Below are 70,685 nucleotides of genomic sequence, written 5' to 3'. Positions count from 1 at the left end.
GGCTCTCTGGTGAGAACCATCAGCCTCCCGCCCCTCAGTGGCTGCCTCCTGGGGCCACTAGATGGAGATGCTGTTCTAGCCCCAGGATTTGGAGCCTGGCTCTGGGCAATGTGCTAATGCCTCACATCCTGTTGGTTTTAGGTCTTCGGAAAGTTCTTCTCGGAAGGGCAGAGAAGACTCTTCCTCCGGACGGCAGTGCTGGCCATCCATAACTCCCTGCTGCATGTCAGCCAGGCAGGGCTGATCCTGGCCTACTCCCTCCTGGGGGAAGCCCAAGAGCTGATGGGGGACAAGGTAAGCAGCTGCATTAGACTCAGGAGATTGGGGCAGGGCCCAGGCCTCATTCCCATCCTATCGCCATTCGCTGGCCTGGCAGCAAGGAGCCTGGTGGGGAATGAGAGCGAGAGCAGGTGCTACTGGGAAGGGAGATGAATTCACCTCCATCAGCAGGAGGGAACCAGCTTGTCCCCGGAGCAGCTCCAACACAGCTCTTTAGCAAGGCTAATTAATGACAAGCATTAACTCATCATGGACTTATGTTCTGAGGGCATGGTGCTTTTGCTCCTGGGAAGAGCAGAGGAGTCCCCTAAGTGCCCTCTGCGAGCCTCTCCTGTCCCAGAGGGCCTCACCCAGTTGCCAGTGGCCTAGTGTCCGTGTCACCCGAGCCACCACCTAGAGAGAACGGGAGGATTCAGTCAGCAGGGGCTGCTGATCTGCCCCATTCACCAGGGCGGCCATCCTGTGGCTTCAGCATTAGTGTCTGTGATGACTTGGGGAAGATCTCGACTTCCCCGCAACCCACTTCACTGCTACCAGAATCCCTCCTGCCCGCCCCTGCTAGAGGCCCCTCCCTGCCCAACCTGGGTGGGGGTGGAGAAGAGGGTTCTGAGAACTTGAGCTGTGGTTTGGAGGTGGATCAGCTGTCAGGGGCACTGAGGAGGAGGTGGCAGGAGCTCACCCTTCAAGGATGGGGTTTGGCACTGGAGGTTACTAGAAAGGACAAGAAGACTCCATTCTGGGGGTCAGGAGGTGAATCCATCCCTCAGTGGAGGGCAGGTGCTGTGTGGAAATGCTGCTGGTTCCAGGTGCTCTTAATTCCCCCTGATTCCTCGGGGCGTTTGAGTCTCTGACAGATTCTCGTTCCTTTGCAGCAGGAGGACGTCACGGCCAAAGCCCAAGATTTGGTGGTGATGGGGGACTTGGGCATCCAAAGCCCAAGATTTGGTGGTGATGGGGGACTTCAACTATCCGGATATATGTTGGGAAAATAACACAGCGGGGCACAGACTATCCAACAGGTAAGTGGGGAACATGGAGACCGGGGAGATGGGTCGGAAATGAGAGGGAGTGTGGGCTATATTGTCAGAGAGAAAGGAGGGTCAGGACAAAACTGGGAGGAAAGATCAAACCAGTATCTTAGATGCCTATATACAAATGCGAGAAGTATGGGCAATAAGCAGGAAGAACTGGAAGTGCTAATAAATAAATACAACTATGACATTGTTGGCATCACTGAAACTTGGTGGGATAATACACATGATTGGAATGTTGGTGTGGATGGGTACAGCTTGCTCAGGAAGGATAGACAGGGGAAAAAGGGAGGAGGTGTTGCCTTGTATATTAAAAATGTACACACTTGGACTGAGGTAGAGATGGACATAGGAGACGGAAGTGTTGAGAGTCTCTGGGTTAGGCTAAAAGGGGTAAAAAACAAGGGAGATGTCATGCTAGGAGTCTACTACAGGCCACCTAACCAGGTGGAAGAGGTGGATGAGGCTTTTTTCAAGCAACTAACAAAATCATCCAAAGCCCAAGATTTGGTGGTGATGAGGGACTTCAACTATCCGGATATATGTTGGGAAAATAACACAGCGGGGCACAGACTATCCAACAAATTCCTGGACTGCATTGGAGACAACTTTTTATTTCAGAAGGTTGAAAAAGCTACTAGGGGGGAAGCTGTTCTAGACTTGATTTTAACAAATAGGGAGGAACTCGTTGAGAATTTGAAAGTAGAAGGCAGCCTGGGTGAAAGTGATCATGAAATCATAGAGTTTGCAATTCTAAGGAAGGGTAGAAGGGAGAACAGCAAAATAGAGACAATGGATTTCAGGAAGGCAGATTTTGGTAAGCTCAGAGAGCTGATAGGTAAGGTCCCATGGGAATCAAGACTGAGGGGAAAAACAACTGAGGAGAGTTGGCAGTTTTTCAAAGGGACACTATTAAGAGCCCAAAAGCAAGTTATTCCGCTGGTTAGGAAAGATAGAAAATGTGGCAAAAGACCACCTTGGCTTAACCATGAGATCTTGCATGATCTAAAAAATAAAAAGGAGTCATATAAAAAATGGAAACTGGGACAGATTACAAAGGATGAATATAGGCAAACAACACAGGAATGCAGGGGCAAGATTAGAAAGGCAAAGGCACAAAATGAGCTCAAACTAGCTACGGGAATAAAGGGAAACAAGAAGACTTTTTATCAATACATTAGAAGCAAGAGGAAGACCAAAGACAGGGTAGGCCCACTGCTTAGTGAAGAGGGAGAAACAGTAACAGGAAACTTGGAAATGGCGGAGATGCTTAATGACTTCTTTGTTTCGGTCTTCACCGAGAAGTCTGAAGGAATGCCTAACATAGTGAATGCTAATGGGGAAGGGGGTAGGTTTAGCAGATAAAATAAAAAAAGAACAAGTTAAAAATCACTTAGAAAAGTTAGATGCCTGCAAGTCACCCGGGCCTGATGAAATGCATCCTAGAATACTCAAGGAGCTAATAGAGGAGGTATCTGAGCCTCTAGCTATTATCTTTGGAAAGTCATGGGAGACGGGAGAGATTCCAGAAGACTGGAAAAGGGCAAATATAGTGCCCATCTATAAAAAGGGAAATAAAAACAACCCAGGTAACTACAGACCAGTTAGTTTAACTTCTGAGCCAGGGAAGATAATGGAGCAAGTAATTAAGGAAATCATCTGCAAACACTTGGAAGGTGGTAAGGTGATAGGGAACAGCCAGCATGGATTTGTGAAGAACAAATCATGTCAAACCAATCTGATAGCTTTCTTTGATAGGATAACGAGCCTTGTGGATAAGGGTGAAGCGGTGGATGTGGTATACCTAGACTTTAGTAAGGCATTTGATACGGTCTCGCATGATATTCTATCGATAAACTAGGCAAATACAATTTAGATGGGGCTACTATAAGGTGGGTGCATAACTGGCTGAATAACCGTACTCAGAGAGTTGTTATTAATGGTTCCCAATCCTGCTGGAAAGGCATAACAAGTGGGGTACCGCAGGGGTCTGTTTTGGGACCGGCGCTGTTCAATATCTTCATCAACGACTTAGATATTGGCATAGAAAGTACGCTTATTAAGTTTGCGGATGATACCAAACTGGGAGGGATTGCAACTGCTTTGGAGGACAGGGTCATAATTCAAAATGATCTGGACAAATTGGGGAAATGGTCTGAGGTAAACAGGATGAAGTTTAACAAAGACAAATGCAAAGTGCTCCACTTAGGAAGGAAAAATCAGTTTCACACATACAGAATGGGAAGAGATTGTCTAGGAAGGAGTACGGCAGAAAGGGATCTAGGGGTTATAGTGGACCACAAGCTAAATATGAGTCAACAGTGTGATGCTGTTGCAAAAAAAGCAAACATGATTCTGGGATGTATTAACAAGTGTGTTGTGAGCAAGACACGAGAAGTCATTCTTCCGCTCTACTCTGCTCTGGTTAGGCCTCAGCTGGAGTATTGTGTCCAGTTCTGGGCACCGCATTTTAAAAAAGATGTGGAGAAATTGGAAAGGGTCCAGAGAAGAGCAACAAGAATGATTAAAGGTCTTGAGAACATGACCTATGAAGGAAGGCTGAAAGAATTGGGTTTGTTTAGTTTGGAAAAGAGAAGACTGAGAGGGGACATGATAGCAGTTTTCAGGTATTTAAAAGGGTGTCATAAGGAGGAGGGAGAAAACTTGTTCACCTTAGCCTCTAAGGATAGAACCAGAAGCAATGGGTTTAAACTGCAGCAAGGGAGGTCTAGGTTGGACATTAGGAAAAAGTTCCTAACTGTCAGGGTGCTTAAACACTGGAATAAATTGCCTAGGGAAGTTGTGGAATCTCCATCTCTGGAGATATTTAAGAGTAGGTTAGATAAATGTCTATCAGGGATGGTCTAGACGGTATTTGGTCCTGCCATGCGGGCAGGGGACTGGACTCGATGACCTCTCGAGGTCCCTTCCAGTCCTAGAATCTATGAATCTATGAATCCCTGGAAAAATCATGGAACAGGTCCTCAAGAAATCCATTTTGAAGCACTTGGAGGAGAGGAAGGTGATCAGGAACAGTCAACATGGATTCACCAAGGGTAAGTCATGCCTGACCAACCTGATTGCCTTCTATGATGAGATAACTGGCTCTGTGGATATGGGGAAAGTGGTGAACGTGATATATCTTGACTTTAGCAAAGCTTTTGATACGATTTCCCACAGTATTCTTGCCACCAAATTAAAAAAATGTGGATTGGATGAATGGACTATAAGGTGGAAAGAAAGCTGGCTAGATTGTTGGGCTCAACGGGTAGTGATCAACGGCTCGATGTCTAGTTGGCAGCTGGTATCAAGCAGAGTGCCACAGGGGTCGGTCCTGGGGCTGGTCTTGTTCAACATCTTCATTAATGATCTGGATGATCGGATTGATTGCACCCTCAGCAAGTTCGCAGATGACACTAAGCAGGGAGGGAGAGGTGGATATGCCGGAGTGACCTAGACAAATTGGAGGATTGGGCCAAAAGAAATCTGATGAGGTTCAACAAGGACAAGTGCAGAGTCCTGCACTTAGGACGGAAGAATCCCATGCACTGCTACAGGCTGGGGACCAACTGGCTAAGCAGCAGTTCTGCAGAAAAGGACCTGGGGATTACAATGGACGAGAAGCTGGATATGAGTCAGCAGTGTGCCCTTGTTGCCAAGAAGGTTGGATATTAGGAAACACTCTTTCACTAAGAGGGTGGTGAAGCACTGGAAAGGGCTACCTAGGGAGGTGGTGGAATCTCCATCCTTAGAGGTTTTTAAGGCCCGGCTTGACAAAGCCCTGGCTGGGATGATTTAGTTGGGGTTGGTCCTGCTTTGAGCAGGGGGTTGGACTAGATGACCTCCTGAGGTCTCTTCCAATCCTAATCTTCTATGATTCTATAACTATTGCTTTCCCCAGACTTGTGGCCACTTAGCATAGGATTTTGGTGTGCCACAGAAGAAGCATTCAGAGGTGGAGTAAAAGCTCCTGGCAAAGTCATGTTGCACGAGTTGTACTCTGGTATGAAGGCCATTTAACTAGACCTGCCTGTTGAGGTCTTACTAGACAATGTCAACATTCAACGCCAACAAGAAGCTAGTCCTTACTTTTGCAAAAGAATCTTTCGTCTGTTATACAGTTTGTCCTTCCATTCTCCCTCTCCAATTCAAACCATGCCCTGCTAGTTAAAACCCCAGAAAACAGTGTCTTGCATATTTCTGTGTAGGAAGTCTTCATTTCAGGCCCACTGAGAGAATATTGTGGCCTCTCATGATGCTACTAAAGTATGAGAGGACTCCTCTTTGAAAGGAGTCATGCCAGTCTTCTGGGAGAGCATGAGTAGTGATAACATCTTGGTGCAACTGCTCTGTAGGAGATGCAAACAAACAAACAAAAAAGTATCAAAACAAAAACAAACAAAACTCTGACCTTTCTCATAAAAATAGGGGGTTTCCCGAGTGCCCCAGCTAAAATGTCCCCACCTTTCACTTTTAGGTGAATGAGTGTGTTGGCTGTTGTCTTCCACCCCAGAAGTGGCTGCATTTCAGAGGTACTTTCCTCTTCTTCTAGAAAGGATGGTGTTATACTTTGAATATTGTATGGTAAAGAGCACTTGGATGGGTGTGGCACTCTGTACCTCAAAGCAACACCCTGGAACCCCCATATTCACCAATGTCAGGTAATTATGATAGGTTTCATACAAAGCATGCCATATAAGGTATCATATAAAAAGTCATGATCTGCTGATACCCATTGTTCTGTCCAAATCTGTATATCATTAGTGTGTATAAGTTATAAGATGATAAGATTTTTCTGTATGGTTGTTACCAAAATATGTTACAAGCTGAAGAGTCTCTGCGGCCAGGTGGGTGTTGACCGCCCATTAATCAACTGTGTGATTCAACTACACAACGGAAACTGCTCGATCACTGTGATTTGGGGACTGCTTGATCACTGGGACTCAGCAAAGCCCATCAGGACACGCCTGGGCTAGTGTCTGTGAGGCCCGTGGGCCAAGGGTATAAAACAAGGGCAATAGCATCATGTCTTGGGCTTTCTCCCTCTTCCACTTACGCTGGAAGCAATGAAAATGCTGGAACGGCAGAAGACTTTAACTGAAGGAGATTGATCCCCAGTGAAGCTTGTGTATTAAGAACTGTAACATCCAGTTGGGTGAGAAAACTACTTGATCTAAATATTGCCTAGTGTTATAAGGTTTAAGATTTAGATTGTGCACTTACTTTTTATTTTCTTTGGTAACCATCTCTAACTTTTTATGCCTACTACTTATAATTACTTAAAATCTATCTTTCTGTAGTTCTGTTTTCTATTTTACCTAAAACAGTGTATTTTGCTTGAAATGCTTAGGAGTTCTCAGCTGAGTTACACAGGCATATGTGTGTCCTCTCCACATTGAGGAAGGAGCGGACTGGGTAGTAAACCTACATTGGTCAGGCTTCTGACCAGGTCTAGACGGTACAGCTCTGGAGTGCAAGGCTGGGGAGAGGGGGGAGCTGGCTGGTGCCTTTCTGTGATTCATGTGTCTCTCTGAGGATTCATGCAATCTAACTGGGTGTGGAACTCCATATACTGGTGGCTGAGTGGGGCAAGGAGGGGTTTGCTGCTTGTCACTAGCAAAGCGTTGTGAGAGACAGATCAGGCTGCAGAGTATCCCAGCTCCAGGCTGTACCCTGGGGATCATGTCACTGTGGGATCCTTTATCAGTGATATTTGGAAGAGAGGCAACAGACAACAACAGTCATTCTGCTGATGCTGCAGTGATTTGGGGGTAATGGGATAGTTTGTCAGCCATGCACCTATTCCTCTGGCTGTCAGGCCAGTAGGCCAGCCATAAAATGCACAGGGTAGGGAGGAAATGATCAGGGGGTAGCCGTGTTAGTCTGTATCCACAAAAACAAGGAGTCTGGTGGAACCTTAAAGACTAACAGATTTATTTGGGCATAAGCTTTCGTGGGTAAAAAACCCACTTCTTCAGATGCATGGAGTGAAAATTACAGGGTAGGGAGGAATCTCTTTATCTCTTGATTTATAACATGGGCTTCCCAAGCAGCTTTTTGGAGCTGGGCAATGTCTGCTTGTATGTCTGGGAAGCATCTAGCACATTGTGGCCTCTAAATAAATGATACTCTGGGTGTATGTGTGAAGATTAAAACATACGCTGCTCACTGTCTGCTGCTTTCTGCAAAATGCTGCCAATTGCTGCCTTCCTCTCGCTCATTGACTAGATGAGCCTTATGCACTTCCTGAAGGTCAGCGGAACAATTCTCCCTAATCTAAGGCACCCTAGCTCTGTGCGCATTTGTAACCAAAGTCCACTTCTGAGGCAAAACGTTCATTGACTCTGCGGGCTCAGTTTAGAACCGATTCCTAATGACTTAGACGGAAGACGTCCTGTGGTAGCTGGTAATGAGACTTAAAACTGCTTCTCTGTTTCTGCAGATCTCTGTACTTCAGCTCCCTGATGTTTTTATGCAGGGAAAGATCTTCCTGCAACCAGACTCCTTGTGTGCTGATGCCGTCGAGGTGGGCTCCCCATCCCAGATCCGACACATTGGAGACCAAGGTCACTGAGGGACACAGGCCTGAGAATGGGATTCCCTCCAACACCGATCGGGGTTCCGTCTTCCACATCAAGGATGCCAGGATGTGTGATGGCTCTGTGACCACCTAGTCCAAGTCGTGCCTGCCTGGCACATAGACCGAAGCCAGCCATACCTGCAGCGGTCCGAGACGCAGACGCGCATGCTGGACACGTAATACATGAACCCCAGACCGTTCACACAGGCCAGCAGGTGGCTGAGTGGGGCCGGCGGCCAGGACTCTGGCTGGCAGGAGCCGGCAGACAGAAGGTGGCACGTGAGCCGATTTTGTTTGTAATGGCAGACTGCGGGTCTGGGGTTCCGGCCACCAGCACCTGCCAGCCAGGGTCCCGGTCGCCGGCCTGCTGCCGGCCCTGCTCAGCCCACTGCCGGCTGAGAGAATGGAACCCCAGGCCGGCAGTGGGCTCAGCGGCAGCTGGGACCCACAGTCTGCTATTAAAAAAAAAAAAATCAGCTCACGTGCCACCTTTGGCACGCGTGCTGTAGGTTGAGGACCCCTGTTCTAGTGTATACTGTGTGTACTGTACTTTATGGAAATTTTCACTAGACGCGATTTTCCTCTTTCGCGCTCACTTTAGAACCTAAACCTGCGTAAGATGTGACTCCGCTGTAGTGTAAAAAAATTTTTTTAGGCACTGCTTTTTAGCGCCCCCAAATCTTGGCACCCTAGGTGGTCGCCTAGTTCGCCTAGTGGTTCCACCGGCCCTGCTGAGCGTGAGCCCTAGTTCCAGTTCTTTCTTGCCGAGAGCGAGGAGGCAGGAAATGGGGTGGGAGTAGGAGACTTTGTGCTGTTTCTTTTCACCTGTGTTTGCTGAAATGCTGATTTTCTGTGTGTTCTTCCCCCCCCCCCCCCCCCACTTGTCCTCCATGGACTCTGGTTACAACTCATATGTGTGATGAAGTGGGGAGTTTGCATAAAGTTTTGTATGAATGCTCCATGTGCCCCTCACCAGGGACTCTAAGCAGCTTCTCATTGCTGCCCATTAAAGCTCCTTCCCCTTTGGGTCTCTATGTTCTGGGGCAGCTGCTCTCCTCAGGGACACTGCGCCGGCTTAGGGCAGGTGCATGGCAAGGTGGAGATTGTAACTTCTTCATCACAAATGTAAATAAAATTAATCTGTGACAACCAGCGGCATTGGGCTTGTTTCTTAAAGTGCAGAATAACACATGGACACGCTCCACCAGACGCAGTGAAATGAAGTGCCCCTTGTGACCAGGTTGGGCAGTACATGGTGAATATCTCTCCCATTCGGACAGTGACCCTTGCTGGCCAAGTGGGATAGTGCCCTTTGTGTATCTCCATGTGGTGTCCAGGTGTGGCAGTGTCCTATGTGCATCCCCACCACCCCCACTGCAGGACATGGATCAGCGGGCATGTCACACGCCCCGTGAGTGCCCAGCCCGGGCTGGGGAATCTAATGATCCAACCACCGGACCAAATTCAGTGGTGAATCCTGGTCATGTGCCACCTGAGCAGGTTGCGCATAGGCTAAGAACCACAACCACTGTGACAGTGACCCCTGGTGGCCAGGCAAGCAAGTGCCCTGGAGGTGCCTCCCTGTTGGAGCAGTGACCCTTGGTGGCCAGATGGGGCAATGCCCTGTATATATTACCCCCACCCACACCCTACCATTTCTGCAGCGACCCCTGGTGGCCACTGAGGGCAATTACCTGTGTGATCCACCCCCACAATTGTGGCAGTGACCCCTGGTGTCCAGGTGAGGCAGTGTCCTGTGTATATCTCACCCACTGGAGCAGTGCCCTCGGTGTATCCCACCCTCAACTCAGTGACTCCTGTTGGCCAGGTGGGGTAGTGCCTGGTGTATTCCCCAACCCACCCCAAGGTGGCAGTGATCCTAGGTGGTCAGGTCGGGCAGTACCCTGGGTAATGTGGCAGTGACCCTTGTTCCCAGTGTGTATCACCGCTCCGCAATGGGGACTTGTCCACTGATGCCAAAATGGGGCAGTACCCTGTGTATATGCCCCCCAATGAGGCAGTGACGATTGCTGGCCAGCTGGGACAGGGCACTGTACGCTTCTCCTCCATTTGGGCAGTGACCCCTGGTGGCTAAGTGAGGCAGTGCTCTCCGGTTATTACCCCCCCCACACACAGATAGTGACCTCTGCTGGCCAGCTGGGGCACTGCTCTCTGTGTATCTCCATCAATTGGAGGACTGTCCCCCCAAGTGGCACGGTGTGGCCGTGCCCTATATGTATCTGCCCCACACTATTGTGGCAGTGCCACTTAGTGGCCAGGAGAGGCAGAGCCTGCATGTTTTCCCACCCCATCATTGCAGTAGTGACCCCCTTGGAGCCAGCCAAAACAGTCCATGCTATGTGGCCTCTGGTGGCCACTAAGGGCACTGGCCTGTGTGAACACCACCACCACCACCACCGTGGCAGTGCCCTGCATGGATTCCCATCCCACCATTGCATTAGTGACCCCTGGTAGATAACATAGTGCATGCTGTGTGACCTCTGGTGCCAGGTAGGGCAGTGGCCTGTGTGAATTACCTCCCCCGACAACCACTGCGGCAGTGCCCCCTGGTGGCCAGGCAAGGCAGTGCCCTGAACATATTCCCCACCACCGCTGCAGTGGTCTCAGGCGGTCAGTTGTGGTAGTGGCCTGTGTGCAGGGCCGGCTCTGGCTTTTTTGCCGCCCCAGGCAAAAAAGCCTCCCGCCGTCCCCCCAGTCCCCCTGGAGCGTGGCAGGGGAGGGCGCCGAGCCCGGCTGCGGGCCGCTCTCCCCAACTGGCCGGAGTGGCAGGGGGAGGGCGGTGAGCCGGCCGGGGCTCCGCTCTCCCCGGCAGCCAGAGCGCCGGGGGAGGGTGGCGAGCCCACTGTGGCTCTGCTCTCCCCGGTGGCTGGAGCCGGAGCACCGCGCCGCCCCCCCTCCAGGTGCCGCCCCAAGCACAAGCTTGGTGGGCTGGTGCCTGGAGCCGGCCCTGGGGATAAATAACACTTCCTTATTCACTTTCTCCACACCAGTCATGATTCTATAGACCTCTGTCATATTCCCCCCAAGTTGTCACTTTTCTAAGCTGAACAGATTCAGTCTTTTTTATCTCTCCTAATAAAGAAGCTGTTCCATACCCCTAATCATTTTTGTTGCCCTCTTCTGTATTTTTTCCAATTCTAATATATCTTTTTTGAGGTGGGGCAACCAGAACTGCACACAGTATCAAGTATATTATGTCAACACGGTTATCTTTTGTCAACCAAACTTGTGATCTCATCTGAATACTTTATCAAGTTTACTTGAGAAGAACTTTCTTCCATGAAACCACATTGACTGGAATTATTTATTCTCCATCCTTTAATTCTTCACTCATTGAATCCTGTGGTAGCCTTCCAATGATTTTGTCTGAGATTGATGTCAGGCAACTGGGCCAAGGTTACCCAGGTTATCCTGTTAATTTTTTAAAAATACTGGCACATTAGCTCTCCTCCTCAAACTTACTGGCCTTAGATTTTTTTCATTAATAAATTTAGCTTCCCTTATCAATTGTCTTTATTTTATGACTGCTAATTTAGCCATTTTTATAAATTTCCTCCTTTTTTCATTGATTTAAATGTTTTTTATTGCTGCTTTCACTTCCCATCTTAACCAGGGTGTGTGTGTTTTTTTTTTTTTTTAACCAACTAAAGCCTTTTTCCCCCTTGATTGAGGAACTGTGGGGCTTGGGGCCATCTAATACTCTTTCTTACACAACTCCTAGTTATTAGTTTTATCTGCCCTATACCTTGCTACTGCATCCCTTGCCACCAGAGTTTATTTCCAAAATCTTGGCCGCAGTATGTGGCTTAAAAGCACAAACACTCAATGCTTATTGGAAACATCTTTTATTATGGGCTTCCCCTCACACAGCCCCACAGTGGAGATATGGGAAGGGAGCAAGGAATTTTGTTAACAGTAGCAACTAAGAGGCGGGGAAATGAAGATTTCGGCAATCCCTGGCTATTTAATCTCCTTTTCTCTTTACCTCGTCTAGGGAAAGAAATGAACATATTATTGATAATGATCATTAGACCCTTCACAACTAATGCGATTAGTTTAACCCATAGAGTTCTCAAGCCTTGGCATCCCATGTCCCCAGGGTTGGGACCACCCTCCCTTGCTTTCTGGCTAGCTCAGAGGTCATGTCCTACCTCTTTGGGAGGGGAATAATGGGGCACTTTCCTGTCATAACATGGGGTCATGGCCCAGCAATTGGCCCAAACCATTCCCAGCCCCACGGCAGGAAGCCTGGCTGAGCTGACTCCATCCTGCACTAGCCCTGGGGGACCTACCGAGCGTCTCCAGTCCTGCAGTGGCCACAATCCTCATCCATGCTCAAGCGTCCGTCCATGCTAGGAAGCGGCCCGCTGGCAGATGGCTGCCTCTGCTCCACCCCCTCACTGCCTTGGTCCAGAATATTTCCTGCGCCACCCTCCAAAGCATGTGTGCAATCCTGGATGGGGAGGGGAGGGCCCATTGATGACAACCATTGTCCTAGCGCAGATGGGGGTCTGGCCCATTCGTAGGCGTCTCGTGGAAGGCCGAGCCGCAGCCTCGTAGATCCCTCCGCATTAGCACGTGTTCCCTGCCGGGCCGCTTAAGTGCTGGCCTTCGACACCGGCAGGTTCGCAGCTGGCACTGCCTCGGCGGGAGTCTGATGCCGAGGGAGGAATCCCACCCCAACACCTGGGTGAATTTGAGGGCTTCCCCTCCCCTCCCTGGGTGGAGAGTTCCCTTTCTCGGAGTCAGTCTAAGCTGCCTGCTGCCTCCCTGACGGGCTCCTCTGGCCCGAGACAGCCACCTCTGGGCGGCGAATTTAATTAAGGTTTCTAACAAAGGAGTCTGAGATTCCCCTCCTGGCTCTGATCTTCATTAGGAGCCGTTCGTTGCTAACGGACGCCCTTCTAATTAATAATGGCTCAGAGCAGCTGCCAAGCTGGGTCCTTCTCCTCCTCCCAGCCCCCTGCCATGTGGCTCGTTTCTTTTAAATCAGCAAAATAAATATTCCTATCTATGGAATGTAAATAACAAGGGGCTGGGATAAGCCACCTATGGGGTGGAATTAAGAGTCAGCTCCCTGGGGGCTGTGTACTTTATTAGGAGTGGGGGGGGCACTTCCCCCATTTCCATGGCAGGAAACCCTCCACCGGCATCTCTGGTGCTGGGTGTTAGAGGCCTGCTCTGAACTGCCCCTCGAGCTCTGGGGCTGCCCCACTGAAGCGTGGGAGACAGCAGGGAGCGGAGGAGGAGGAGAAGAGGGAACTTGATTGAGTGGCAAACTGACCAGCCGGCCCTTTATTCCCTGTCCCATAGGCCACGCTGAGGCCTGAATGACAAGGGCTGTGTGCTGGGAGGGAGCTCAGTGGGGCAGGCATCCCTCATGCTGCTCCTGCGTTCCCCCCTGCCCCACTTATCCTCCTGGTGTGGGGATAGGGAATGGCCAGCAGATCTACGCCAGCCTCCCGGCCCTGCGCACAGGGATCCCCGGGCCTCTCTTCGGGGGTGGGGGGGCAGAATCCTGCCGCACAACTGCCCCAGCGCCACCACAGTCAGGCTGCCCCAGCTCACAGCCAGGCCAAGCCCCGCCCGGCTCAGTGACTGGGAGCTGGGCAATCCTGCCTCGTAGCGGGAGCAGGAGTCAGGAGAATCATAGAATCATAGAATATCAGAGTTGGAAGGGACCTCAAGAGGTCATCAAGTCCAACCCCCTGCTCAAAGCAGGACCAATTCCCAGCTAAATCATCCCAGCCAGGGCTTTGTCAAGCTGGGCCTTAAAAACCTCCAAGGAAGGAGACTCCACCACCTCCCTAGGTAACGCATTCCAGTGTTTCACCACCCTCCTAGTGAAATAGTTTTTCCTGATATCCAACCTGGACCTCCCCCACTGCAACTTGAGACCATTGCTCCTTGTTCTGTCATCTGCCACCACTGAGAACAGCCGAGCTCCATCCTCTTTGGAACCCCCCTTCAGGTAGTTGAAGGCTGCTATCAAATCCCCCCTCATTCTTCTCTTCTGGAGACTAAACAATCCCAGTTCCCTCAGCCTCTCCTCATAAGTCATGTTCTCCAGACCCCTAATCATTTTTGTTGCCCTCCGCTGGACTCTTTCCAATTCTTCCACATCCTTCTTGTAGTGTGGGGCCCAAAACTGGACACAGTATTCCAGATGAGGCCTCACCAATGTCGAATAAAGGGGAACGATCACGTTCCTCGATCTGCTGGCAATGCCCCTACTTATACAGCCCAAAATGCCGTTAGCCTTCTTGGCAACAAGAGCACACTGTTGACTCATATCCAGCTTCTCGTCCACTGTGACCCCTAGGTCCTTTTCTGCAGAACTGCTACCTAGCCATTCGGTCCCTAGTCTGTAGCAGTGCAGGGGATTCTTCCATCCTAAGTGCAGGACTCTGCACTTGTCCTTGTTGAACCTCATCAGGTTTTTTTCGGCCCAATCCTCTAATTTGTCTAGGTCCCTCTGTATCCGATCCCTACCCTCTAGTGTATCTACCACGCCTCCTAGTTTAGTGTCACCTGCAAACTTGCTGAGAGTGCAGTCCACACCATCCTCCAGATCATTAATAAAGATATTAAACAAAACCGGCCCCAGGACCGACCCTTGGGGCACTCCGCTTGAAACCGGCTGCCAACTAGACATGGAGCCATTGATCACTACCCGTTGAGCCCGACGATCTAGCCAGCTTTCTATCCACCTTACAGTCCATTCATCCAGCCCATACTTCTTTAACTTGGCGGCAAGAATACTGTGGGAGACCGTATCAAAAGCTTTGCTAAAGTCAAGGAATAACACATCCACTGCTTTCCTCTCATCCACAGAGCCAGTTATCTCATCATAGAAGGCAATTAGGTTAGTCAGGCACGACTTCCCCTTCGTGAATCCATGCTGACTGCTCCTGATCACTTTCCTCTCCTCTAAATGTTTCATAATTGATTCCTTGAGGACCTGCTCCATGATTTTTCCAGGAACTGAGGTGAGGCTGACTGGCCTGTAGTTCCCCGGATCCTCCTTCTTCCCTTTTTTAAAGATGGGCACTACATTAGCCTTTTTCCAGTCATCTGAGACCTCCCCCGATCGCCATGAGTTTTCAAAAATAATGGCTAATGGCTCTGCAATGTCACCCGCCAACTCCTTTAGCACCCTCGGATGCAGCGCATCCGGCCCCATGGACTTGTGCACGTCCAGTTTTTCTAAATAGTCCCGAACCACTTCTTTCTCCACAGAGGGCTGGTCACCTTCTCCCCATGCTGTACTGCCCAGTGCAGCAATCTGGGAGCTGACCTTGTGCGTGAAGACAGAGGCAAAATAATCATTGAGTACATTAACTTTTTCCACATCCTCGGTCACTAGGTTGCCTCCCTCATTCAGTAAGGGGCCCACACTTTCCTTGATTTTCTTCTTGTTGCTAACATACCTGAAGAAACCCTTCTTGTTACTCTTAACATCTCTTGCTAACTGCAAGTCTAAGTGTGATTTGGCCTTCCTGATTTCACTCCTGCACGCCTGAGCAATATTTTTATACTCCTCCCTGGTCATTTGTCCAATCTTCCACTTCTTGTAAGCTTCTTTTTTGCGTTTAAGATCAGCAAGGATTTCACTGTTTAGCCAAGCTGGTCGCCTGCCATATTTACTATTCTTTCTACACGTCGGGATGGTTTGTTCCTGCAACCTCAATAAGGATTCTTTAAAATACAGCCAGCTCTCCTGGACCCCTTTGCCCTTCATGTTATTCTCCCAGGGGATCCTGCCCATCTGTTCCCTGAGGGAGTCAAAGTCTGCTTTTCTGAAGTCCAGGGTCCGTATTCTGCTGCTCTCTTTTCTTCCTTGTGTCAGGATCCTGAACTCGACCATCTCATGGTCACTGCCTCCCAGGTTCCCATCCACTTTTGCTTCCCCTACTAGTTCTTCCCTGTTTGTGAGTAGCAGGTCAAGAAAAGCTCTGCCCCTAGTTGGTTCCTCCAGCACTTGCACCAGGAAATTGTCCCCTACACTTTCCAAAAATTTCCTGGATTGCCTGTGCACCGCTGTATTGCTCTCCCAGCAGATATCAGTGTGATTAAAGTCTCCCATGAGAACCAGGGCCTGCGATCTAGCAACTTCTGCTAGTTGCCAGAAGAAAGCCTCGTCCACCTCATCCCCCTGGTCTGGTGGTCTATAGCAGACTCCAACCACGACATCACCCTTGTTGCTCACACTTCTCAACTTTATCCAGAGACTCTCAGGTTTTTCTGCAGTTTCATACCGGAGCTCTGAGCAGTCATACTCCTCTCTTACATACAACTCAACTCCCCCACCTTTTCTGCCCTGCCTGTCCTTCCTGAACAGTTTATATCCATCCATGACAGTACTCCAGTCATGTGAGTTATCCCACCAAGTCTCTGTTATTCCAATCACATCATAGTTCCCTGACTGTGCCAGGACTTCCAGTTCTCCCTGCTTGTTTCCCAGGCTTCTTGCATTTGTGTATAGGCACTTAAGATAACTCAACGATCGTCCCTCTTTCTCAGCATGAGACAGGAGTCCTCCCCTGTTGCGCTCTCCTGCTTGTGCTTCCTCCCAGGATCCCATTTCCCCACTTACCTCAGGGCTTTGGTCTCCTTCCCCCGGTGAACCTAGTTTAAAGCCCTCCTCACTAGGTTAGCCAGCCTGCTGGCGAAGATGCTCTTCCCTCTCTTCGTTAGGTGGAGCCCGTCTCTGCCTAGCACTCCTTCTTCTTGGAACACCATCCCATGGTCGAAGAATCCAAAGCCTTCTCTCCGACACCACCTGCGTAGCCATTCATTGACTTCCACGATTCGACGGTCTCTACCCCGGCCTTTTCCTTGCACAGGGAGGATGGACGAGAACACCACTTGTGCCTCAAACTCCTTTATCCTTCTTCCCAGAGCCACGTAGTCTGCAGTGATCCGCTCAAGGTCATTCTTGGCAGTATCATTGGTGCCCACGTGGAGAAGCAGGAAGGGGTAGCGATCCGAGGGCTTGATGAGTCTCGGCAGTCTCTCCGTCACATCATGTATCCTAGCTCCTGGCAAGCAGCAGACCTCTCGGTTTTCCCGGTCGGGGCGGCAGATAGATGACTCAGTCCCCCTGAGGAGGGAGTCCCCGACCACCACCACCCTCCTCCTCCTCTTGGGAGTGGTGGTCGTGGAACCCCCATCCCTAGGACAGTGCATCTTTTGCCTTCCAATCGGTGGAGTCTCCTTCTGCTCCCTTCCCTCAGATGGGTCATCTAGTCCACTCTCCGCATTAGTACCTGAAGAGAGAACATGGAAACGATTGCTCACCTGTATCTCCATTGCTGGTGCATGGACGCTCCTCTTTCTCCTTCTGGAGGTCACATGCTGCCAAACCTCCTCACAATCCTTCTGTCCCTGCTGCTCCTGCTCTGAATCTTCAGAACATTGTGGCCGTAGGAGCATCTCCTGACGTCTGTCCAGGAAATCTTCATCAGACAAACATGGCACAACCTGTGCAGGTTACAACAGCTGATCGCTCACCTTCCATATCACCGTCCTCTTAAGAACTTTCTCAACTGTTGCAGGAACTACTCAGAGAAACCTGCAGATGAAAGCCTCAGTGCGCCGGAAAATCTGAGCCCAGCGTCAGAGGCCGGAGTCAGAAATCCGCCCTGCGGGGCAGAACCTGGAGTGAGGCAGGGCTGGGAACAAGCAGGTCCAGGCGCTGTCAAACGCTGCTTTGGGCGACCGCTCTCGGCTGCCGACCTGCAACCAGGCAGCCAGCTGTGCTCTGTTCCTTAGGCTGCCCAGAGCCTGGCTTTGCTGCAGGCCCTGCATGGAAGGACGTGTCCGCGGAGGAACTGCTGCAAACGTGTTTGGCTGGGGTGATCTCTACTGCCTTTTGGGCCCTTTGGGCCCTCTCTGAGGAGCACTGGGGCTGATTACGCAGCACGGCAGATGGACTGGCCGCAGCATCCTCATTACCTTACTTCTCCGGGTGTCAGATCCTTGGGGTCTGCCTTCCGCCCGACCCGGGACAACGGTCTGACCAGATGAGCTGGACAACAGCCCCGTTTCCACGGCTGGGTGCGGAGCTGTTCCTGCCAGTGTGTCGTTCCTAGTCAGTGTCGCTTTGTGTGTGGACTCCTTAAAGTGAATACGTTGTTCGGGGCTGGGACCACCGTGGTGTGGTTTGTACAGCGCCTAGCTGTGACTGTGACTGGGGCTCCTGGATGCTGCTGCCAGACCAATAACGAATCAATTTAAACCTGATCTAACCGGCTCTTCCTGCAGGTGCTTGCACTGGTTTAACTAAACCAGTTTAACCCAACGCAAGTTAGTGTGTAGAAGAGAAGAGTCCCGCTTCCCTGGCCACAACAGGACCTGCCCCTGCAACGCTTTGCTCGACTGGAAACAATTCCTGAGCTCCAGAAAATGGTTTGTCTCCTGCAGGACAGGGGAAAACCAAAGCAATGTACCAGAGCCCGAGAGGGATAGAGCGAGGGCCAGAAGTGGCTTGTGAGGTCATGCCAGGCTTCGGAGCGTCTAGCAGCGGAACTGCAAACCTCGCAGAGGGAGGCTGCATTTCCCCCTCTCTTGCTTTCCTTTCCTCTCCCTCCTGGTGCATTTGTCTTTGCTCTGGGCTATGCGACGAACGTCTGTCCATCTAACACGTCACTCAGGGGGGTGGCAAATCCAAATCCACCCCCCCGAGTGACGCAGGTATCCCGACAACCCCCGGCGTAGAGAGCCCTATGCTGGCAGGAGAGCGTCTCCTGTTGATGTAGTTACCAGCTCTCAGGGCTGGTCTCAACTCCGACTGTGAGAAGCCCTCCCCATGCAGCATGGGAAGTGTAGACAAGCCCTGAGACAGAATCAGACTTTAACAGCAGAACCTGAGAGCCGCTTCCTCAACAGGAACAAGGGCTGCCTTTGAAAAGACTCCCAGGCCAGGGCCTTTTCCCCATTTCGGGATGGGACAAGGGAGCCGGTTAACATGATTTCTAACCATTTTGACTATTTCCCTTGGTATCAGGACCCCAGCTGGGCCCACGTCACTGCTAATGATGTGGAAGGGGAAAAGGTAACTTTAAAATGATCCCCCGTGAGATCCTGTCTGTCTAAGGCAGCGGTTCTCAAACTGTGGGTCGGGACCCCAAAGTGGGTTGCAACCCTGTTTCAATGGGGTCCGCAGGGCTGGTTTAGACTTGCTGGGGCCCGGGGCTGAAGTCCAGTCTGAGGGCTTCAGCTATGGGTGGCAGGGCTCTGGTTACAGGCCCCCCTGCCTAAGGCGGCGAGGCTGGGGCTTTAGCCCCTGCACCTGGGGCGGGGGGCTGGGGCAGGCTCTGGCTTTGGTTCCCCCTTCCTGGGGTCATGTAGTAATTTTTACTGTCAGAAGGGGGTCGTGGTGCAATGAACTTTGAGAACCCCTGGTCTAAGGTTTGTAGAGTCTGTGCACCTTCCACATCAAATCAACAGCAATAGCAAAGACCCTGGCACATTAGGACGGACGTCCAAAGTCTGTGATGTGGCTGACAAAATCCAAGAAGCCTGACTTGGCTGGTCTGGACACGTGCAGAGGGTGAATAAAGGGGAACTGGGGAAGACAGCATGGCAGGAGACTGGTGTTAAGGAACAGAGGGGTAGCCGTGTTAGTCTGAATCTGTAAAAAACAACAGAGGGTCCTTTAGTCTCAAAGGTGCCACAGGACCCTCTGTTGGTGTTAAGGAAAAGACCCTGCGGAAAGCAGAGGAAGTGATGGATGGATTGCACCAAAAAGGATGGCAAACAGGTGGGCCTTATTGCCACCTCAGACAAAGCTAGTGGACGCTTGCATGAGGACCCCACCCCAGATGATGGGATAAGAAGACTAGCCAAGTCCCTAGTGGACTTAGTGCTGTCTCTGGGTCTTCTCCTGTTGGGGTAGGGTGGGGATGGTTGGTGGATTTGTTTGTTTCAGTTTTGGGGAGGAGGGGCCAGTGTTGAGTGTCATTCTTGCTATGGTGGGAAGGCAATACTTCCTAATTAGGGTCAGGCTCTGAATAGGTCTGATCTCCTCTGGAAGATTGTCCCATAGCTGGAGCCCCTCGACGGAAAATGCTTTGTCCCCCGCTCTCACCCGCTTCGTCCTGAGCTTTGAGATCTGCACTGTCCCTGAGGAGCCCAGCTGTTGTCCTGGGTCAGAGATCGAAATTCAGTCTTGGACGTAACTGGGGCTTAATTCATTAACTGCTTTGACGTTTAGGACTAAGGCCTTGAACTGGCATCAGAAACTGGCTGGGAGGGACTTGGGCACAAGGCTGGTGTGCTCACAGCAGCCTAGATCACGGCAGAGGCGGGCGGCGCCTTCTGTACCACCTGGAGCCTGGGGTACTTGGCTTCAGAGACAGTGAGTAACAGCAATCCAGCCTGACGAATGTCTGGGTCGCTGCAGCCAGGTCCTCGACTGGGGGATGGGATGATGCTGCCTAGCCAGACGGAGGTGCCAGAAGGGATTTTTAGACACCTGCTCGTTCCAGCTTAATGAAGAGCCCAACAGGATCCCAAGACTTCACCCTACGCCGATGGGTGGGAGCTGGGCGTCTTCAGTGGAAGATGAGGACAGAGTCTCGTTGGCTGTTTGTCAGAGCATGTCCTCCCACGAGCACAGCCGTAGACTTGCCTGGGTCAGCTGATCCCTGGGGGCATGCTGACATCTTAGCAGTAGCAGCGGATGCATTCGCGGTCAATGAGAGATACAGCTGAGTGTCATCAGCGTGTTGTTAGCAGCTAAGGCCATGGATTTCACTCTCTCGCTCTCCTAGAAAGAACAGGAGTACTTGTGGCACCTTAGAGATTAACAAATTTATTAGAGCATAAGCTTTCGTGGACTACAGCCCACTTCTTTGGATGCATACAGAGTGGAATAAATATTGAGGAGATATATATACACACATACCCCTATAACACGTAGGACTTCCCTGAATTCATCCCTGTTTCCATTAAAGCAGATCTCTTAGAAAAACATCCAAGCGTGATTTAAAAACTGTCCGTGGTGGAGACTCCACCACAACCCTTAGTAAATTGTTCCAATGATCAGAGGCACTGACTTTGTGATTTCCCAGGAGGTGTTCGACTTCTGCTCTGCCCCAGGGCAATAAATGTAGGCCTGATACCAGGACTGGGGAAGGTACTAAAATCTGATTAGAACTGAACGGCGTTACTGTGCACTGTGGAGAGGACCAGTCCCCACCCCGGGCCTCAGTTTCCCCCTGTAAAACAGGGATGTCGCATGGCTTAATCCCCTGATGTCCATCAAGTGCTCTGAGATGCCTGGATGGAAGGTGCCAGAGAAGGGCAGAAGAGGTAGTCGGACTGGCTCGGTGGCGTCTTGGGGCCACGCGTCAGCCCTCAGCACAGGACAGGTGACGTGCTGCTCAGGCCGGGTTGCTGAGGCCTTGCTGGGTCTGCTGTGCTTTCTATGACCGTGTTTCTGGAGGGGCCTGCGTCAGGGTCTGCCGCGGCAGCGGCTCAGCTCTCAGGAATGCCTCCCTGCCCGTGCAGGAGCTGACACATTAACACCCTGAACTCCTGCGGGGCTCTGAGTCACGCCACCGCCACCGTAACAGGAGATGCAGAGTCACCCAGCTGGGAACAGGGCAGCGCTCCTTCCCCACCCTGGCGCTGGTGCCAAAGGAGGGGCCCTTCCAGTTTCTCAGCGGCTCTACCAGCCCACAGGGTAGAGGGATGGCAGCGAGCCACCTCCCTTCTCTGACTGGCCCCAGGCTATGGGATTTTCTGCTCCCCCCCCCCCATTGCCTTGGAAAGAACAGAAGGGGGTGGGGCATCGGGCTGGTCCAGGGACTGGCCATGGGACAGGGAGCGTTTCCCCTGCAGGTTGCCAGTTCACAGCCCAGAGCCAGAGTGTGATGGTGGTTCGGTGTCTTAGGGGCTTTCGCTAACCAGCCCCTTTGCTGGCAGCCTCAGCATGGATTTGAATAGGCCACGGAGACCGACTTCTCCCAGGTCCGATCCGTGGCCCCTCCAGCCCAGGGCTGCGGCATGGGGTGGCAGGAATGGCTTGTCCTGCCATTGTTCCTCCTCTAAGGATATTCCAGAGTTCCTGAGGTCTCCAGGGCGCCCTTCACCAGAGATGAACTTCTAACACTAATGCACAAGCTGGGCTGGTTTCCTGGTCATCCTGAAGTGATCCAAGTGTTGGTTTCAAGATCGCCGGCCTCAGGAGACAACTAGCTCTTTGCTCCTGGAGACACTCATTTAGGCCCTATGTAAACATCAACGTTTGTTTGTTAAATGCTCATGACAGGATTGTGGAGCAACTTAGGAGGTCGAGCTCTGGGCTTAGTTTGGCTTTGTTATTCGTTTCCGGCAGTGCCTGCAATGTGCCAGGTGCTGCGCAAACCAAAGGAAGGTGCAGTTCCCCACCCCGACGAGCTTACCGTCTGACGTGTGCTTCGGAGTCCCCTGGGAAGAGCCTCTTTCAAGTCCCTCTGCCCAGCTCTGATTCACTGATGCCACAGGGCTCGCCAATTGTACCTCCGAGCCTTGGGACTTGGTGGGGGAAGGGAGTGCTCTGTCCCGTCATGCAGCGTGATCCCTTAGCTGGCTGGCTAGCGGAACAACCTTGGCTCCAAACACGGATATCCATCCCGTCCATGGCAAGATAGTAACAGTCATGGGAGACCTGGGGGGGTTGGGCTGGGGGGAGAATTGGGGAAGGAGGAGGTGGCTGGAAGAGGGAGAAATGGCTGCTATTTCCAGCCAAGATGGTATTTCCCGACCAGGCTATGACAGGTGCAAAGCGGGTTATGTTTGGGGCAGGGAGAGCAGGCCGTGGGGAGGAGATCTCTGGCCATGTGGCGGATAAAGGCAGGACTGGCAGCGCCAGGGGGCTGTTCGCTCTCCAGGGAGGTGGGATTTGCCTTGGTTTGCCTTAAGGAAGAACATGATGATTGGGACCTTGGAACCTAGAAATGACCCAACTTGGGTTTGCTCTGAACTGTCAGTCCCAGGCAGTGCTGGAAGCTGCAGGATCCTGCACAGGTGATGGGTAAATCACAGGCCAGCCTGCGGGAGGCTGCAAAACCCTGTGTGTGAGAGGGAGACGATACCGTCTGCATTGCGTGTGTTACCCGCTGGGGCACGTGTGCTGGGGGCCCCTCTGTGATTGACCCACCGAAGAGATGAGCCTGGTCCAGCCAGCTAAGCAGCCTGGCGTTTTTAGCTCAAGTTGCAGCAGCTCCTGCTTTTAGTTTGGCAGGTCCTTGGTGCGTCATCCAACATGGTTGCCGTCACATGCCCGGGCCTCTTTGTGGCTGGATCTCGGCATGCGAGGCCTTGCTTTGGTCACTGATGCACATTCTTGTGTGCACCGCTATGTGTGTGTGTGTGTGTTTGCACCAGGCTGCCTTCACACCTGCTTGTGTGCACATGGCTATGGCCCTGCGTGTACACACGGGCTCCCATGTGCTGCCCGTACGCACGTGAGCGCCTGCAGGCTCCTGTTTGAACACATGCAGAAGTAGCGGCGTGACCCAGGCTGGTGCAGAGGATTCCAGGCGTCCTGTCGCTGTCCCTGAGCACAGAGAGTTCTCCACGTCCATGTGGCCAGGCAGCTCCTGGGGAACCAGCCCCGAAATCCTGGTTACTCACCCCCAGCAGCTCTAGTCCTTGCTGGGTTTGCTCAGGACAAGTGCACTCATTCCCTGGCCATGGTGTCCACCTTGCCCCAGTTGCTTACACCAAATTTCCTTTCCCTGTCAGGAGACCTCTGTGGGATGCCCGTTCTCACTCATTTGTTCTGCTTTCACCCTGGCCTCTGCCCTGGCCCCCTTTTCCGCTTGCTTGTTTTGCAGGTGACATTATGGTCTCTGGGTAGAAGGGACAGAAAACCCCCCAGGATCTCTCTGCCTGCTTTCGGCGCTCCAAAACTGCCTCCCTTGAGACCTCCCCCCCACCCCACGCTCAGCTTTCACCTCACGGCCTCCCCCTCTGCTGCTCCTCATTCATGGACCAAGCTCTTGTTGACGTCACCAGGCATCACCATCACCCTAGGTAACTCAGGAGGGTGGAAAATCACAAGTGTCAATGAAGCCTTCCTGCACCAGGCCTAAAATGAACCAAACTCCTTCCATGTTTAAACTCTAATCGACCTCAAACCTCGCTGTTGCTGTCCTCGGGCACCTCTGTGCTGGCAACACTCTCATTCCTATGTCTGGGACACACGCACTGGGCAGTGCTTCCTAGCTTGCCCTTGTTCTGTGTCTAAAGGCAGCGTGGTCACAGTGTAGTGGCCAAAGCACAAGGCTGGAAGCCCAGGGCTTCCTGAGTTTTAAACCTGACCTGCCCTCTGGCTCGGTGCGTGGCCTGGGGCACATCACCCCCCGCCCCGCCCGTCTACTCTGCTCGGTGGGGCTTATGCTCCCTGCCGGGGCGGGGGTAGGGGGGATAGCTACGGTTTGTGCAGAGCTTTGCAAAGTGCTTATTATATTTTTTTTCTCCCCGTGTTCTAAAAATGCTCCCATGGCTTGCTGTGGGTGCTAGGGTGACCAGGTAGCAAGTGTGAAAAATTGGGATGGGGGGAATAGGGGCCTATATAATACAAACCCCCTAATATCAGGATAGCTGGTTGCTAGTGGGTACACATGGGCCCAAACTGCCCCACACCATTCGGATCAAATAAACCCAGAGCTCCTCCCCGTTACACAGAGCTCACCCCTCCCTTTACGGCCCTTTCACGTCTTCTCTGCGGGGAACCCAAAAGGGAAGCAGGCTCAGGCAGGAGGTGCTAGAGAAGGCCTCAGTGTTACTGTTAAGAAGCTGGGCATTAATTCTCTTAGGAAAATCCCAGTGCAAATCCCCATCCCTTTGGCCCATCTTCTGTCCCGGGGGTAAATCAGCAGGGAACCGAAGTAGCAGCCACATCTTCTTTGCAAGGGAATCTTTATCTCACAGCCTGGCCACGTTTTAATGTGGGGTTTGTTTCGTGGGCACCCCGTCGCATCATGTCCCCGCACCAGCCACAGGAACTGCTTGCACGGCAGCTATTTGTTGGGACAGGCGAGGAGGAGGAGGAGACACCTTTGGGGTGAGCTATTTCTGAGTTAAATGGTAATGTGCTTCATATTTAGTCTTAGATTAGTTTGCAAATTTCATGTAGCTGGTGGTTTTTAGAAAACTAAAACCATTTTTTTTTCTCCCATACCCCAGGGTCAGCAGCCCAGTACACAGGAGTGACCCGCTGATAACACCCTGGAGTATGCAGGCCTAGTCCACACGAAACACCCTCCAGTGACACACTGCGTGCTCCACTGTGCGTTTGTGAGCCACTGTACAACAACAAACTGTTGTGTAAAACCCAGTGCTCGTGAGAGACTCTACAATAACAATCCAAAGCATGTCATTCATTCCTCATGGACAGCCCTAGCAACTGAGTATGGGGAAACCTTACAGCTGACCTGTGGTAGTCATTGCTAGGGTTCAAGAGCGAATAATCTCTTTAGCTGGAGAATGAGATTATCCAGACTGGATTAAAATGAATAAAAGGGATATTGAACCCTCCTGCAGCAGAGCCTAAACCAGTCACTACTTGTTTGGGATTTGGATGAACCTTCTCCTGTGAGCGGCTTATTCCATAATTGTGTGCCTCAGGAATCCTTTCACCTTCCTGTGAAACATTGCTGACTCCAGCCAGAGCCAGGCCACTGGACTACATGGACTCTGGGGCTGATCCAGTCTGGCATTTCCCATGGAATGAGCTGGGAGAAGACCTGTTTTAATATGAAGAATACTTTGAGAGTCCTTTAAAGAACAAAAGAAAAATAATCAAAACCAGAACGAATTTGTAGACGCCTGGCAAATAGCTCCGTCCTAGGCCTCTGAGCCAGCCAACGAGTCGCTGATCGGTCTTCTCTGATGCATGGGAGGCTGCCTTGATGAGCGGAACAAGAGGCATTGGGAATGTGATCAGTAATGGGAATTCCAGTCATTGCCTTCAAAGGAGCCAGCAGGGTGCTTTGATTGGAAATCGGGTTGCAAATAACAAGATGAAACTCGACAAGAGGGCTTTAGGGAGGCACCCGACTGACTTCAAAACAGCGGCAGAGGGTATTTTCAGAGATTCATAGCATTTAAGGCCGGAAGGGACCATTGTGATCATCTAGTCTGACCTTCTGTATAGCACAGACCAGAGAATTTCACCCAGTCACACCTGTATCTCAGCCCAATAAATGGTGTTTGACTCAAGCATATGGCCCAGAAAGTCTTTAGCAGAAGACTTCAGGAGGTGATAAATCCAGCACTTCCCTTAGTCGTTTGTTCCAGTGGTTAAAAACATGTGTCTGATTTCTGTTTGGAGTTGTCTGGCTTTCCTTGGCCTAGGAAGGCCTATTCCAGCTGGTGCAATGACTCCTCCCTTTGAGGGACCCGACATGAGGAGACTGCAGGTGGTTAACACAGGCAGGGATGATTACCTTTCCTGATGAGAGAGAGAGAGAGACAGAGACTTCGAAAGGGAAAACTCCGAACTGCCCATCCGCCCAGGCTCTCTCTAAACCTTGACCCGTATATTTTTATCACATTCGCTATTAAGGTTCCATTCATAAATGGCTTGTAAAGAGTTAATACACAACTCACTAACGTGATAGGCATGTCACCCCCATGCCCAGGATGTGTCACGGAAGATTAGAAGCGTATTGGTGGAGGGTTATATGCCCTGGCAATAAGACACCTGTTGTCTTGTCTGGACTCTATTTGATCAACCATCTATGAAAACATCTAATGTTAACCCTTTATAAACTATCATTGGAACTTAATCTAAAGTGAGACTTTTTTAAACTAAAGCCACAAGAATTTTCCTTCTTTCTGCATTTTTGCTTTCAGAAGAGGAAGTCTGGGCCAATGGTTGGGGCGCTAACCTAGGACTCAGGTGACCAGACTTTGGTTCCTGGTCCCACCCCTGACTTCTTGTGTGATTGGGAGCAAGTGACTTAGGCTCAGCTCCACAAATGTATTTAGGCTTCTAACTTCCATTAAGCAGGAACTGCGAGACCTTTGAGAATTTGAGCCTTAGTCTGGTTGCGTCTTGGTTCTCCACCTGTCCAACGCAGATGAGGGCACAGTCCTCCCTCACTGCGGTGTCGTGAGGCTAAATACACTAAAGATGGTGAGATGCGCCAATATGAGAGTCATGGGGACAAGATAAGTACCCGTGAGCGCAAATCTGAAATGATGCCTTTGGCCCTATGCATCTCAGACCACAACTACAAGCCTGCCTGTCCATCAGTGTGTCACACGCGTATCACCCCGTGTTTTTCTATGCTGCCCTTTATACACAGAGCACTGTCCCAGACATCAGCTGTAAGTCGCCTTCAAACCCTATCTCAAGACCCATCCACCATAGGCCCTGAGTTTTACTTTTCCCGGGGAGTGCTCCACCCCCTGCACTGCCCCGAAGCCCTGCCCCCACTCCACCCCACCCCAAGGCCCCGCCCCTGCCCCGCCTCTTCCTGCCCCCGTTCTGCCCCCTCCCTGAGGCCCCGCCCTTGCCCCGCCTCTTCCTGCCCCCGCTCCACCCTCTCTCCAAGGCCCTTGAACACCAGTCGCTCGCTTCTCTCTGCCTTCCCCCAAGCTGTAGCTGGGGGGTGCTGAGAACCCACTATTTTTTTTCTGTGGGTGCTTCAGCCCCAGAGCATCCATAGAGTCGGTGCCTAGGACCACCTCTTCCTAGGACACCAGCCCATTAATAATGGCTCCATTGCGGGGAGATGGGGATAAGTGGCACACCCTACAAAGAAAATAACACACATGCGGCCCATCTTGTATCACCATCTTATCGCCCTTCATATGTCACTTGTGTGCTATGTGTCGCTGCATGTGTTTGTACAGCACCCTGCACAAGAGGGGTCCTGCTCCTGATTGGGAGCTACTATAAAACAAGAGATGTTTGCTCCTGGAGATAACCTCGACCTGCGACTCGCAGTGTGTTTGGATCCAGGTTTTGAGGTGGCCTGTGATGGTGAATGGGGCCGGCTGCACAAGATGGACCCAGATTCAAATTCCACAAGGTTCCAGTGTTCAAGTTTGGGCCCCTTTGTCACTTTTCTGGTCCGTTAGCGGGGTGTTTGGTATTTAATGGCTGGGTTAACCTGTGGATGATTTTTAAAAGGCAGCTGAGAACAATGGGACCATTTTGTGGCTTCCGCTGGTCATGTGTTTTCCCTTTAGTAACTCACGCCCCAGCAAAATAGCCAGCATGTCACACGCCCTGCTGCGATATGCGGATTTGGTATCTGACGTGCCTGACTCAGAGCCCCCAGGGCCTGGCCTGGATGAAGTGATCACAGGAGGAAAGCTATTTTATTCAGTTGCTAGGGGACCAAACCTGCACCCATGCAAGGAAATTCTGCATCAGAATTCCGGTCACTTATTGCGTTCAGTCCTTGGCCATTCTGCTGAAGCAGCCAATGAGGGAGTCTACAAGAGCCACTTGCAAAGCCAGCTGTTTAGAAATCAGCTTCTCTTTGGTTTTCCTGCCAGTGTTCAGGATTCTGTTCTCTGGAGAGCACCAGTGGGCCAGCACTAAATGATCTGCGAGACATGACCCACAAAGGGCCCCAAAATCAGCCTTGGTGCAAGCTGGAGCCACAGACCCCAGTCTGTCTGGCTTTTGTTTGTCAGTAGAAGAGTTGAGGGAATCTTTCCTTGCTCTGTTAGGATCCGCACGTACTTTGACCATCAGCTGTTGGCTTCAGGTTGGAGGGAGGATACAGTAGTGTGTTTCCCGAAGACCTGATGAAGCCTGTCCCATACAGTCAAGCGCAGGGGAGTCTGCCTGGCTCCGCAGAAGTTAATTCCACATGGTCTCTCTCCGAGAGGAGGTTACTTTTTAGCTGAGCTCTAACCCAGCCTTTTGTGTGGATTTTTGCTCTTATACAAATTGTGGCAGGCTTCCCTCAGCGGAGATGGCTACCATTTCTCCTCAGGCCTGTGGACGCAAACTGCTCCTAGTCAAGATGGCTGCCATCTCCCATTATTTCCCAATGGGACTGAAGCCAGGCTGCCTTCTGGGTTCAGTGGTTAAAAACTGGCCAGGGAAATGCGAGGGAGACTGGGAGCAGCCTTGTGGGAGGTTTGGAAAGGATTTGGGGAGGGCAGGGTAGACTGAGGGGATGTGTGGGAAATCTGGGGCCCGGAGGGGCAGACTGCGAGGGGATACAGGAGGTAAAGGGAGGAGCAGAGAAATGTGGGTGCGGGGCAGATGGGAGCCAGGAAGATGGGTAGGGAGAGAGAATGTAAGTGATAGGATACTGAAAAGAAATGGAGGGCAATGGGGGCAGGTGGCTGAGGAGAAGTCTGGTGGGAGGCTGGGTGGGGCTCAGAGGTGTTAGTGGCGGCAGGGGGCCCAACTGGGGAATGTTGTTTTGGCCACCCTGACTATAGCTAATGAATAAATGCTTGTGCTCCAGGTATAAGATACCAAAGTCATGGGCACCTTAGAAACACTTGATCCAAGGGTAGATTTCGGTCTGATCCCTCATATAGGAAGAGAGCGCATTAATCAGATTAATACTGTGGACTTTATAGAATAGTGACGCCCAACCTCCGGAGCCGATTTTGTGACCCCCAGGGGTGGGTGACTGTATTAGGAAAAAGTGTGTTGGATTATGAATAGAAAATGTGTCCCTAAGGCAGACCCCGCAACGTTAAAACTGTGAGCCAAGAACGCTGTAAGCAGAAGCCAACGATTGCCCTGCGGCAACTGCTCTGCAGCGCCCCCACTGGCTGCCCACTGTGTTGCAGGAGAAGGAAGTGCGTAGGTTCTGGCTGTGGGACCCATCCAGGGAGAGCGGAATAGTGGCTCAGCTGGCAAAGGGGTGGAGTCAGGAAAGCATCCCTGTTCAGAAAAGGCGCTTACATATGTGCATAAATCACCTGGCACCTGCTTCAACACTTGCCTGAATCTCCTAGCAAGCTGAAGGTGGTAAGAGACCTTGCTTGACCCTGTTGCAAGCCGCTTGAGCCCTCTGTCAGTAGACCATCGTCTTTCTTTGATCTGAAGGAGTCACCCTGAAAGGACAGTATTTTTTTTTTTTTTTTTTTGGTCATGTCCTTTCCAAATATACACAGGCCTAGATCCATAATTGCTCCTGGTACACAACCAGCACTGACATTTGACTAGCAGGCATTCCTGGCCTATTTTACATCAATAGCTTTGTGCTTTTAAAGGGCTTTTCACATTGCTCTTGGGCAAACAAAACGTTTGGTCTTTGGTGAGAAGAGTTGGTTTTGTGGTTAGGGCACTGGACTGGCAATCAGGAGGTCTGGATTCTATTCCCAGCTCTACTCCTTTGTGCAAGTTATCTCAGCTTTCCATGCCTCAGTTTCCCCATCTGTAAAAGGGCAGGAGGAAGTAGCTTCACTTCTCTACCGCACAGGGGTGCTGTGAGGCTAAGTGGCTGTTTGCAAAGCATGCTGGGATGGGTAGGTGGAAGGCGCTATATAAGTCTGAAGCGTTAATAGTATTTTGTTAGAGCATTCAGTAACTTCCTGGGCAGTGGGTTTATTAACAAGCACGTGATGCTAGTTGTTTGGCTGCAGCGGGGTTTAACTGTGTGACGCACGTAGAAGAGGAAGGAACAGCAGAGAAATAGGTCCTTAAAAAGCATAAATACAGATCGCAAAGGTTACAAAATGTCTCGACCGGGCACAGACTGTCACAGCCTCCAAAAGTCACTCTCATGAGAAGGTGACTGAGCTGCTGAAGGGTTCAGATGCCAGAGGAACTGACAGCGTCTTTGCTCGGTTTCTTTTCAGTCCATCGGGTGCAGGTGAAGAGGGATGGATGGATCAGGAGCTTCGCAGACTGAAGGCTTCTCTGGGCCCTCGGAACAGGGACGGCGTGGATGACTTCTGCACACCCCCACTCTCCCTGCATCTCCCAGGCTGCAGAGACCTGAGGTGCCATGGCTGAGGGCACATCTACCGTGGAATAAAAGACGGGCCCTGTTGCGGCTGGCCTGGGTTAGCTGCAGGGCCGGCTCTGGCTTTTTTGCCGCCCCAGGCAAAAAAGCCTCCCGCCGCCCCCCCCCCCCCACAGGGGAGGGCGGCGAGCCCCGCTGGGGAGAGCGGAGCCCCGGCAGCCAGAACGCTGGGGGGGAGGGCGGCGAGCCCCACCGGGGCTCCGCTTTCCCCGGGGGCCAGAGGCTGCACCGGGGGGAGGGCGGAGAGCCCCACCGGGGCTCCGCTCTCCCCGGCGGCGAGCCCGGCCGGGGCTCCGCTCTCCCCGGCGGCCAGAGGCAGCGCCAGGGGGAGGGCGGCAAGCCCGGTCGCAGCCCCGCTCTCGGGCTGGAACGCTGCGCCGCCCCCCTCCAGGTGCCGCCCCAAGCACCAGCTTGGTGGCCTGGTGCCTGGAGCCGGCCCTGCCTGTGTGTACCCCACCTGTTGGGCTGTGACATCTGGTGGCCAAATAACACAGTGCACTCTGTGTGACCCCTGGTGGTCATTTAGGGCAGTGGCCTGTGTAAACCCCCACCACTGTGGCAGTTCCCCCTGGTGGCACCACCTCTGGGTTAGGCACTAGGGTTGGTAATATGGGTGCGGATGGGTCCACGCTGTACCCAGAAGCACGGGAATGGCTGGTGTTCTGGGTAGAGGACTCCACCTGGTATTTAGCTGTGACACTCTGAGCACCTTTACCTGCCCTTTAGAAGAGCCCTGCCTGGCTCAAAAGCTTGTCTCTCTCCCCAAAAGAATTTATTCCAATAATCCCTGTCCCTCGACATTCTGAGAACATGTGAGTGGCCACCTTCACTGCCTTGGTTGCTGCAGCTCTCCAGCCCCCCTCCACCCGCCAATCCTCCCATCTTCCCCTGACCCCAACCTCCCAGGGCACCGCACCCCACCCAGGGCCGGCTCTAGGCACCAGCAAAGCAAGCAGTTGCTTGGGGCGGCAAATTTGCAGGGGCGCAAGAATCCAGCATGGGAGCTGAGACCCAAGAGGGGGCCCTGGGAGCTGTAGTTCCTTAGTTAGCTCCCTGCCTATAGAGCCAGCCCTGGAGCAGGGAAAGAACTACATTTCCCAGCATTCCCTCAGTCGCAATTAACAGGAAAGGGAGGGGGAAGGAGTGTGGAACTGAAACCTCACGCTGCAGCTTGCTGTGAATGGTAGGGACAGAGCCAGCTGTAGGTTTTTTGCTGCCCCCCCCACCCCAGCGCTCCCCCCGCACCCGCGTGTTGCCCCAGCCCTGGACTCTCCCCCGCCCACACCCCCTGCTGCCCCAGCTCTGGCCCGCATCTGCATCCTGCCCCAGCCCTGGGCTCTCCCCCCACCCGCATCTCGTGCCACCCCAGCCCTGGGCTCTCCCCCGCCGCACCCGCATCCCCTGCCACCCCAGCTTTGGCCCCCACCTGCACCTCCTGCCGCCCCAGCTCTGGCCCCCATCCACATCTCCTGCCGCCCCAGCCCTGGGCTCTTCCCCCCCACACCCGCACCCTCTGCTGCCCCAGCTCTGGTCCCCACCTGCACGTCCTGCTGCCCCAGCCCTGGGCTCCCCCACACCTCCTGCCACCCCAGCCTTGGGCTCTCCCCCAAAGAAAGAATTGGGTGGACTAAATGGACAGTGCACCTCTCTATCTGAAGCCTAGCAAGGGAGGTATGTGGATCCCACTAGAATTTAAACGGAAAAGTAAGGGAGGGGAGGCTCTACTAGGACCTGGGCAGCTTTAGATACAGTACCAGGCACGTAGGAGGATTTACACTTCTGAGCCATGGAAGCAGAAATTGACTTTTCTTTTTCCAGATATAGCTAATATTCAGAAAGGGAATCTAGCACCTGCCTTCCAGATTTGAACAACCTCAAAATTCAGGAGTGCTCAAGCGCAATTTGGGCAGCTGTTACTTCATTTCCCCCAAATCAAATATACTGATCCACTGTAACTTGCTGTAGAAAAAGTAGAATAAATTGAGCAAGAAATGCTTCCCAGTGGTTATTAGGACTGAAATTGCTATTTTCAACAGCCATTGCTTTTTTTTTTAGTTTTAGTTTTATTTCTTTGAAAGGAAGATAGTAATATTGCATTGGCAAATTCTCCATAGAAACAAAGAATGGAACAAAAGAATAATAAAGGCACCTCAACTTTTCCTCATTTATGTAGGACAGTCTTATAATATGCATCCAGATACCCTCCAATCACACAAGCTGAAAAATGTTCCACTTTACTGCAGTTCTGTAACCATATGGGAACCAATCCTGTCTGTGTTCTGTGCACATCCAAAATTCCTGCTGAATGACCCGCCCTGGGAGCGAGTTACCAGTGACCCAGGGCAGGGGCGGCAGGAGGGTGCAGTTGGGGGGGGGAGGGGAGCTCAGGGCTGGTGGTGTTGTGTGTGTGGGGAGGTTGGCAGCAAAAAACCTAGAGCTGGCCCTGACCCCACCTGCAAACCCTACGGAGCCTTGGGTTGGGGGGCTATAGGCAGGGGAGGGGAAATCCCAGGGCCATAGCTCAATAACCCTGTGAGACTACCCCTGCAAGAAGCAGCAGGGTGGGGAGTGAGGCAATGCATCATGGGAGATGTAGTGTCTCCTCTGCCGCCATCTCCCATCAGCCACTGCGGGCCCAATGGCACCATGGGAGATGTGTCTCCCCTACCTCCATCTCCCATCAGCCACTGCGGGCCCAATGGCACCATGGGAGATGTAGTGTCTCCCCTGCCTCCATCTCCCATCAGCCACTGCGGGCCCAATGGCACCATGGGAGATGTAGTTTCTCCCCTGACTCCATCTCCCATTAGCTGCTGCCTTCCCATTTCTAGAGTGAGGGGCCGGTGGTGTGAGGCCAAAAGTGAAAGCTACTGTGACGCTGGGGAGGGGCCGCCCTTGCTGGGAAGCACCCCCTGGGAGATGTCTCCCTGCCCCACTCGCCGCTCTGCACCATCCCCAGTGCGCGCGGGGGTGCAGGGTCCAGCTTGCTGCACTGCAGCAGGGACCCCCCCACGCCGCCCCTCCTCACTCCCCCCACACCCCAATACTTGCCAGGTGCCCCCCGTCTCAATGCTGCCAGGCCTCCCCCTCTCCACTAGCTCCCAATCCCCCAGGTATGGAAGAGGAGCAACCTCCGCCCACTGTTCCAGTTGGGAATCTGTTCGAGGGGTTACTGAGTGCTGTCACGTCCGGTCACTGTTCCCAGTTGGACTCTAATATTGAGCGCACCGGGGCAATATAACTTCCAGTAACTGTTCCAGGTTAGACTCTAATAGAGGGAGCACCGGGGCAACATATCCTCTAGTTCCTCCTCTCCCCCGTTCCCCCCGTGAGCTCGGTTTGTGGCTCTTGGGGGATCGGCGGCGCCCTATACCCCGCAGCTGTGGCCCGGCCGTGCCAGGGAGCCACCCCGTGGGCCCATCTGGCTGTACTGCCAGCGCTGCCCGTTCCCCAGGGGCTGGGCCAGGCCCTGGCCTGGGAACACCCAGCGCCTGTGTGGGGCCCTGCTCGAGTGCACCAGGGCTTGCACCAGCCCGGCCAGACCCTCTAGGGCAGGGGTTCTCAAACTTGGGGTCGGGAGGTTATTATATGGGGGTTGGAAGCTGTCAGCCTCCACCCCAAACCCTGCTTTGCCTCCAACATTTATTATAGTGTTAAATGTATAAAAACGTTTTTAATTTATAATGGGGGTGGCACTCAGAGGCTTGCGATGTGAAAGGGGTCACCGGTACAAAAGTTTGAGAACCACTGCTCTATGGACCCAGTCATGTACAGGCCACGCTGCTGCCCTCTGAGCCCAGAGCCCTTGGGAATCACTCTCCACAAAGCCTGCAGCACAAACAAGTGTCCGGGCGCTGTTCATTAGCAGTTGAGGCTCCTAAGGGCACCAAAACAAGCAGCCATCAAAGCTGTGCGGGGAATTGGGGTCAAGTGTTGGCACCATCAACATGACCGGTTGAGCCCCTCAGCAGGGCTTTTCCTTCACAGGTTCAAAGGCAGGAGTGTGTTGTCATCCCTGGATTACAAACTGGGAAACCAAGAACTCTTTCTAACAGCCCTTGACTAGCATGTGCTGTGTGTGATGGAGGCTTTACAGAGCAGGAAGCTACTTCACTGCCTCACCCTGTTTGCTTTTCTTTTTCATTAGCCTTCTCCCTAGGGCAAAGCATAGAGGTACTCGATAAAGACAGAAAATCGCTTGTTTCATAGTAAATCTGCAAATATGTGACCCAAAATCCTCCTTATTTAGAATAATATGGAAACTGACCCTTGAAATTAAAATGAAGACACTGGGTTTGATTGTTAATTATTCCTGCCCCCAGTAATAAAACTTTCAGGGAAGCTCCATATTAATCAATTGTTTATAAAGGACACATTTGGGGGTTAGGCAGGGGATAGGCATCTGGAAACCTAGAGGGAGGCAGCAGAGCACATGCATGGAGGCAAAGACTTAGGCATGTAGGGAATTTGTGCTGCAGAAACTTAGGCACTAAGCAGCCAAGTGAGCCAAGGCACCTACAGGGTTGGGCAGCAGCCAAACAGCAGTTTCGTAGGTCTCAGCAGTGCCTAAAAATGGGACTCAGGCACCGAAGTACCTTTGTGAATACCACCCCATGTCCCTATCCTAGGAGGCCAACAAGTACCGTTCTCCCCCTTCTAACAGAGGCGGTAACTGAGGACCAGAGACACTGCTCAAGCTCACTTCTAGCAGAGTTAGGAAGAGAAGGTCAGTCTCTCCTGGGGCAGACTCAAGTCACTCCCGCTTAGCCATTGCCTTTTGGAATGACTGTGCCAAATCTATGTGCTTAGCTATGCTGTCTGTGCAATGGAGTTACCCCTGCCCAGCCACGTGAACGAGGCAAGAGGCTGCAGGAAGAGCTGAGCATTGGGCAAGTCTCGTGAAAGCAGAATGTTCAGAGGGTTAGGGCGCTGTGCCGGGGATCGCATATGTGGGGCAGCCCCTGAACCTCTGCTGTAGAGGGGCCAGGGAGCAGAGGGGCCAGGGAGCCATAAGAAAATGGGTGGTTGTGTTTGTTCTTTATGCTTTAAAGCAGCAAAAAAGAATTTTAACTTTGGTGAACCCTCCTTTCCAGGGTGTTATAATTCAGCAACCACTTGTCCAATTCACATCAAATTTGGTAGAAATAGTTTACTTCAGTCTCAGATTTAAGGTTCCAATTTTGAGGCTGATAGGATCTTCCTGTAGTTTATAGATGTAGGGTCAAAAATCAGGGTTATAAAGGAAACTATTAGAGTCTTAAACTATGGAGTGACTATCATCACTCCATCATACTGGGATGAAGCAGCCTCTTCCACAGTGGGAATGACTCTGCTCCAACCGGGGTGTGTGTGAGGCTAAGCCGTCTAGGTCTGAGAGGATAAGCACATTGCTGTATGCAGATTTCCATAAGGACTCTTTAATTTCATAGCACCATCTAAACGATAATGGTGGCTTTCTGCTTTACAATTTCACTTGCATCTTCAGCCTTGCTACATGCAGGAGAAAAGAGTAAATTCTGCTATTGTTTAAAAAACATCACCATAAAAGTGCACAAGGACAGATGATACTGAACTGATTCTCTTTTCCTAAATTATTTTTGCCTTATACTATAACTTTAATTCTTTCATTGTCAGGCACCTCCCGGACTAAGGGTCCATTTCACTGACTGTGAGAAGCTGGAAATGTCCCAGTGATCCTGTAACTGCTGGGAAGTTTCTCCTGGGCTCATGAGGTACGTGGCAGGAAGTTCTCATCCTTTAATTTGTTTTTAAAATGCTCCTTTTTCCACTTGAAAAGCTTCACTAATGACTTTAGATCCTCTGTATTTATCCACGTGATCCAGACCCAGAAATTGCAATGCCTTTTCTCACACTGCATTATAAAAACAGATACAAAATACATTTGTTCTTCTTGGCTACTTTCTCTTTGTAATTTTACAACCAAAAAGTTAGTGATTTTTGTATCAGAGGGGTAGCCGTGTTAGTCTGAATCTGTAAAAAGCAATAGAGGGTCCATAGGCACCTTTGAGACTAACAGAAGTATTGAGAACATAAGCTTTCGTGGGTAAGAACCTCACTTCTTCAGATGCAAGTAATGGAAATCTCCAGAGGCAGGTATAAATCAGTGTGGAGATAACAAGGTTAGTTCAATCAGGGAGGGTGAGTTGCTCTGCTAGCAGTTGAGGTGTGAACACCAAGGGAGGAGAAACTGCTTCTGTAGTTGGATAGCCATTCACAGTCTTTGTTTAATCTGATCTGATGGTGTCAAATTTGCAAATGAACTGGAGCTCAGCAATTTCTCTTTGGAGTCTGGTCCTGAAGTTTTTTTTGCTGTAAGATGGCTACCTTTACATCTGCTATTGTGTGGCCAGGGAGGTTGAAGTGTTCTCCTACAGGTTTTTGTATATTGCCATTCCTGATATCTGACTTGTGTCCATTTATCCTCTTGCGTAGCGACTGTCCAGTTTGGCCAATGTACATAGCAGAGGGTCATTGCTGGCATATGATGGCATATATAACATTGGTGGACGTGCAGGTGAATGAGCCGGTGATGTTGTAGCTGATCTGGTTAGGTCCTGTGATGGTGTTGCTGGTGTAGATATGTGCGCAGAGTTGGCATCGAGGTTTGTTGCATGGGTTGGTTCCTGAGTTAGAGTTGTTATAGTGCGGTGCGTGGTTGCTGGTGAGAATATGCTTAAGGTTGGCAGGTTGTCTGTGGGCGAGGACTGGCCTGCCTCCCAAGGTCTGTGAAAGTGAGGGATCATTGTCCAGGATGGGTTGTAGATCACTGATGATGCGTTGGAGAGGTTTAAGCTGAGAACTGTAGGTGATGGCCAGTGTAGTTCTGTTGGTTTCTTTTCTGGGCCTGTCTTGTAGCAGGAGGCTTCTGGGTACACGTCTGGCTCTATTGATTTGTTTCTTTATTTCCTTGTGTGGGTATCATAGTTTTGAGAATGCTTGGTGAAGATCTTGTAGGTGTTGGTCTCTGTCTGAGGGGTTGGAGCAGATGCGATTGTACCTCAGTGCTTGGCTGTAGATGATGGATCGTGTGGTGTGACCGGGGTGGAAGCTGGAGGCATGAAGGTAGGCGTAGCGGTCGGTGGGTTTTCGGTATAGAGTGGTGTTAATGTGGCCATCGCTTATTTGTACGGTCGTGTCTAGGAAGTGGACCTCCCGTGTAGATTGGTCCAGGCTGAGGTTGATGGTGGGGTGGAAGCTGTTGAAATCATGGTGGAATTCTTCCAGGGTCTCCTTCCCATGGGTCCAGATGATGATGTCATCAATATAGCGTAGGTAGAGAAGGGGCATGAGTGGACGAGAGCTGAGGAAGCTTTGTTCCAGGTCAGCCATAAAAATGTTGGCATATTGTGGGGCCATGCGGGTGCCCATAGCGGTGCCACTGGTCTGGAGGTATATATTGTCACCAAATTTGAAATAATTGTGCGTGAGGATAAAGTCACAGAGCTCAGCAATAAGTTGTGCTGTGTCATCATCAGGGATACTGTTCCTGACAGCTTGTATTCCATCTGTATGTGGGATGTTTGTGTAGAGAGCCTCTACATCCATGGTGGCTAGGATGGTGTTTTCTGGGAGGTCACCAATGCATTGTAGTTTTCTCAGGAAATCTGTGGTGTCACGGAGATAGCTGGGAGTGCTGGTGGTGTAGGGTCTGAGTAGGGAGTCCACATATCCAGACAGTCCTTCAGTGAGAGTGCCAATGCCCGAGATGATGGGGCGTCCAGGATTTCCAGGTTTGTGGATCTTGGGTAGTAGATAGAATAACCCCGGTGGGGGCTCTAAGGGTATGTTGATTTGTTCCTGTGTTAATGTAGGGAGTGTCCTGAGTAGATGGTGCAGTTTCTTAGTGTATTCCTCAGTGGGATCTGAGGAAAGTGGCCTGTAGAATTTGGTATTGGAGAGTGATTTTTGTGATATTTTTCAATGAATTTTGCAAATGCTAGTATTAAGGCCTTTGTCCAGAATATTGGACTGTAATTTGAGATGGTGAACAGTGAAGCAGAGTTTTGCTATGTCTTGTAACATGTCTTTTGACAAAAACAGTAGCAAACACGCACATTTTGATGCAATTATTAATTAGCACATGTCCTAGGGTTCATATTGTGCTCAATGAATTTGTATCCCAAATTACAGCACGTTGCTCACTTGGAATTTGTTTTTTCTTTTCCTTTCTGGTGTGTGAATCAAGTTACAATGAAGATGAGGATTTCCTTCCACTCGCATAGTGCCATGGGCAACCCCTCTCTGTCCAGTTACCTCCTTTTCTTTTTTACGGTCCATGTTTCTACATTGGAATCAGGTAGGAAACCTCTTGTCACAGAGTGTCTTCTACTTTGTCTCAACAGTTTGAATACCATTGATCTTTTGTTATTTTGAAACAATTCATAATAAGAGCATTTTATGTAAATTTGAGAAAGAAAATCTTTTTTGGGGGGGGGGGGGCAGGGGAAGATATTGATTTTTCTCCCTTTTTACTCCCCTTGGTCTCAGTGTAACCTGTACTCAGTGGACTTTTACATCATATTTCACCTTAAACTTTCCTCCTGTCTCATCTTTAACTTTTGCGACTCTACCTATCACTATTGAATATTTTCATTAATGACTTGGATAATGAACTGGAGAGTATGCTGATAAAATTTGCAGATGACACCAAGCTGGGAGAGGTTGCTACAACTCTGGAAGACAGGATAAGAATTCCAAATGACCTGGACAAGTTGGAGAATTGGTCCGAAATCAACAGGATGGATTTCAATAAAGACAAGTTCAAAGCACTTCACTAAGGAAGGAAAAATCAAACGCACAGCTACAAAATGGCAAATAAATGACTAGATGGTAACACTGCTGAAAAGAATCCGGGACTTACAGTGGATCACCGATTGAATATGAATAAGGCTATGAGTCAGTCATGGAGGTCATGGATTCCATGATTTTATGGGACCTCCATGACTTCCTGAAAAATATGATTCAGCTTCGGGTGGCAGAGCTAAGGCTTCAGCCGTGGGAGGTGGAGCTCAGGCTCCAGCCCCATATAGCGGGGCTTGGGCTTCCATGATTTATTGTTTATTGCCCACATCCTGCCCGTGACTTTTATTAAAAATACCCATACCAAAATCTTAGCCTTAAATATGAGTCAACAATGTGATGGAGATGCAAAAAAGGCTAACTAAGATTTTAAGTGATTATAAGTAGCAGGCATAGAAATCAAAGTTGGTTACCTAAGTAATAAATATAGAAATGCAGTCTAAATTTTAACTTTAACAGACTAAGTAAGATTTGAATCAAGTTGTCTCTCACCCTAACAGATCCTACAGGTAGCTTACAGTTCCTTAATACACGGACTGGGACCATTCTCTTCCAGACGATCTTCCAGGTGTTGAGATGGAGATGGCGGGGAGAGAGGCCAAGAGATGATGTTACTGTCTCTCTTTTATGCTTTCTTCAGGATGCTAGAAAGATCCTTGCTGTAACTTGAGTTAGGTTGCCCCATTGCATATGTGCCTTCTACAAGAAGTCTCTGAGATAGAAGGCTGGGTGTTGATGAGCCATTAACACCTGTCTGGCCAGCGATGGCGGCTTCTTTGTCCCTACTGAAAGTCCAGCTGTGGGCATCTCTCAACCTCATAACATATTTCAGTAACATGTATAGCAATACTTCATAACTTCACATACAATGATAGTACATAAAATCCACAGCATATTAAGGTCCAACAGATCCACACTTTTAAAATGATACTCCACACGGCATACTTTTTACAAAACAAACCATAATCACATGATAATAGTGAATATGAGGGGTCCAGGGTGCTAATTTGAGGTAAAGAGTGTCACACTGATCCATCCCATCTTCCATTCCTTGTTGGTTTTTTGCTTTCTCTTAATAGTTTGAGATGCTTGCTCATCCAACTTGGTCTGTAACCCTTCCCTACAAATGTTTCCCCTTACTTGAGATTCAGGCTTCAGATAGTTTCTGCAACTTTGACTTAAAGTAATTCCAAGCCTCCTCCACAGTCAGATCCTTGAGTTCCTCAGTCTAGTCCAGTTTCCTAATTCCCTTACTTTTTTTAATTTGCTCTTTTGAAATTAAGAACCCTAATTGCAGATCTATTTTTTATCTTTCCATTTAGTTTAAACTGAATTAGCTCATGATCACTTGAACCAAGGTTGTCTCCTACAACTAGCTGTTCTAAGAGGTCCTCACTACTCCTGAATGCCAAATCTAAAATAGCATCAGCTGTTTTGGTTTGGTGGCTAGTTGGTGAAGAAATCTGTCAGCTATCACATCCAGGAAAATCTGGGCCCTACTATTATTAGTAGCACTTGTCCTCCAATCTATATCTGGGAAGTTAAAGTCTCCCATAATCATAAAAAGGTCTCTATCCATATCCAAATCAGATGTGTGGGGGGAGGGTGGTCTCTAGCATACCCCAAGCACTATCTAGGGGAGCCTCTGGTAGCTTTCTTCTCCAAAGTGATTTTGACCCAAACAGACTCTGTTTTATCCATTCCATCACTTCTGATTTCTTTACAGTTTAACTCCTTATTAATATACGATTCTACTCCACCACCTTTGCCTTTATTTCTGTCTTTCCTGAACGGCACGTACCCTTCAGTTCCTGTACTCCACTCATGACTACTATTCCATCATGTTTCTGTTAACCCTATAATATCTGGTTTCACTTCCTGCACTGGTAGTTCTAGTTCCTCTATTTTGTTACCCAGGCTCCTTGCATTGGTGTACAAACATCTTAACTGTTGCTGCTTGGCTTCACTCAGATTCCTCACCCGATTGAGTACAGTTATTCTACTTACAGTATTGCCTACTTGACTTTAGCTTCATTGGTATTGGCACTATCTTTCCTCTTACTGTCCATTCTCCTACATACTGCTTTTCCTTTCCCCATTGGAGTATTCTCTCTTGACTTTCCTGCAGGTCAATATTAGAATAAGGCATGAGGATTACATGAGCATCTCCCAGCAGTCTCCCCCCGAGTTCCTAGTTTAAAGCTCTTTTAATCAGTTGTGCCGTCCTCCACCCCAGCAGCCTATTTCCCTCCCTATTCAGGTGGAGTCCATCCCATGAGAACAGTCCTCTGTCCATGAATGCATCCCAGTCATGAAATATCCCAAAACCCTCTTTGTAGCACCACTGCCTGAGCCATCTGTTGATCATCATAATCTTGTCTTGCCTTCACTTTCCTCCTCTAGGGCCAGGCAGAATCCCACTGAAGATCACCTGAGCCTCCGCTTCTTTAAGTGTCTTCCCCAGCTTGGCATAGTCTCCTTTGGTGCATTTCAGTGAGAATCTAGCAGTATCATTTGTTCCCCATGTGAAGGACAATCAGTTAATTCTTTACTGCTTCCATTAGAATTCTTTTCAGCCTCCGGTCCACATTCTGTATCTTAACTCCTGGCAGACAGCACATTCGTCTGTTCTCCGGATCAGCTCTGGTGACAGGCCTGTCTGTTCTTCTTAGTAGGGAGTCCCCAATCATGTAGACCTTCCTTTTCTTGGTTTTGTTGTGATTTTCTGGCCTTCCTCCCAGGGCCAGCTCCAGGGTTTTTGCCATCCCAAGCGGCGGAAAAAAAAAAAAAAGCCGCGATCGCGATCGGTGGCACTTCGGCGGCAGCCCCACCGCGCCGCTTCATTCTTCTGCAGCAATTCGGCGGCAGGTCCTTTCCTCCAAGAGGGACTGAGGGACCTGCCGCCGAATTGCCGCTGAAGAGCCGGACGTGCCACCCCCTTCTATGAGCCGCCCCAAGCACCAGCTTGCTGTGCTGGTGCCTGGAGCCGGCCCTGCTTCCTCCTGTTCCTTCTGATTGCAAGTCCTCTTGTCTTTTGTTCACACTTGCAATCTTTTGTGAGTCATCCTGTATCCTTCCCCTCTTCTTATAGGACTAGCCGTTCTTCTCTTCTTCCTTGACTTCCCACCTTCTGTGACTGCCTGCTGTGCCCCTTCTTCATTTTCCAACTCAGCAAACCTATTCCTGAGCTCTATTTCTCCTTCATTAGCCAGTCTTTCCCTCTGCCTGGTTCTCATAGTCACATGCTTCCAGTGGCCGCATTCCTCATCCAGCAGTCTCCCCTCAGAGTTCATCAGTGCAGCTTGCATCTGCCAGTCTTGACTTTTCCCTTCAGCCTTCTCTTGTCTTCCCTCCATCATCTGCTTGAATCCCCATCAAAACTAAACAACCATAGTTTCCACTTGCATCTCCAAGTCTCTGATCTTCTCTTCCATCTAGTCTAACAGGCGGCACTTCATACAAACCAAGCTCTTTTTGTTTACCCGCTTCTGGATAATTTACATCCTGCAGCTTCCACATCTGATTGTCTTCATTGTCTCACCCATTCCTTGTCTCACTACCACTGCTGCCTCTGTATCTGTCACAGCCTTCCCGCCTAAGCTTCTGTCATGGAGAAAATAACAAATCTCCAAACAAAATCCCCCCCCCCCCCCGAACACCAAAGCAGAAACAGACCACTACACACTCCCTTCCCCAACCTCCCACTCAAACGCCCCTGTTTTCAGCTCTGTTTGCTGGTTCCTGTGCCACTGGATGGCTGCTTGGCTGCCTTTATAGACCCCCAATCAGAGAAGCCCCACTGCCTAATCAGGGAAGCCCTGCCCCCTAATCTGAACTCTGCTTCTCTCACAAAAAACTATGCCCTATCAGCCTCTGCAAACTGAAGAAAAAAGAAGAAAAAAAAAAAAAAAAGAAAAGAAAAAACCCACACAAAACTACAAAACCTCACTCACTGTCCCCTATGGAATAGGTGCTTGCCTCCTTCCTTCTCCTCCCACTGAACTCCCACTCAAACTCCCCTGTTTTCACCTCTTATTTGTTTATTTACTTATTTTTGCTGGCTTCTGTACCAGCCATTGGATTGTGTTATAGCTTTCTCTGCTAAATTGAGCTCATTATCAAGTCATTCCTTAATCTTCTCATAGCTCTTCTCTGAACCCGCTCCAATTTATCAACATCCTTCTTGAATTGTGAGAACCAGGACTGGACACAGAATTCCAGCAGGGGTGTCACCAGTGTGAAATACAAGGAAGTTCTGTGACCTGTGTTACACAGGAGATCAGACTAGATGATCACTTCTGGCCTTGGAATCTATGAATCTATGATGCAAAAGTTTGAATTGCACATTACACAAATAAGTCAAATATATGAAACAGAGTGATTTGAACTGAATGTGATTGACACATGCGGTAAATTCATTTTGTGTGATGTGCTACCAAGCAGAGAATGTCATAAGTGGAAGGGGTAAAGAAGGATTTTGTACTATATTTGATTGTTTTTCAAATATCTATATTTGAAAGGATACATAGCAAGTTACAAATATAAAACAAAGTCCTTTTTTTTTTCAGTTTAGCTTATGTCACTGGGGAAGGGGTTTAAGGCAAACTGAAAAAGGTCACTATTATACCAGAATAAGGGGGTCCACATAGGAGTTATACCAGTATAATTACACCTGGATAACCAGTAAAACTTTCCCATGTAGACCAGGCCTTAAGCTCCACAGCATGTCACAGACACAGCCTCTCCTTTCAGGTGTTCTGTATCATCCTTCTCTCTAGAGGCCACCTGCCTCGGTTCCAGTCTAGCAAACAGTCTTCCACAGGTTAATTGTTCTGCTTTCAGCCATTAACCAGCTCACAACATTTAGAGACAGAGATCACCCATTTTTTAATTCTCTCTGGATTGGTATTGACTAGGAAAAGTGGCTGAGTTTAGCTCAAGGGTTAGCTAACATGAGCTAGCTAAGCCTGTCCTAACTTGACCTGTTTTCCAGTGCAGATACAGTGAGACACCATTAGCTCAGTTTTAGCTGGTCAAGTTGCAGCCTAGGCAGTTGTGAGAGATCACCATTCATTACCTATGAAAGCAATCCAGCTCCCCTCTGGTCTAATTTTCTGTGTGTCTTGGTTCCTTTAACAGTGAATTTCAAGGTGATTGGACCTGATCATCCCATCATGGCCTCTGCAGGTGAAGATGCCCTGTTACCCTGTCACCTCTTCCGTAACACAAGTGCTCAGAAGATGGAGGTGCGCTGGTACCGATCCAAGTTCTCTGAACCTGTCCATCTGTATCAGAATGAAAAAGATCAGGCTGAGCAGCAAATACCAAATGATCAGGGCAGAACAGAGCTGCTGAAGGATGGTATTGTGGATGGAAGCGTTGTCCTGCGTATACGCAACATCACCCCCTCTGACCATGGGCAGTTTATCTGTTTCTTCCGATCAAGCAGATTTTATGCGGAAGCCACTCTGGAACTGAAGGTGACAGGTCAGTAACTTGGGCTGCTAATTTGAATTTCCAGCAGAATAATAATTAATTTTGATGTGGAACTTGATGTGTCTCATTTTCATGCGAGTATCCAGAATTCCCTTCTATCTGCCAGTTATTTCCCATCAGTTGTTCAGGAGCCTATGCCCTGGGCATAAGCTAACAGATTTCAATGTGTGTCTCTCCACACTCTGGGTGTTCTTTTCACATCTTTGTTGTGCAAGAACTGTGAGAAAATCTATAAGTACCTACATGGGAACATATATTTGATAATGGCTCTTCAGTCTAGCAGAGAAAGGTGTAACACAAGCTAATGGCAGGAAGTCGAAGCTAGAGAAATTCAGACTGGAAATAAGGCATAATTTTTTAATAGTGAGAGTAATTAACTATTGCAGTGGTTCTCAAATTGTGGTCCGCGAGCTCCATTCAGGTGGTCCGCAGATAGTTCCCTCTAAGGCCGCACATGAGAGAATGAAGGGCCACCCACCCAGGCATGGCTCCACTAATTAGGTGCCTGGACCCTGGAGAAAACACACATGTAAGGTGAGGTTGTGGCCTTGGGGGGAATAGGGGGTAAGTGGGATGGGGCAGTGGGGTGAGAAGAGGAGGTGGGGGGAATTTGGGACGTACAGGGCTGCAGCAGCCAGAGAAAGGCGACTTTCCCCAGCTCCAGGGCTGCGGCTGCTGGGGAGGGAAGGCCCTCCTTCCCAGCCTCAGCTGTCTGGCTGCTGGGGCTGGGGAGAGACCCCCCTCCTTCCCAGCCTCAGCTGTCTGGCTGCTGGGACTGGTGAGACCCCCGCCCTCCTTCCCAGTCCCAGCTCTGTGGCTGCTGTGGTGAGGGAGAGACCTCACTCCTTCCCAGCCTCAGCTCTGTGTCAGCTGTGGTGGGGGAGAGAGGCACATCCATCGCATTAGAAAGGTAAGAATACTGATATTAAAATATGAGTTGTGTGCTTTTATTTGTAGAACAAAAAAAAATGTTAATTATTATTAAGGTGTTTTTTTATCCAATACGCTTTACAATAGCTAGTTAATGGTACAACAACGTTTGGAAAGATCGTTAAGTGGTCCGCTGACACCCTCAGCAATTTTCAAGTGGTCCCCAAACAAAAAAGTTTGAGGATCACTGAACTATTGGAACAACTTACCAAGGGTTGTGGTGGTGTCTCCTTCACTGGCAATTTTAAAATCAAGATTGGCTGTTTTTCTAAAAGATCTGCTGTCAGAATCATAATGGTCCCTTCTGGCCTTGGAATCTATGAATCTGTGAATGAACCTAGGAAAGACTTTTAAAGACTATTAGACCTTTAATTTTGGAGAAAACAGAAGAGGAGATAAAAAGGTGAAGAAAAATGCTTGAAAATCAGCTCTTGTTTCTTGCCACACAACTTCTAAGGGTGTGTGCAGGAGAAAGGGTCCAGAGAAGAGCAACAAGAATGATTAAAGGTCTTGAGAACATGACCTATGAAGGAAGGCTGAAAGAATTGGGTTTGTTTAGTTTGGAAAAGAGAAGACTGAGAGGGGACATGATAGCAGTTTTCAGGTATCTAAAAGGGTGTCATAAGGAGGAGAGAGAGAACTTGTTCACCTTAGCCTCTAAGGATAGAACCAGAAACAATGGGTTTAAACTGCAGCAAGGGAGGTCTAGGTTGGACATTAGGAAAAAGTTCCTAACTGTCAGGGTGGTTAAACACTGGAACAAATTGCCTAGGGAGGTTGTGGAATCTCCGTCTCTGGAGATATTTAAGAGTAGGTTAGATAAATGTCTATCAGGGATGGTCTAGACAGTATTTGGTCCTGCCATGCGAGCAGGGGACTGGACTCGATGACCTCTCGAGGTCCCTTCCAGTCCTATAATCTATGAAAGAGAAACATCCTTTTCTGATGACTTGAAGTGTCCATCCTAGAAAGGGCTGGAAACTACAGAGAGAGCAGCATCTACATCAGCAGGACCAGATCTTTTATTTCTTCTTTTGATTATGTTTCTTTGTCTTTGACCTACACTGACTGAGATCCAAATCCCCTTTGGGACTCGTGTGAAGTGAGGGGTTTCCCTTGGAAAAATACTCAGGGCTCAGAGAGGGGGTAGCTCCAGGTTATTACAACAAAGGCAATGCAGATTCTTTGATTAGAGAATGAATTGTCAGTTGCCTCCCTGCCATGCTTTGTGGGGACATTCTATGAATACTTGAGAGTCCCCAAGCCAACTCCCCCCAGTGTGCAAACAAGGCCTAGCAGAGCCCCGTGTGATATTGCTAGATACAGGATTGATTTCTGGGAGCTGTAGTCTTTGAGGTTAGAGAACTAGCAGGAAGGGTAAGCGCATCTGTATGTGCTGAGGCCAGGGCTGCTGCAGCAGCTGCTTCTGGAGCTGTTTGATGTTGGATTTCACTTTTTTGGTCTCGGCCTCCACTGCTCAACAAAGTGGTGACTAGGATGGCTCTCCTGCCCCTGAATCCACCTGCACCCTTTCTTCAAAGCCTAGGAGAGCTTCCAATTGCTTTTAATGCTTGGATAAGAGTATCTGAGTACGATGTCCTTGCAGCTAATGACAGAGAACTCTCTGAAGTAAGAAAATGTGCTTTGTTTATGTAAGTGCCTTGGAGCAGAAGGGCAGCTATATGTTACACTCTTCCCTTCTGAAGAATAACTATGATACAGCACTCTCTGCATTCATTTTTGTGTGTGTCTAAAGTGAATGTGGTAGCTGCATGCTATAAATTCCACCAGCGTGGAAACCAGGGGAATTGACAGATCAGTATATTGCTGCTTTAAGGGAACTGATTGTCACATGGGATTTTTGGCAACATGGCAGATGAAATTCTTTGAGATCGGCTCATGGAGAAAACAGCTGTGCCTCGTATTAGAGAACATCTACTGCTTGAACCAGAATTGAAATGGCAGAAAGCTGTAACCATTGCTAATCACATCGAGTCAGCAATGGTGGAGGTGAATAGAATGAGCTCAGGGAACAGCAGGTGCGATGCAAGCCGTGCAACCACTGCATCTGGACTACAACAAGGCAACTGAAAAATTACAAGGGCAATGTAAATGAGAAGTAACATGCCCAGTGATTTCAAAACACACAAGGAAAAGAATGTCACCACAGTGAATGTAACACCCCACTACAGACTACACAGGGATCGGCAACTTTTGGCACGTGACCTGCCAGGGAAAGCCCCTAGCAGGCTGGGCCAGTTTGTTTACCTGCCGCATCCGCTGCTTTGGCCGATCGCAGCTCCCACTGGCCGCGGTTCACCATCCAAGGCCAATGGGGGCTGCGGGAAGGGTGGCCAGCATATCCCTCGGGCTGCGCCGCTTCCTGCAGCCCCCATTGGCCTGGGACAGTGAACCGCAGCCAGTGGGAGCCGCGATCAGCCGAACCTGTGGACGCAGCAGGTAAACAAACCAGCCCAGCCAGGCCCACCAGGGGCTTACCCTGGCAGGCTGTGTGCCAAAGGTTGCCGATCCCTGGACTATACTGGAAAGCTTGCAGAGGGAGCTCAGTGGCCTGCAGAAAGAGCGGACATTTCCCTAAGGTATGCTAAAGCAACCCATCCTAATCAACAAGTCCGTGCGGTTACCATGCCAGAGGTAACTTACTGCATTGGGTGTGGATGGAAGCAGCTCCACAGACACTGGATAAAATACCGTGTGCTGTTCATGTCTCTGCTGCACCAGGAGTGAAGCCCCAGGTGGTGGAAGGAATGTTGAACACTGGCTCAGCACTTTCTAGACTACCTGAATTGATTTGCTTGCAATACTTTGGACATGTATCAGTTACTGAACTGAGCTTACACCTAGTGTGCTACTTGATGAACCACATCCCTGTGCTTGGTTGACTACCTGCAACCCTGACATTTGATACATAATGTGTACCGGCAGAATTCTGTCCTATGACCGGGGTACTGCTATCCTAAACAGCGAGTGTAGGCAGGCAATGGGCACATTGCTTTTACCCCACCTGGCACCACTACAGCACAAACTCTGGTCTCTGCTCTTAACGAGGATGGTACAGAGGAGCCCCAGTGGCTGTGCATTTGGATTTGCTCACGAAATTAAATTTTGACCTCAAGTGACAGCTGTATGACGGAATTTCCCTCTCTATCATTCTCCGTCAGGGATGCTGTAGCACAAGAGGTTAAAAAATTAGTACAAAATGGTGTTATTGAAGAGATTGCATCATCTGAATGAGTCTCACCAATAGTAGTGATAAAGAGAGACTGGAGGTATTTGTCTTAGCATAGATTTAAGGGAGCCTAATAAAGCCATTGTGATTGACAGCTATCCACTCACACACAGAAGAAGCATTGGTGGATCTTTGTGACACAAAGACATTTTCTACTCTCGATCTACAGAATGCATATCACCAAGTTATACTACAGGAGGACAGAGAGATCTCACAGCATTATTACACTTGAGGATCTATTCCACTTGAAACATGCACCATACGGACTTGTATTGGCACCCAGCATTTTCCAAAGAATAATGTCAGTGATTCTGAAGAATCAGCCTGGAGTCCAGTATTATTTGGATGAAATTATTGTGTTTGGGAAGACTTGCGAGGAACATGAAAAACATTTCCATGCAGTACTAAATAGGGTGACCAGACAGCAAGTGTGAAAAATCAGGACAGGGGATGGGGGTTAATAGGAGCCTATATAAGAAAAAGACCCAAAAATCGGGACGGTCCTTATAAAATCGGGACATCTGGTCACCCTAGTACTAAACCACATCAAAACTGCAGGGCTGAAACTGAATTTCGCCAAATGCCAATTCTGACAAACAGGGTTGTTATTTCTGGGGCACATAATTTTGGAGACTGGATTGAAACCTGACCTGGACCATATCATGGTGGTTAAAAACCACCACCTCCAAGAGACACACAAACCTTACATGCTTTCTTAGTTTTTATCTCATGGTATGCCAAGTTTATTCTGAACAACACTTCAGTCACCGTTACAAACATACTCCAGGGAATCTCGAGCTTGGCCTGGATGACTGTTGCACAAGTTGTTTTGAAACAGCGAAAGATTTGATTGAAAATAGTCCAGCACTTGCATTGTTTGACCCTGCCTCAGACTACAGACTGGGAGCAACACTTACTCAAATCCAGGATGACGACAACATGGAGGACACTGTTGCATTTGCTTGAAGAACACTTACAGAAGCTGAGAGGAAGTATTCATCTGTTGAAAAGAAAGCACTTGCTTGCTATGGACTATGGAAAAATGGAGAACTTAGTTCTGGGGCCAGACTTTCAAGTCGCATACAGATCATAGCTCTTTGACGACACTGTTAACTTCTAAAGGACTTGGATGAGTGGGAGACCAGATTGCTAGATGGTCAGCAAGACTACTGTCTTTCATGTATGTCACAGAATAAAGGCTGGGAATTCAAAATGTGATGCTTGTCCTGCCTGCCCTTGCCGACAGATGGTGACAATGTAGTTGCACTTATAGCAGGCACCCCCACATCCGTTACACAAGAATAATTCAAAGCTGCTTACTTAGCATGCCCCATTCAACAAAGATTGCAGGAACAGCTGATAACAAAATGGCTACACAACCCCAAATGCTTGATCCAGCTTTTCCCCTTTACTGTAGCGTACTCAAAACAATTCTGTACTAGATGGATGGGTATTATGAGGTACTGACTGATTGATTGTACGCGACACACTGCAGACAAAATTCATACATCTGGCACATGATACACATCAAGGGACTGACAGAATGAAAGAGTGTCTATGTGCCCTGTATTGGGGCCAAGAATGCATGCTCAGGTTGAAGCAGCTGTAAAAACGTGCATTACTAGCCAGTTACATGACAAAATGGTGGTGATCATGTGCCACCATTACAGCCTGTTCTTCTTCCAGATGCCACATGGGAAAAGCTTGCCATTGATATTATATGTCCATTATTATATTTATATGTCATCTCTGCTACACTCATCAAGTTCGTGTCGATTGTTTAAAGCCCTCCTCACTAGGAAGGTTGTGGAATCTCCATCTCTGGAGATATTTAAGAGTAGGTTAGATAAATGTCTATCAGGGATGGTCTAGACAGTATTTGGTCCTGCCATGCGGGCAGGGGACTGGACTCGATGACCTCTCAAGGTCCCTTCCAGTCCTAGAATCTATGAATCTATGAAAACCACAAAAATATAAGATGCAGATAAATGCTGTGGGGTCAGGGAACTGAAATTCAAATGTGGCTTATTTATAGAAGAATGAAAACCTGGAATGTTAGGAAAAGGAGAACCCAGGTTCACTTCCCCACTGAAAATTGTTTCTAAAAAGGACTATGACACTCTGTACCTTAGAGTAGCACTCTGGAACTACCATATTCATCACTGTCATAGAATTATGATATGTTTTGTACGAAGTTTGCCTTGAGAGGTATCATGTTAAAAGTCTTGATCTGTTGAACATTAATATCCTGTTGGATTGTATGTGCTATCATGGTATAGGAAGTTATGAAGTTTTGCTATGTATGTGTTACTGAAATATGTTGTGAGGCTGGGAACACCCACAACCAACCTTTCAGGTGCAACAATGGAGGAGGCAGACAGGGGTTAATGGCTCATCAACACCCATCAAGGAAAGGGTCTCAGAAACTGTATACAATGGAAACTTCTCAGAGAGAACACGTAGACAATGGAGACTGCTTGACCAATGGAGACTACCTGATCCCCACACCACAGCAAAGGATTTTTCCAACAAGCTGGAAGAAACTATAAAAGAGGGGAAGTGACATCATCACTTGGCCTCCCTCCCCCGCACAGCTCAACACCTGGAAACATGTTTGGAGGACAAAGACTTTTTATGTGGGAGGGCGGTTTCAGGCTGGAAAAGAGTCCCAGCCTGTGTATTGAGGAACTATACTATCCTGTTTAGTTTATAGAACTCAGATTTTGAATTTACTTTTATTTCTTAGGTAACCAACTTTGATCTCTACATTCGCTACCTATAATCACTTAAAATCTATCTTTCTGTAGTTTATATTTTACAGTGTTACCATATTTCAGCAAGCAAAAAAGAGGACGGGAGGAGCCCCGCCCTAGCCCCGCCCCTGCCCCTCCCACTTCCCGCCCCCCTCAGAACCCCCAACCCTCCCCCTGTTCCTTGTCCCCTGACTGCCCCCTCCTGGGACCCCTGCCCCTAACTGCCCCCCAGGACTCCACCCCCGACCTAAGCCTCCCTGCCTCTTGTCCCCTGACTGGCCCCTCCTGAGACCCTCCCCCCATCCTAACTGGCCCCCTAGGACCCTACCCCCTACCTGTACCCTGATTGCCCCAACCCTTATCCACACCCCCACCCCCAGACAGACCCCTGGGACTCCCACGCCCCATCCAACCAGTCCCCACCCCCTGACAGCCCCCCCAGAACTCCCGACCCATCTAAACCCCTCTGCTCCCTGTCCCCTGACTGCTCCAATCCCTCTCCCCACCCCTGCCCCCTGACAGCCCTGCCCCAGAACTCCCAACCCCCCCCGCTCCTTGTCCCCTGACTGCCCCCTCCTGGGACCCCTGCTCCTAACTGCCCTCCAGAACCCCCCCCCACCTAAGCCTCCCTGCCTCTTGTCCCCTAACTGCCCCCTCCTAAGACCCCCCACCCTAACTGCCCCCCAGGGCTCTACCCCCTACCTGTACCCTGACTGCCCAAAACCTTCTCCGCCCCCCCCAAAAGCCTCCCTCCGAACTCCCGACCCCCCCGTCTCTTGACTCCCCCCTCCAAAATCTCCCTGCCCCTTCTCCTGCCCCCTGGCCCCCTTACCCCGCCGCTCAGAACATGGTCTTGGGCTCTGTGCGGAGCCGGACACGTGGCTGCGCTCCCCAGCGCAACACACAACCCGGTCCCTGCCCCTGCACAGTGCTGCCGGAGCGGGGCACTGGGCTGCAGGGGAGGAGGAGCTGCCGAGGCCCGATGCGAACGGCCCGGCAGGCCGGCCGGCTCAGAATGCGGGGGGGAGGGAGCTCTACGGCTGCTCCGGAGTCCAGCCCGGCAAGCTGCGGGGGAAGGGCTCTGGCTGCCAGAGCCCCATGTGAGCGGCTGACTTTCCTGCAGCCCTCCCAGTCGCGCCTCGCTCTGCATGGGGGGGAAATCCCGGACATTTTTAGTGATTTACAAATTCCCCCCCCGGATGCTATTTTTAACACAAAAAGGAGGACATGTCCGGGTAAATCCGGACAAATGGTAACCCTATATTTTACCTAAAACAGTGTGGTTTGGTTGAAGTGCTTGGGAAATCTCAGCTCAGTTTACATCAAAGCAGGGGCAGTTTGGGTAATGAACTTATTCTGGTTAGGCTTCTGACCAGGGCAAGATGGTGCAGCTCTGGGGTGCAAGGCTGGAGAGCTGGGGGGAATTGGCTGGGGAGCTGGGGGGGAATTGGCTGGAGCCTCCCTATTGTTGGTTCATGAATGACTGGGAGAAGCATTCATGTAACTCAGCTGGGTGTGTTGCTGTCTATGGATGTGTAAGGGTAGTGCCTGCCAGGGGTATGTGGCTTGACACAGCATCACAGTGTGAGGGGCACCCCATGTTGGAGGGACAGAGGGCTCAGTGGTCCCACAGTCCATGTTGCACCCCGGGGACCCCGTCACAAGGACCTCACGCTTACAAGCTGTCAGATGGTCAGTCTGGAGCACTATTCATCTTGCCCCTGCTTACTAAGACATAGTGCAATGTTTCAGACTCTATAACTAGCCCTTTGCTGCTGACAATACAGGATAACTGACAGGATATTGGGTCTGACAAATATGCTGTCAGAGTCTGACAGCCAACTGTATTGGCTAGAGACTGTGTTCTGTAATTATTAAAGGAACAGTCTTCTATTATAACTAGAATTCTAATTACAGTTACATAACTAGTTCTTTATGTTTATTATAGTAGCAGGTTATTGGATTAGTATTACTACCGTAAGATTGAGTTTGTTCTAAGACGAGGGAAATGTGGTGTTGTTAGATCCAGCATTGATTGCTGAGAGCTGTAGTCTTTGTTTAGAAGCCAACAGGAAACAGGAAGTGTAAATATGGGTGTTGCTTCATTGTTGTCGTAATAAACCTTGTTGGATTTCACCCTTTTGGTCTCAGCTTCCACTGCTCAGCAAAGAATGAGATAATATTCAGTTAGGTAATAAATATACCATGATCTCCCCAGGCAGAGCTGCCAAGCAGCTCCTGGTGCCTTTTCACAATGAGGCTGCCAGAATGTGACTTAGGGCTTTCCTACACTAGGGGGGCTACAGTGGCACTCTAGCTATGCCGCTGCAACCCCATAGTGCAGATGCAGACTAAAGCGATGGCAGGGTTTTCCCATTGCTGTAGGTAATCCACCTTCCCAAGCAACAGGAGCTAGCTCAATAGAAGCACTCTATTGTAATTCTTCACACCCCTGAGTGACATAGCTGTGTCAATCTACATTTTAAGTGTAGACCAGGCCTTAGAGCCTCTGGCCTTCTCTGCATGGGAACGTTGTATCAGTTTAAATTAAATTGGTTTTTAATCCAGTTTATTTAGATGAGTGCGAACTCCTATGTGGACGCTCCTACATCCGTTTAAAGCTGGGGTCTCAAACTCAATTTACCTTAGGGCCACTGCCAGTCCTCAAATCCTCCCAGTGGGCCGCTAGTGTCACTGAAGATGGTGCTCAGAAAAGAAAACGTTTATATTGTATTTTTTTATTTTGAGTTTCTTAGAAATAATAAAACTGTTATGCAACTTTATACAATTCTTCGCCTGCCAGAGAGTTTTTAGTGTTTGCCAGACACCTGGCAATGCTTCAGTTGTGTCAGTTTGTTGATGTTTGGCCTCAGTGACTGTGCAGTTGAAACCTTCAGGATTGCAGCAAGGTGTGCATCAGATAGTTGTGTTCGGTATTTTGACTTGTTTATATTCATTGTGGAAAAACGTGATGCTGCCTCGATGGCTGACTCTGCCCGGCAACTAATGATGCTGCCTCCATGGCTGATTCTGCCCGGCAACTAATGATGCTGCCTCCATGGCTGACTCTGCCCAGCCATTAGTGGTGGTATCTCTGTCCCTCTCCCCCAGCCAATGGAAGCTGCAGGGGCCGCGCCTGCAGCAAACATTGCTGGCAGCGTGTCTGCATGCGTTTCTCGTCCGCAGGCCGCAGTGGGGAGGTTCTTGGGCCACAGATGGCCCGCAGGCCGGGACCTTGAGACCCCTGGTTTAAAGGCAGCTATCACTGGTTTAGTTAAACCTGTTCCAAACTGAGTTAAAATAAACAATAAAACAAAAGGCCTCTCTTACACAAAAATCAGTTTCATGTGGCTTTTTGCACCAGTTTAACTAGATGGTTTTCAACTTACACCTTGTGTTAAATCACTGCAGCTTCACAAGGTCTTTGTTTAGCAACGTAGTCACGAAAACCTGCAGCAGCCCATGGTGCTACAGCCCAGGTCTACCCTAGGAGTTTGTTCCTAGTAGCTATGCCAGAGTACACTGTCTTCAGATGTTGATAGATATTTGGCTGTGTGTGTGTTCTTTCAGCGTGCTTTCCAGCTCTGCGCAGATAGCAGAGACAGCAGGCTGTGATTGAACCACCATAATTTCACAGACTCGGTTTTCAGCAAAGGTACTTGGTCAGGTTTATTGCTGACGAGGCATGGTACTAATGCCCTGGCTCAATGGTTACAGGTACACTAACACATGTGTTGGGGTCCACTAGGCATAGCTACCAGGTAACTCGGGAGAGTGGAAGGCCACAAGTGCCGATGAAGCTCTTTTGCTCTGGGCCTATCTGAACCCCCAAACTCCATCTTGGGAACTCTCACCTACTTCTATGCTAACTGCTTACATGCTCTGAAGTAGGCTGAAGCAGAAATGTATTGGTCAGCGTTTCTAGCAGATGGCTGCAGTTTCACTCACACTAGCAGAAATAATAGAGATAAGAAGCGGGGTAGTTAGTTTGCAGGCGTCTAACTCAAGGTCGCAAAGATTGAGAAAGTTTTCTCACAAGCTTATGTAGAGCTTATTGTAACAGTTGTCTGGAAGGGAGGGGTAAGGGGAACAGCCAGACAAAGAGATGTATGTAAACAGTTTGGAGTATAAAAGGTAAAAGTTGTTTGTATTTGTTGCACTGGATTTGAGACATGCTGGTCTCCTAGTGCCATTTCAGAGCTCTGAAATAAACTTGGCTTGCTTTCTCCCCTCGGTGTCTTTATTGGTGCCAAGCACACCGGGCGACGGACCATTGTTGTCCCCTCGAGCCCTTTAGGGCAGGCAACAGTTTTGGCGTCCCTGGGTGGGCTCGAGGCTGAAATTTAGCCTTGCCCGGATCCCTCCTGGTGGCCGACGGATTACAGCAACGACCGTCGCCCAGCGCGCACCGGTGAGTTCATCGGGGGCCTCAGCGGAGACGTGGTTTGCTCGACCCCGGAGGGCACAACGGTGCAACGCACACAGACAGTGGAGAAGCAGCTGCGGGTGACGGTGAGGAACCGGTCCCGTTGATAAGGCGACGGTGACGGTGCAGAACCGGACCCTTGGATAAGGTAGGAACAGTCCAGTGGGGACTTGTCTGTTGTGACCTGGGGACGCCCAGTGTCTGCCTGTTGTGACCTGGGGACGCCCAGAGTCTCCCTTGGTATGGGGCAGGGACAGAGTACAGCCGGCAGGGTACAGTGTACACCTTTAGAATGCATTCTGGTGAACTGGAAGGTGTTTGGATCTGATCAGTTGATTAAAAGTAAATTGAAAAGGTTCTGTACAGTTGATTGGCCTCAGTACCAGCTAGAGTGCCAAGAAAGGTGGCCACCGGAAGGATCACTTAATTACAACACGATCCTTCAATTGCTTTTGTTTTGTCAGAGAACCGGTAAATGGAATGAACATCTCTATGCGTATACGTTTATGGCGTTAAGAAATAGGACTGATATTTTGCTCAAGTGCCATTTGACTCCGACAGGCTTGGTAGTAACGGCTGCTAAACCCCAGAACCCTCCCACTGTTGTAATGCCAGAATCGGTGTCCCCTTCGGCTCCTCCACCCCCACAGGCTTCAGAGAGTACCCCCCCCCCCCCCCCGTGGGATTGTATCCGTTGATTACTGAGAGTGTGGTAGCCCGTCCGGGAACTCAGGAACGGCCAGCTCAGATAGTATCTGTCTACTCGCATGTACCTTTTGACCCTGTACATCTAGCTGATTTTAAGGCAGAGGCAGGAGAATTCTCAACGAATCCAAGCAAGTTCATTTCTATCTTTGAAGGATGTCTAGCTAGTCATAAGCCTGACTGGGATGATTGTAATATACTTATGAGAACCCTGTTGTCTGAAGTGGAGCGGAATCAGGTCATAGCCAAAGCCAGGGAGGAGGCACAGAGAAGGCATTTAAGGTTTAAAGGGAAAGCTATTGGACACCAGAAGTTGTACAGAGTGGAATCCTCAGAAGTGAGTGTGCTCATCCTGGTTTGTTGCTTCAAAGCTCTGTACAGAAAGTATGTTACTGGAAAGGTGTATGATGGCAATGAGTATGTGTTAATGGTTGGAGAAGAGGTGTATGAGTGAAGAGTGGAAGGTTCCTTTGGAAGTTAGAAGAAGCCAAGAAAGGGAGAAGGAAAAGCACAGAATGAGTTAACTGAGAGGAAAATACAGCTAGCAGGTTTAATCCAAGGACGTTGTACGCAGCTAAGACTTTGCTGACAATCAAGAGAAAGGGGGGGCCTGAATGTGCCCAAGCAACTGTGAGATCTGCAAAATACTGCAAGGCATAATGAAGACAAACGAAGGGTTAAAAGGCAGCTTTGTTGGACAGTATGGGCTCAAGGATTTAAAAATTCCCCCACTCTGTTTGGACAGGCTTTGGCCAGAGACTTGGAGGAGTGGGATAATTCAGACAGAGCCCTCCTGCTGCAATATGTAGATGACTTGTTAATTGCTGCTGTGGGTCTAATCCCTTGTCTCAGAGCTACTGTGAGTCTCCTAAACTTTATTGGACTGCGAGGATACAGGGTATCTCAAAGCAAAGCCCAAATTGCTCTTTCAGAGGTTCAATATCTGGGATTTCACATCAGGCAGGGAGAGAGACAGCTCTCAAACGAAAGGAAGGAGGCTATCTGCCAAGTTCCCATCCCCAGCAACCGTAAACGGCTTAGGGCATTCCTGGGCATGGCAGGTTTTTGCAGAATATGGATTCCAGAGTTTGGACTGTGGGCTAAACCTCTGTATGAATGTGTTAAGGGAGAGCAACATGACCCCTTTCACTGGTCCCCAGAAGCGGACAGGGCATTTAAAATCTTGAAAAGGAAGCTAATGGAAGCTCCAGCCCTGGGTTTGCCCGATATATCTAAGCCGTTCCAACTGTATGTGCATGAACGAAAAGGAGTAGCTTTGGGAATGCTTACCCAGCTATTAGGTGCCTGGAAACGTCCTGTGGCATACCTTTGTAAACAACTGGATCAAGTTTCAAAGGGATGGCCAGCCTGTTTGAGGGCGGTCGCAGCTACTGCTCTAGTGCTTGGGGAAGCTGAAAAACTGACACTGGGAGGAACTGTGCAAGTGTATGTTCCCCATATGGTCCGAGCCTTGCTGGACACTAAGGGTGGTCTTTGGCTCACACAGGCTCGGGTTGCTCGGTACCAGGCGAAGCTGTTAGAGAATCCTGAAGTCACCCTGCAGACCTGTCCCTCCCTTAATCCAGCTACACTGCTACCAGAGACAGAAAAGCAGGAACATGACTGTTTAGAAATCATAGATGTTCAGTATTCTAGCCGCCTAGATCTAAAAGATCAGCCACTCCCAAATGCTGACTTGGAATGGTATACGGATGGCAGTAGTACTGTTGTAGATGGGCAAAGGAGGGCTGGTTATGCTATTGTGTCTCTTCATGATACCGTGGAAGCTGAGAGTTTACCGGCAGGAACATCTGCCCAGCTTGCTGAACTAGTGGCCCTGACTCATGCACTTGAGCTGGCAAAAGACAAACGGGTTAATATCTTTACTGACTCGAAGTATGCTTTTGGGGTATTGCATGCTCACGCTGGTTTGTGGAAGCAAAGGGGAATGCTAACAGCCCAAGGCTCCCCGGTCAAGCATGGGTCTCAAATTCTCCGGCTGTTAGAAGCAGTACAACTCCCCTCAGCAGTAGCAGTGGTGCATTGCAAAGCCCATCAAAAGGGAAGATCAAGATGTATCCAAGGGTAATGCCAGAGCAGACAGGGAAGCTAAACGAGCTGCTACCCTGAAATCAGCAACTGAGGAGAATGCCCAAATGCATGCCCTCATCCCATCAGTGGGTGAGCTTGCAGCCCCTCAGTACTCCCAAGAGGACAGAAACCTGGCTGACAGTCTCGGTCTCCAGGAAAAAGAGGGATGGCTTTATTCCACAGAGGGAAAAATCCTCCTGCCCAAGGGCCTGATTCGACCAGTGTTGCAGAAACTGCATCAGACCACACACGCAGGCAGAGAGGCTCTTACCCAGCTCATGAATAAATATTTTCTAACCTCCGGACTTAAACCCCTAGCGTGACAGGTACAAGCTGAATGTTTAATCTGCCAAAAGAATAACCCTCGACCAGGAGTAGCAGTGCCACCAGCCACCCTGGAACCTACCCCAGGCCCAGGATTGGTGTGGCAAATAGACTTTACTGAGTTTCCCAGGACCCAAGGGTACAGGTACCTTCTCGTCTTAGTGGATCGATTCAGTGGATGGCCTGAGGCCTTCCCATGTCGCAACAACACTGCCAAGACAGTGGCTCTTAAGTTTGTCAAGGAGATCATTCCTCGCTTCGGCCTTCCTCAGTGGATGGAATCTGATAATGGAACACACTTCACATCTCAAGTGGTTCAAAAGATATCAAGTGCTCTGCAAATCCCCTGGAAGCTCCACACACCCTGGCGACCACAAGCCAGTGGAGTAGTGGAACGCACAAATCAGACACTCAAGCGACACCTCTCAAAGGTCTGTCAGGAGGCCTCTCTTAAGTGGCCTGATGCCTTGCCCCTTGTGTTACTTCGCATTCGTGCTCTCCCTAAGGGTAGGATAGGGCTTAGTCCCTTCGAGATTATGTTTGGAAGAGCATGGCCTATGAATGGTACCCCAGTTCTGGCAGGGGAGTGGGAAATGGGGTGTGGTTTCTTGTCTCAGTACATGTGCTCTCTGTCTGCTGTTCTTTCTTCTCTTCACAGGTATACCAAAGATTCACAGCCTCTTCTGCTGGATACTCCAGTCCACTCCCTGCAGCCTGGTGACTCCGTTCTCGTGTGGACCTGGAAGGACGAGCCTCTTCAAGAGAAGTGGAAAGGACCCCACACTGTCCTGCTTGTCACCCATACAGCGGCAAAGGTCGAAGGGCACAAGAACTGGATTCATCACTCTCGACTGAAAGCAGTGCCCGCTCCTAAACAGTGGACTGTCCAGCCTGCGGAGAAGACTGCTAACGACGATTTGGGACTTAAGCTGTTATTCAAAAGACAGTAAGGGTCACTGGGAATGCGTTGTGATCGTTCTGAACAGTCACAGCATACTCCCCGCGAGAACCCTGAGCATTGGTTTTATTTTCTCACAGAAGGCCGACCTGGCCTATGTATTTGGTCTTGTTATTTTTTGACTTGTTTAGTGTCAACAATTCTTCTTATCTTCTGGGCATTTGGGTTGTTGTAATTGTATGTGCCCTTATTGGAGAAGAGTGTTGCACCTATGTCCCAGAGTTTTCACAGGACATTAACAAGCACATCTTGTCAGCTGAACGGGCCTTTAACCAGTGGAAGGCCCAGGAAGGAGAACCCACTATTTTGGATTCCCTTTGGGGTTGGATACCTGGTTTAGGAGAACTAGGGGATATAGGGGGAAACATTGTTCACATCTTGCTCACAGGTGTTGTGGTATGTTTTGTTCTTGTTCTTTTGCGCATTTGCTGTAAAGTGCTCATACGTAAGATTTGTACCTCCCATACCCCAGAAGTTCCCTTATACCCTCTCATTGATAATCCTGATTGCATGGAGCTTAATCACATTTTGTCTTTAGAGTATGAGAAAACTCTGACAAAGGTTTGTTGAGTGTTCTCAAAGGAGGGATTGTTGGGGTCCACTAGGCATAGCTACCAGGTAACTCGGGAGAGTGGAAGGCCACAAGTGCCGATGAAGCTCTTTTGCTCTGGGCCTATCTGAACCCCCAAACTCCATCTTGGGAACTCTCACCTACTTCTATGCTAACTGCTTACATGCTCTGAAGTAGGCTGAAGCAGAAATGTATTGGTCAGCGTTTCTAGCAGATGGCTGCAGTTTCACTCACCCTAGCAGAAATAATAGAGATAAGAAGCGGGGTAGTTAGTTTGCAGGCGTCTAACTCAAGGTCGCAAAGATTGAGAAAGTTTTCTCACAAGCTTATGTAGAGCTTATTGTAACAGTTGTCTGGAAGGAAGGGGTAAGGGGAACAGCCAGACAAAGAGATGTATGTAAACAGTTTGGAGTATAAAAGGTAAAAGTTGTTTGTATTTGTTGCACTGGATTTGAGACATGCTGGTCTCCTAGTGCCATTTCAGAGCTCTGAAATAAACTTGGCTTGCTTTCTCCCCTCGGTGTCTTTATTGGTGCCAAGCACACCGGGCGACGGACCATTGTTGTCCCCTCGAGCCCTTTAGGGCAGGCAACACATGTATGCCTGTGGCAATGGACCAGCTCAGTGAATGGCCCCGACTTTCCATTTTCCCCTCGGCCAGACAAAGACACCCTCTCTGAGATACATCTTTATACACAGATACAAACAAGTTACTCATTACTCCTGATGTACCAGGGTGCCACCCTCTGACGTATTAGGGTGCCACCCATTGATGTATCCAGGAGCCCCCCATTACCTTGTACATATTGGTTCGATCAAAAAATCTCTATCCATCATGCTGTCATCTTGACTTTTTCCTTAAGATGTGTCAGCGTGTTCCTGTTCTCTTTGGGGAACGTGTTTGCTATCCAGATGTTCTGGTGCCACCTTTCTGGAATGTGTTTGCATATATTTGTGCCTAACACTACTTAGGAATGTATCAGGGGGTAGCCGTGTTAGTCTGTATCTACAAAAACAACAAGGAGTCTGGTGGCACCTTTAAAGACTAAAAAGCAACAGAGGGTCCTGTGGCACCTTTAAAGACTAACAGATTTATTCGGGCATAAGCTTTCGTGAGTAAAAACCTCACTTCTTCAGATGCATAGAGTGAAAGTTACAGATGCAGGCATTATATACTGACACATGGAGAGCAGGGAGTTACTTCGCAAGTGGAGAACCAGTGTTGACAGGGCCAATTCAATCAGGGTGGATGTAGTCCACTCCCAATAATAGATGAGGAGGTGTCAATTCCAGGAGAGGAAAAGCTGCTTCTGTAATGAGCCAGCCACTCCCAGTCCCTATTCAAGCCCAGATTAATGGTGTTGAATTTACAAATGAATTTTAGTTCTGCTGTTTCTCTTTGAAGTCTGTTTCTGAAGTTTTTTTGTTCAATGATAGTGACTTTTAAATCTGTAATAGAATGACCAGGGAGATTGAAGTGTTCACTTACTGGCATATGTATGTTACCATTCCTGATGTCCGATTTGTGTCCATTTATTCTTTTGCGGAGGGACTGTCCAGTTTGGACAATGTACATGGCAGAGGGGCACTGCTGGCACATGATGGCATATATAACATTAGTGGATGTGCAGGTGAATGAGCCCTTGATGGTGTGGCTGATGTGGTTGGGTCCTCTTATGCTGTTGCCAGAGTAGATATGGGGACAGAGTAGGCAACGAGGTTTGCTACAGGGATAGGTTCCTGGATTGGTGTTTCTGTGGTGTGGTGTGTAGTTGCTGGTGAATGTGTGTTTCTGCAATATCAGCCCTATTCTTGCCAGATTCTGTCTGCTTGCAAGCAGGCAAAACCCGACTTTGCTTCTTTGCTTTATATCAACAAAACGACTTTAGTTCAGGCTAGGGTGACCAGACAGTGAAAAATCGGGACGGGGGTGGGGTGTAATAGGAGCCTATATAAGAAAAAGACCCAAAAATGGGGACTGTCCCTATAAAATCGGGACATCTGGTCACCCTAGTTCAGGCCTCAGGCCTCACACCAGGCCTCTGATACAAGGGCTTATGTTTCAGGCCCTCTTCCTACTACATAAACTATACCAGCAAAACGGTCCTGGTGGTTTATACCGGCAAAGTGACTTTGTACCACCTACTTTCACCCACCCTGAACAAATCAAGTTTTACGGGGAATGGTCACAGCTTTGCCAGTATAACCGTATTTACACTAGGGGTATCTTGCTTTCTGGCATTGCCAGGCAACTGAGAGTATCTTCCTTATGAGTGTGCTACAGAATTCAGGAAACAGAGCAGGACCAGGGATATAAAGTTTAAACCAGAACTCTCGTTATAACATGACAAGATGGCTTCTACAAACTTTCAGCATACAGCCTCTGCGTGTATCTACTTCATGTGAGAGACCCCTGATAATGGGAGGCCTTCTGGTGATTAAACAACTAATTTTAAAGAGACTATAAATACAATATACTGCTGCATCACCCTTGCTTCATTCTTTAAACTTGTCCCAATAAATAACTGAACTTCTCAAACAAACAGGCCAGAGGCATGAGTAGAGAATTGCAGCACTGATTGCTGTTAAATCTTCATCTGCCTGGGTCTGAGACTGTTAACGCGTAAGCTGCTGGCACTTATTTTTACCACTGGCGCAATCTGTTATCTCTGTATGGCAGGAGGGATAGCTCAGTGGTTTGAGCATTGGCCTGCAAACCCAGGGTTATGAGTTCAATCCTTGAGGGGGCCACTTAGGGATCTGGGGCAAAATCAGTACTTGGTCCTGCTAGTGAAGGCAGGGGGCTGGACTCCATGACCTTTTAAGGTCCCTTCCAGTTCTAGGAGATAGGATATCTCCATTATTTTATTTTATTTTTATTTATTTATGTCATCTCTGTCGACAATTGTCATACGAATCCTGGTCGCAAATGTGTGTGTGAGAGAGAGAGCGCGGGGGGGGGGGGGGGGGGGGAAGGGGATGGGGAGGTGTAGGGGGCCAGGGTGGCTGCCCTCCGAACCTGAGGATAAAGGGCCTTTCTCTCAGCCTGAGTGGGCGGGGCCAGCCCAAGCTCGCTCCACCCCCCGGAAGGGGAGGGGTGGAACAGGAAGTATAAAGGGCGGGGCCCTTAGCTCAGTTAGAGCAGCACCAGGGAGGGAGGCAGACGCAGACCGTGGGCTGCTCCCTTCAGACCCTGCTGCCACGCCAGGGGAGGCCCTGGACCAGTGGAGACCTCACCTGGAGGACGGACTGGGGCTGCCAGGACTGCCCGCTGCCGAGTACCCAGAGGAGCTGGAGGAGCCTGAGCCTGAGGGGGATCTGGAGCTGCCAGCAGCGGACTACCCCAACGCACCGGCGGGACCAGAGGAATTCGGACGAGCAATCCGGTAGGAAGTAGCCCAGGGACAGAGCTGCACAGTGGTGAGTCTGTATTGCGGAAGGACGCCGCTGATCCAGTGGCGGGACCCTCGTCCTGCCACTGTCAGGGCCCTGGGCTGGAACGCAGTGGTGTAGGGTGGGCCTGCGTTCCCCTACCCGGCCGAGCCACGCTACCGACCGTTGCCGGCGCTCCCCTGCCTGAGGGGCGCACTACCGACCGTTGCCGGCGCTCCCCTGCCTGAGGGGCGCGCTACCGACCGTTGCCGGCGCTCCCCTGCCTGAGGGGAGCGCTACAGACTCTGGCTGGCGGCCGCCCCGCCGCTAATTCCCCGCTGACGGAGGCGTGACCCAGGCCGGCCAGTGACCTCATAGCTCCCCACTGCCCCCTAACGGGTAGGTGGGTCGACGCGGATCACAGGAGGCAATAGGCCACATGTCCTCCCCTTCCTTACTAAGGCTATGGAGTAACTGCTCACCTGCTACTGCAACTTGGCACTTAAGGTTTCTAATCCTCAGCCCCTCATACATTCCATAGAGTCATAGATGTTAAGGCCAGAAGGCACTTTTATGATCATTTTATCTGACCCTCTGTATGACACAGGCCAGAGAATTTCTCCCAGTGATTCCTGCATCCAGCCCAGTAACACCATGTCCCTTGTTCCAGTGATTTAAGAACACGCATTGTGAAAAATTTGCACCATATTTTGTCTGGCTTCAACTTCCTGCCACTAGAATTGTTATTTCCTGGAGCTCACAGCCAGTTTAGTTGGGCTGCTCGCTCTGTTCAATGATACGCCTTATCATTTTATCCTGGAGGTCTGGAATGTGTTTTCCAAAAAAGTAACTGTTGTGCTATAAAGGAAGCCCATGATATGCAGGGGGTTAGATGAGATGCTCTAAAGGTCTCTTCTGGCCATAAAGTCTACTAATTTTGTTAAAACTGAGTGTAGCGTTGGGAGCAGCCTCTGATGTTTTACTGTCTAGCCGGCTTGCTTCCTAGAATGAAGACGCATTGAGTGGGGTGGTCCACAGAGAGTAGCTCAAACCTTCAAAGTGTCAGGCCAGCAGCAGGACATTAGCACTTCAGGGAATGGGTGGGTGTGGCAGTGACATCACAAAGGCATTTTGCAGGACCTCAGCCTATTGGTCAAAGGTGTTATGGAGGTGGTGACCTCACAGAGAGATGCTGACATCAGCCAGACAGGACAGGGGCTGTCAAGGCTGTATCCCCACTTTGAACTTTAGGGTACAAAATGTGGGGGCCTGCATGAAGACTTCTAATCTTAACTACCAACTTAGGTCTGGTCCGCTGCCACCATCCCAATGGATTCCCTTCCCTGGGAAGCCTTGAGAAACCTTTCACCATTTCCCTGGTGAATACAGATCCAAACCCCTTGGATCTTAAAACAAGGAGAAATTAACCATTCCCCTCCTTCCTCCCACCAACTCCTGGTGAATACAATTCCAACTCCCCTGGGATCTTAAAACAAGGAGAAATTAACCATTCCCCTTTCTTTCTCCCACCAACTCCTGGTGAATACAGATCCAACCCCCTTGGATCTAAAACAAGGAAAAAATCAATCAGGTTCTTAAAAAGAAGGTTTTTAATTATAGAAAAAGGTAAAAATCATCTCTGTAAAATCAGTATGGAAAATAACTTTACAGGCTAATCAAACTTAAAGAGCTCAGAGGACTCCCCTCTAGTCTTAAGTTCAAAGTACAGTAAACAAAGATAAACACTCCAGTAAAAGGTACATTTACAAGTTGAGAAAACAAAGTAAAACTAAGACGCCTTGCCTGGCTTTTTACTTACAAGTTTGAAATATGAGAGACTTGTTTAGAAAGATGGGGAGAACCTGGATTGATGTCTGGTCCCTCTCAGTCCCAAGAGCGAACGAACAACCCAAACAAAGAGCACAAACAAAAGACTTCCCCCCCCCAAGATTTGAAAGTATCTTGTCCCCTTATTGGTCCTTTGGGTCAGATGCCAGCCAGGTTACCTGAGCTTCTTAACCCTTTACAGGGAAAAGGATTTTGGAGTCTCTGGCCAGGAGTGATTTTATAGTAGTGTACACAGGACAGCTGTTGCCCTTCCCTTTATAGTTATGACACGCCCCCCAAATCACAGATAGTGTTGGACGTTCGGTTCCACACTGGCTGTGATTTCTTCCTGGAGTTCTAGGAGAAAACAGAGTTAATAAGACACATGTACCTTTAGACATACTACTGATGATATAAAAACTAACACTACGTTTCATTTTAAGAACAATTGTTAGCTAGTTAACTCTGGGAAACTTTCCCGGGAGAGTGCATCAGCCACTTTGTTAGAAGCTCCCAAAATGTGTTGTATTTTAAAATCAAAATTTTGGAGAGCTAAACTCCACCGAAGAAGTTTTTTGTTATTTCCCTTGGCGGTATGAAGCCACTGTAGCGCAGCATGGTCTGTTTGTAGTTGGAAACGCCGTCCCCAAACATATGGGCGTAGCTTTTCCAGCGCGTACACAATGGCGTAGCATTCCTTTTCACTGATTGACCAGTGGCTTTCCCTCTCAGACAGTTTTTTGCTGAGAAACACGACAGGATGGAATTTTTGATCCAGTCCTTCCTGCATTAAAACTGCTCCCACGCCTCGCTCGGACGCACCTGTGGTTACTAGGAACGGTTTGTCGAAGTCTGGGGCCCTTAGCACAGGGTTAGACATGAGTGTTGCCTTAAGCTGGTTAAAGGCCTTTTGACACTCATCAGTCCACTGAACTGCATTTGGCTGTTTCTTTCTGGTTAGGTCTGTCAGCGGGGCGGCGATTTGGCTGTAGTGTGGTACAAATCGCCTATAATATCCAGCCAAACCTAAGAAGGACTGGACCTGTTTCTTAGACTTTGGAACCGGCCACTTTTGGATAGCATCCACTTTGGCCTGTAGGGGATTTATAGTTCCTCGACCCACCTGGTGCCTCAGGTAAGTTACTCTGTTTTGGCCTATTTGACACTTTTTAGCCTTAACAGTTAGTCCTGCCTGCTGGATGCGCTCGAAGACTTTTTCCAGGTGCTCTGTCCATGAATCAGAAAAAATGGCCACATCATCGAGGTAGGCAACTGCAGATTCTCCCAATCCCGCTAGGAGACCATCTACGAGTCTTTGGAAGGTGGCGGATGCATTTCGCAACCCGAAAGGGAGTACATTGAATTCATACACTCCTGCCTGGGTGACGAAGGCTGACCTTTCCTTAGCGGGTTCATCTAGTGTTACTTGCCAGTACCCCTTGGTTAAGTCTAAAGTAGAGATGAATTGGGCATGTCCCAATTTCTCCAATAGCTCATCTGTGCGCAGCATTGGATAGTTGTCAGGACGAGTTACAGCATTTAGCTTACGGTAGTCCACGCAAAAGCGTATTTCCCCATCTGGTTTGGGAACTAGAACCACTGGAGATGCCCATGCACTATTAGAGGGGCGGATTATACCCATCTGTAGCATGTCCTGGATCTCCCTTTGTATAGCAGTTTGGGCATGAGGTGACTCCCGGTAGGGTGGGGTTCTAATTGGGTGAGCATTACCTGTGTCAATGGAGTGGAATGCCCGTTCGGTCCGTCCTGGAATGGCTGAGAAAATCGGTGCAAAGCTTGTGCACAGCTCCTTGATCTGCTGTCGCTGCAGACGTCCAAGGGTCATGGAGAGGTTCACCTCTTCTATACCACCATCCTTTTTTCCTTCGTAGTAGACACCTTCAGGCCACTCCGCGTCATCTGTTTCCTGGGCTGTAAACTGGCAAATGTTTAATTCTCTGGAATAAAAGGGCTTAAGAGAATTAACATGGTATACCTTAGGCTTTATGTTGGAGGTGGGGGAGGCTATGAGATAGTTAACAGCTCCTAGGCTCTCCTGGACCGTGAATGGTCCTTCCCACGACGCTTCCATTTTATGGGCCTGGAGCGCCTTTAAGACCATGACTTGGTCTCCTACTTTGAAGGACCGTTCTCTGGAATGTTTAATCATACCAGGCCTTTTGCTCTTCCTGAGCATTCTTTAGGTTTTCTTTAGCAAGGGGTAAAGAGTGTCGGAGGGTGCTTTGTAGGTTGCTTACAAAGTCTAGAATGTTAGTTCCTGGAGAAGGCGTAAACCCCTCCCATTGCTGCTTCACCAACTGTAAGGGCCCCTTAACCTCGCGGCCATACACAAGTTCAAATGGTGAAAACCCTAAAGTGGGATGTGGTACAGCCCTGTAGGCGAAAAGCAACTGCTGCAACACTAGGTTCCAATCATTGGAGTGTTCATTTACGAATTTACATATCATGGCCCCCAAAGTTCCATTAAACCTCTCCACCAGGCCATTGGTTTCATGGTGGTAAGGGGTGGCAACCAAGTGATTCACCCCATGAGCTTCCCACAGGTTTTCCATGGTCCCTGCCAGGAAATTAGTTCCCGAATCTGTAAGGATGTCAGAGGGCCAACCTACCCTGGCAAAAATGTCTGTTAATGCCTGGCACACACTTGTAGCCCTGGTGTTGCTTAAGGGTACTGCTTCCGGCCATCGGGTAGCAAAATCCATGAAAGTCAGTACGTACTGCTTTCCTCTGGGTGTCTTCTTTGGGAAAGGACCCAGAATATCCACAGCTACTCGCTGAAATGAGACCTCAATTATGGGTAGTGTCTGGAGAGGGGCTTTAACCTGGTCTTGGGGCTTTCCCACTCGTTGGCACACCTCACAAGACCGGACATAATTAGCAACGTCCTTGCCCATTCCCTCCCAGTGGAAGGACTTCCCCAACCGGTCTTTGGTTCTGTTCACCCCAGAATGGCCACTGGGATGATCATGGGCTAAGCTCAAGAGCTTTACCAGATACTTAGTGGGAACTACCAACTGTCTTTGAGGATGCCAGTCTTCCTGGTGTCCACCCGAAAGAGTCTCCTTGTATAAAAGTCCTTGTTCTACAACAAACCGGGATCGGTTAGAAGAGCTGAGAGGCGGTGGCGTGCTCTGTGCTGCCGCCCAAGCTTTCTGAAGGCTGTCATCTGCTTCCTGCTCGGCCTGGAACTGTTCCCTTGATGCTGGAGACATCCGTTCCTCCTTGGACTGTGGACTGGGGCTTGGTCCCTCTGGAAGCGATGCAGGTGCTGGGGCTGTTTCCATTGACTGTGAACCGCTGTCCGCTGGTGCACTATGTGGTATCTCAGGCTCTGGCTGAGCCTCTTGGGTAGGGTTATCTGCTGCTTCCGCCAGGTCAGGCTCACTGGTGCCCTCTGGCGTTGGAGTTGTAGACGGGTTTGCAAGCGCTGGTCTTAGTGCTGGCAATGGTTCTGGTGCCGGTTGCGTTGCCAGTTCCGGTTCTGGGACTGGCTTTGGCTGGGTCTCTGGGATTGGATCCACTACGGCTGTTGCAGTCGTTGGCAGGGGATCCGGTTCCACCACTTTGTTTGGGTCTCTGGTAACACAGACGGGGCCCTGGTGGACGGCTCAGGAACAGGGATGGGGGTGAAAGCTTGCTTAGCCTGGCTGCGGGTGACTATTCCCACCCTCTTGGCTAGCTTCACATGGTTGACCAAGTCTTCCCCCAGCAGCATGGGAATGGGATAATTGTCATAGACTGCAAAAGTCCTCATTCCTGACCAGCCTTTGTACTGGACATGCAACTTGGCTGTAGGCAAGGTTACAGACTGTGACACGAAGGGTTGAATTGTCACTGGAGCCTCCGGGTTGATGAGTTTGGGGGTCCACTAGGGATTGGTGGATAGTTGACACTTGTGCCCCAGTGTCCCTCCAAGCGATAACCTTCTTTCCGCCCACTCTCAAGGTTTCCCTTCGCTCTGAGGGTATGAGAGAGGCATCTGGGTCTGGGGATCTTTGGTGTGATTGGGGTGTAATGAACTGTAATCGGTTGGGGTTCTTGGGGCAGTGAGCCTTTATATGTCCCAGTTCATTACATTTAAAACATCGCCCTGCTAAGGTATCACCGGGGCGATGTTGGTTGGTGGAGACTGGTGTGGTAGGGTGAGAAGGCGTCTGGGGTTTCCCTTGGGATGTGGGTGGGGCCTTGGGTTGTCCCCGGTGGTAAGGTTTGGTTTCGGGTTGCCCCTTCTGATATTCGCTCCAACTGCTACTAGTTTTTTTCTTTTCTGCCACCTCC

General features: G+C 49.6%; 2 protein-coding genes across 7 annotated transcripts; both read left to right on the top strand.

Annotated features, from left to right (window-relative positions):
• The first annotated feature begins 34,075 nt into the window (after positions 1 to 34,075).
• On the top strand, positions 34,076 to 61,701 carry LOC128825072 (myelin-oligodendrocyte glycoprotein-like). 6 transcript variants are annotated; one of them, XM_054007113.1, is made up of 5 exons: positions 34,076 to 34,123; positions 36,498 to 36,595; positions 39,070 to 39,180; positions 44,823 to 45,170; positions 60,317 to 61,701. In XM_054007113.1, the coding sequence occupies exons 3-5, from the start codon at positions 39,075 to 39,077 to the stop codon at positions 60,511 to 60,513; spliced, it is 651 nt and encodes a 216-aa protein (XP_053863088.1). In that variant the 5' UTR covers positions 34,076 to 34,123; positions 36,498 to 36,595; positions 39,070 to 39,074; the 3' UTR covers positions 60,514 to 61,701. The 6 variants fall into 6 exon arrangements, 2 of the variants coding, with proteins under 2 accessions (XP_053863088.1, XP_053863087.1); XM_054007112.1 differs by lacking the exon at positions 34,076 to 34,123 and adding an exon at positions 35,513 to 35,589; XR_008442587.1 differs by lacking the exons at positions 34,076 to 34,123; positions 36,498 to 36,595; positions 39,070 to 39,180; positions 44,823 to 45,170 and adding exons at positions 55,673 to 55,999; positions 56,367 to 56,686.
• On the top strand, positions 56,695 to 61,701 carry LOC128825070 (uncharacterized). The gene has a single exon (XM_054007110.1). The coding sequence runs from the start codon at positions 58,298 to 58,300 to the stop codon at positions 59,330 to 59,332; it is 1,035 nt and encodes a 344-aa protein (XP_053863085.1). The 5' UTR covers positions 56,695 to 58,297; the 3' UTR covers positions 59,333 to 61,701.
• Positions 61,702 to 70,685: the final 8,984 nt, after the last annotated feature.

This window comes from Malaclemys terrapin, chromosome 17, assembly GCF_027887155.1.
Source record: "Malaclemys terrapin pileata isolate rMalTer1 chromosome 17, rMalTer1.hap1, whole genome shotgun sequence".
Lineage (NCBI taxonomy): Eukaryota > Metazoa > Chordata > Testudines > Emydidae > Malaclemys > Malaclemys terrapin.
This window is presented reverse-complemented; position numbering and strand designations above follow the sequence as displayed.

Excerpts from the sequence above, each read along its gene's own strand:
- LOC128825072 (XM_054007113.1), top strand. The coding sequence starts at position 39,075 with ATGAAGATGAGGATTTCCTTCCACTCGCATAGTGCCATGGGCAACCCC. Across the intron at positions 39,181-44,822 it reads TGTTTCTACATTGGAATCAG|TGAATTTCAAGGTGATTGGA; the intron begins GTAGGAAACCTC and ends TTCCTTTAACAG. Across the intron at positions 45,171-60,316 it reads TCTGGAACTGAAGGTGACAG|GTATACCAAAGATTCACAGC; the intron begins GTCAGTAACTTG and ends TTCTCTTCACAG.
- LOC128825070 (XM_054007110.1), top strand. The coding sequence starts at position 58,298 with ATGGCAGGTTTTTGCAGAATATGGATTCCAGAGTTTGGACTGTGGGCT.